Source organism: Cyprinus carpio, chromosome A10 (genome assembly GCF_018340385.1).
Source record: "Cyprinus carpio isolate SPL01 chromosome A10, ASM1834038v1, whole genome shotgun sequence".
In the NCBI taxonomy this organism is placed as follows: Eukaryota; Metazoa; Chordata; class Actinopteri; order Cypriniformes; family Cyprinidae; genus Cyprinus; species Cyprinus carpio.
In genome coordinates, this window is record NC_056581.1 from 9646457 (window position 1) to 9707008 (window position 60552).

The 60552-nt window shown below is 36.1% G+C and overlaps 3 protein-coding genes across 11 annotated transcripts; all 3 read right to left on the reverse strand.

The window, feature by feature from the left end:
* Positions 1 to 221: 221 nt before the first annotated feature.
* LOC109098003 (tripartite motif-containing protein 3-like) lies at positions 222 to 19854 on the reverse strand. 3 transcript variants are annotated; one of them, XM_042765096.1, is made up of 13 exons: positions 19613 to 19854; positions 8867 to 9048; positions 6995 to 7235; positions 6474 to 6625; positions 5585 to 5765; positions 4773 to 5505; positions 4568 to 4672; positions 4230 to 4396; positions 3260 to 3428; positions 2386 to 2445; positions 2047 to 2117; positions 693 to 833; positions 222 to 588 (listed from the first exon to the last, which is right to left on the reverse strand). In XM_042765096.1, exons 2-13 carry the CDS (start codon positions 9010 to 9012, stop codon positions 436 to 438), a joined length of 2319 nt encoding a protein of 772 aa, XP_042621030.1. In that variant the 5' UTR covers positions 9013 to 9048; positions 19613 to 19854; the 3' UTR covers positions 222 to 435. The 3 variants fall into 3 exon arrangements, with proteins under 3 accessions (XP_042621030.1, XP_042621031.1, XP_042621032.1); XM_042765097.1 differs by lacking the exon at positions 19613 to 19854 and adding an exon at positions 12155 to 12314; XM_042765098.1 differs by lacking the exon at positions 2386 to 2445 and having other exon boundaries at positions 19613 to 19853.
* A 4020-nt stretch (positions 19855 to 23874) lies between these two features.
* LOC109097532 (FH2 domain-containing protein 1-like) lies at positions 23875 to 36137 on the reverse strand. Of its 2 annotated transcripts, none has more exons than XM_042765095.1 (13): positions 34918 to 36137; positions 33536 to 34022; positions 32356 to 32417; positions 31683 to 31782; positions 31497 to 31582; positions 31228 to 31328; positions 29230 to 29300; positions 29022 to 29129; positions 28834 to 28904; positions 28644 to 28761; positions 28339 to 28503; positions 24671 to 27376; positions 23875 to 23938 (listed from the first exon to the last, which is right to left on the reverse strand). In XM_042765095.1, exons 1-12 carry the CDS (start codon positions 34935 to 34937, stop codon positions 26165 to 26167), a joined length of 2601 nt encoding a protein of 866 aa, XP_042621029.1. In that variant the 5' UTR covers positions 34938 to 36137; the 3' UTR covers positions 23875 to 23938; positions 24671 to 26164. The 2 variants fall into 2 exon arrangements, with proteins under 2 accessions (XP_042621029.1, XP_042621028.1); XM_042765094.1 differs by having other exon boundaries at positions 24667 to 27376.
* Positions 36138 to 36244: 107 nt separating this feature from the next.
* Positions 36245 to 48216, reverse strand: LOC109098006 (arfaptin-2-like). Of its 6 annotated transcripts, none has more exons than XM_042765100.1 (10): positions 48183 to 48216; positions 45549 to 45659; positions 43811 to 43843; positions 42532 to 42640; positions 41747 to 41809; positions 40429 to 40544; positions 40107 to 40328; positions 39425 to 39582; positions 38745 to 38919; positions 36245 to 38637 (listed from the first exon to the last, which is right to left on the reverse strand). In XM_042765100.1, exons 2-10 carry the CDS (start codon positions 45645 to 45647, stop codon positions 38482 to 38484), a joined length of 1131 nt encoding a protein of 376 aa, XP_042621034.1. In that variant the 5' UTR covers positions 45648 to 45659; positions 48183 to 48216; the 3' UTR covers positions 36245 to 38481. The 6 variants fall into 6 exon arrangements, with proteins under 6 accessions (XP_042621034.1, XP_042621033.1, XP_042621035.1 ...); XM_042765099.1 differs by having other exon boundaries at positions 43787 to 43843; XM_042765101.1 differs by lacking the exon at positions 43811 to 43843.
* Between the last annotated feature and the right edge of the window lie 12336 nt (positions 48217 to 60552).

A 60552-nucleotide genomic window follows, 5' to 3' on the forward strand; every position in this document is an offset into this window, starting at 1 on the left:
ATATGTACACAAACTTGTATATTTACAAATGCAGAATGTAACAATTAAAATACACAACTGTTGCAGTCATGGGAAGCTCAACTACTATGAAACGGGAGAGGATGTTCGGAAATGACTTTTCTGCAAGGGTTTAAGATGGCGATTAACAAAATGTTTCGCTTTATATATATTTTATTTATACACAACTTACATGATTTCTAATAAGAATCTGTGCTTATTGATATGATTTCTGTTATTTACAATCAACATTCCCGGTTAAGTAGAGAAGCAGTTCTTTGTTTTGGAACATAAAAATCAGCAGATTACAGAAAAGTGCATTTTGTTATTCGATTCTTCCTCTGGTTTGGCCGAGGATTTCGCCGATGTGACAATGCAAACTATGATGAACTGAAGTAGTAGGAGAGTTTTTGGCACCTTGTGGCAGTACCTGAGCTGTTACTGCAGGTACCGGTAGACTTTGAAGCAGTGGTTACCAGAATCGGCCACCACAACATGGCCGTCGGAGGTTAAAGCGAGGCCCTGCGGCCCATACAGAGGGTCAGCACTTGTGTTGATGTAGGAGAGGAATGAACCTGAGCTGTCAAACACCTGCGGGAAAAAAATTATTAAAATTTACTTAAAAAGTGCTTCTAAAGTAACTAGTTTCCTGGAGAACTTGTAAAGAGGAAGTGGGTGTTTAGAGGATTCATTACCTGTATTCTGCTGTTGCCCCAGTCTGCTACAATGATGTTGCCGTTAACATCAACAGATACCCCTGTGGGGGCATTAAACTGACCATTTCCCTCTCCATGGGACCCGAATTTAAACAAAAACTCCCCATCTGCACTGTAGACCTGAGGAGAAACAAATTTAAATCGCTCATATTCAATAAAATACAATACGTTCTGTAATTTTTCCGCTCATTAAAAAGTTTTACTGATAAGAAATGAATAATACAATAAAACTATATTTAAAATGATCCAGTCATATAGGTTATCTATATCTATCTATCTATCTATATCTATATATATATATATATATATATATATATATATATATATATATCTATCTATATATATATATATATATATATATATATATATATATATATATATATATATATATATATATATATATATATATATATATTTATCTACTAACATTTCACCCAATATTAAACAAATTAACATAAAAATATTTTGCCTCCATTATTGTATATTTTAAATTTTAACATATGGAATAAATTCATTGCTGACTGCTAAATATTAATTTTTACAAAGACAGTACCTGAAATGTATTGCTTTTCTGTAAGGATGCATCCACACCACTAGGTGTCAGTAAAGTCAAACACAGCTTAAAAGATTACTAAATGCAATTTTCTTAATTAAACTTGGAAAATATATTAATGCCATAGAAATCATTGGAAGAGTGAGGATTGTGAAGTGCTCACCAGTGCTGCATTATTTGATTAAATATATAGTAAAAAATATTAATATTGTGAAATATTATCATCATTTAAAATAACTTTTCTTTTTTAATATACTAAAAAATATAATTATTGTTGTGTGTGGTTGTCAGACCGTTGCTAGAAAGGTGCTCAGGTTTTCTGGGTGGTTGCTAGGGCATTGTTAGGTGGCTGCTTGCTGGTTAGCCCAACTTTAAAGGGATAGTTCACCCAAAAATGAAACTTCTGTCATCGTTTACTTAATCTCACATTGTTCCAAACCTGTGAGTTTCCTATTTCTGTTAAACACAAGAGAAGATATTTTAAAGAATGTTGGTAACCAAACAGATGACAACAGCCATTGACTTCCATAGTCTGGAAAAAATACTATAGAAGTCAATAGTTACCGTCAACTGTTTCTTCAAAATGTCTTCTTTTGTGCTAAACAGAAATAGGAAACTCATACAGGCTTGGAACAACTTGAGAGTGAGTAAATTACAGAATTCTATCCCTTAATCCATATGAAATTTTTCAGATATTGTCCAGTTCCCTTCCTAATAATTTTATGGTCTTTTATTGTCGACCAGGAGACAATTTTTAAGAATAACCTCAACATCACTCACCTTGACAGAGTGGTTATGAAAGTCTGTCACGACAATTTCATTCTTGTTGTTGACAGCAACGAAGTGTGGACCTGCAAGTGAGAAAACAGAAAAATTGGGGAGAAGAGACATTCATACATAATAAAGAGAAAGAAAGTGGAAAGGAGAGTAGGATGATGTGATCAAGATCTCCAAACTGATCAGATTTCGTGATGCTTGACAATCTGATTTCTGGCCAACTTTTGATTAGATACACAGCACAGAATCACAGACTCTTGAATTCAGTTCTAGAATGAAACTTAATTCATTTCAGTAAGATAAATCACCACATTCTGGGATGAGAATTCACTCAATACTTACTGAACCCAGGGCCAGATTTACTAAACTTTTGCTCCAGTGCAAACTTTGCACCACTTTTGTCTAAAAAGGAATGGGAAAAACACAAACAAGGATAAGCGGAGACAAATAAATGACAGGATAGAGGGGATTCACACAAATAAAAAAGTGCGGGAGCTACATTTCAAACATTTCAAGTAGTGTGAGGATGCAAATCAACTTTAAGTGCTGGAACAAACATGGAGCTGACCAGAACAATGGAGATGCACATCCAAACCAGTCCGCATGCATTTTCCTAAGAAGGGTTAGGAAAATGAAATGATACATTTAAATAGTAAAATAAGCAGCAGAAGGGAAAGTGTTTGATGAATTACAAAATGGGACTAATATGTGTGCATATATCAGAATATAGGCTCTTCCATGTATGCATGCATTGGCCTTAATTATTTATCATACAGACAGATAATGCAACTAAAAATATGGCTTTTGCTAAAGTGAAACAAAGGAACAGAACTGACACAAGTTTACATCCTTTCAGACACTGGAACTGAAAGCCTGGGTAAATCTGGCCTTTTCTGTATAAAACACACCAGCCTTTAGTGGTGTTTGTCTTCCCAGAAGGGTTCTCAGTTGTTGCTTTTGTAGCGAAACATCATTTTAACTTGTTTCTTTAAGGTTTGTTGATGCAATGTAACATTTTAGGTCACAAGAAGAGTTTCTAAGCTGGACAAATTAGGTATTAGGAAGAGATGTTAGAAGACAAGCAGTCACACTGTGCACACAACACAGGCCGCTAACAACACTTCTGCAACCCTTCAGTGCTTAGATAGGTTAACCACCACAACCGCATGCCATTGTTCATCTGTTGGCATTGTGTTGCAGTTTCTACACCCCGTACCTGCAAACTGTCTGTCTGAGTTGCCTCTGGCTCCAAACTTGGTTACTAGTTTGCCATTAGATTGAAAGATGAACACACAGCAGGCTTTATTATCCACTGCAATGATATGACCGTTCCTGTCCACAGCCACTCCTTTGGGTCCCATCAGACGGCCTGCGCCAATCTTATTCTGAACGAGGCACAGACAAAAAGAGAGGGAGGACCTTATTAAAGGGCTCTTAAAGATTCTTGATTCTGATTAGTCAATCATGGCACTGAGTAAGAAAATAGCATAATTTTAATATTTACTCAGTTATAATTCATGTCAGTTTGTAAAGATATGTCAATGTTTTTTCTCTTATGTTCACTAAGGCTGCATTTATTTTATCACAAACACAATAAATTACAGTAACTAACAGTAATATTGTGAAATATTATTACAATTTTAAATAACTTTTTTCTTTTTAAAAATATTTTCAAATGTAATTTATTCCTGTGATGGTAAAGCTGAATTTTCTGCAGGCACTACTTCAGTGATCCTTTTGAAATCATTCTAAAATGTAATATGCTTATTAAGTATTCAGCTATTATTAATGGTTCTTATTATTATCAAACAGCTTTTGTTGTTTAATATTTTGTGGAAAACATTTAGTTTGACAAACAAAGTTCAAAAGAACAGCATTTATTATTAACAGAAAACTTTTGTAACAATATAAATAAATATCTGTACTGTCACATCTGATAAGTTTAATCTGTCCTTTGTGAATATAATTATTCATTTAACTAAAAAGAAAGAAAAGAAACTTATTTACCCCAAACTTTTAAATTGTAGATTCCACAAAAATATTTTTGTATTTTTGATCAAATGAATGCAGGCTTGGTGAGCACAAGAGACCTCTTTCACAAACATTAAAAAAATCTTAAATATTCCAAACTTCTGAGTGGTAGTGTAGAGGCATATATAAACTGTAAATTGTGATCTAAAAATTACCTTGAATTTCCCATCAGGGGAGAAGATGCTGATCCATCTGTTATCATAATCAGCTACTATAATATCTCCATTTGTGTCGACTGCCACTCCTGTTGGCCTCTGCAGCTGTCCCGGAGAACGACCCCTGACCCCGAAGCGTGCTTTGAACTGCCCATCATTGGTAAACACTTCAAAAAAACCAATAAATGATCCAATTTTGCACTAAATGCAATGAAAATGTTTCTATATCTCTGTACTGATCCAAAGTGACACATTGGCTAATTACTTCAATATCCATTAAAATGCCTTAGATAAAATGAAACCTTTAATTTTGTATAATATTTCCATGCATTGACTAACTTGTATACACTGGTTGTTGCTGTCTGCTACAATGACCCTCCCATTATTGGAAGCAGAGATGCCCTGTAGATTGGTGAACTCTCCCTTCTCCCGTCCACGAGAGCCTGAGGGGTCAGACAAAAGAAATTCACTGCCATTCAAAATCAAAATTATATTTCACAACAATTCAATGTCAAACTTACTGCATACGCCAGGGTTTCTTACCTACTCTATAAATGAGCTCATCTTCAATGGGGTTTTCCTTCTTTTTGGTAGTGCTGTACATGCTGGAGGGTCTCCGTACGGCTTTCTGTCTGATGTGTCCCCCTGTTCCACTGGGAGATTTTACCCTTCTTTTCACATCATCCGGAGACTGAGGCACGTCCGACGGCTTTATCGCCCGCAGTCTGAACGGGCTGCCCCTCACAGGCTGTCCGTACAGCATCAGAGAGAACGAGTACTCCCCTTCACTCTTAAGTGTGTATCCTACCTCATACGTTCCATTTTTATTGTCTACGACCTCCACCTCTGTCGCCCGCACTCCATCCTGCCCTGTTATCTCCGCTCGGAGGATCGCGTTACCGGTCCGCACAAGCTCGCTGTCCTTATCCTTAGTGGTAACAGTTGCAGTCATGTGCTGACCAACCAGCGCATGTCTGAGCCCTTCTCCTGTGGCCACACTGGTGTGTCCCACAGCACCCGTCGTCAACAGGACACCCAGGTTCTGGATGGAGCGTCGCAGGCCTTCTGTCTCTATCTGGCATTCCAAGTGGGCGTTCTCATGCGGCCGTTCAGGGAAGTCGTGACAGGCGAGGGTGCTCACGCGCTCGCTCATCTGCTTTTGGACCAGCAGGACTTCTGTGGCACTGCCGTGGTTCAGGGCCTGCTCAGTGAAACTGCAGCTGCTCTGGATGTGCTCTTTTCCCTGCAGAAGGGTAGATAGCTGCGCCTGAAGCACCTGCAGAGGACACCGCAGAAAGGAGCATTAGAGAAATAGAAGGAGTACAGCCTGTTTAACCAATCAAGAGATTTCTGACCTTCTGCTTGGTGCTACAAATGTTCTCTAGATCGGTGATGAGTGCAGCTTTGCGTTGGTGCAGTGCCCTCTCAAGCTCCTCAAATGTCACGCTGATCTCATTGATGGCTTCGTTCTTTCTTTCTATCAGCTGCTGAGAGATTTCATTCACCAGCTCAATGGCAGCTGTTAGTTGGGGCAGCCTGACCAAATAAAAAAACAAACAAAATCTCAGGTAGAACAAATTATATAAGCAAAATTATGGAAAAGAGATCAATTATTTGGAACTGCAATATTATGCAAAACGCTGCATAGTCTGCAATAATATTATTATTTCTGTGTATTCACTAATAAAAGGGGACTTAATAATGATCATATATTATATAAATTATGTAAAACTAATAACAATTATATTTTTTGTTCTATATTTAGTCACTAGTAAAAAGAGACTTAATTAATTATTATTATATATTGTTTTATATGAATATTTTTATCATTATAAGTCACTAGTAAAAGTCACATTAGTCACTAGTAAAATGAGACTTAATAATTATTATTTTATATAAATATTTTTGGAATGTATTATGTTATCAATATAATAGTTACACAACAAATACAAACACATTTACAGTATATGTGTGTGTGTAAAACTGTGATATATTCATTATTATTATTATCATTATTATATTAGTACTGTTATTTAATGATACATTTTTAAAATAAAACAATACACAGTTAAATATTACATATATATAAATATATATATATATAATATTTTTATAATATGTATACATATATACATACATATAAAACGATATATGTATGCAATATGTATGTAGTGTGTTGCTATTATTAATAAAGTGATGAACTGTATTTAAAACAGCTGACTGTTATGTATGCAGCACATTTACCTGTTGCGTATAGCATCCAGCTGGTTCTTTAGTGCTGCTTTGTGCTGTTCTAGAACATCCCGCAGTGGAACGGTCACATGCTCCCTGTGTTCCCCCTCCGTGCAGTCCAGGCACATGGCCGTCTCACACGACTCGCAGTAAAACTCCATCACCTGCAGGGGCACCAGTGAGCAACCCATTCATTCAGCATCCTAATGGATTATCAAAGGGCGCTAATGTACGCTAACAGGCCTGAACAGCGTAAACACACATGTATTATGACTTTGAAGACACATAAAAGAAAGAAGCTGGCAGCTTTCAGGTGTGTTTAAGAGGAAAGAGCAAAATCAAGGAGAAAGCCACACAGCAGCGTCTGCCAATGAAAACCTGGCTCAAATGAAGAGAAATCAGGGATGGAAGTAATTTCCCATTCAGACATTTCTACATTTTGGCTGCAACAACTTTTTTTTTTTTTTTTTTGCTTCATGTTCTCACCAAATGCTCCCAAATTTGGTTTCATCATCAGATGGTAAGAGGCTTACCTTGCCCTCGTGATTGGGGCAGGAGAGTGGTTTCCCAGCGGCTGCTGCACTGACAGACTCCAGCACGCTGCAGGCCTCCGGCCGAGAACATTCTGGGTCTCTCTGCAGCACCTCCATGAGGTTTGTGATGAAGAAGTTGTTCTGTAGTGCCGCCACACCTTTCTCGGGCAATATGGAGGTTTGTCTGCACACCGGGCAGGACAGCGTCAAGGACTGGGGAGGAATGTAGTTCTGAAGGCACCTGTGAGGAACACAAAATAAATGTTTTGAAGAATGTTCTCACTGCTATTTTCCTAACAGTAGTAGGGACCAAGTATTGTCAAGCTCAAAAAAGGGCAAATAAGCACCATAAACCATTATAAAAGTAAGTCATATGTCTCATGCGCTATATTTCAAGTCTTCTAAAGTCATACGATAGCTATGTGTGAGGAAACAACTGAAACTTAAGTCACCATTCACAATCATTTTATGGTAAGGAGCAGCTTGAATATTCTGCTATAAATAACTCCTCTTTTGTTCCTCAGAAGAAAGAAAGTCATACAGGTTGTGAAAGATGATGACAGAATTTCCATTTTTGGGTGGAGTATCCCTTTAAGCAGGCATTGGGCAATGTATTATAACGTCAAAAAAAAAAATTACACACTTCATCTTAAAATGTAAAATTACCATTGAAAAACAAATATTAGCAACCGTTAACATACACTAGCTTTCAAAAGTTTGGTGTCAGTAAGATTTAGTTTCTAAATAAATGAATGCCTTTATTCAGCAATGAAGCATTAAATTGATCAAATAGATAAATATTCAAAATAAATAGTTCAAATAAATGCCGTTTGTGAACCTTCTATTCATTAAAGAATCCTGGAAAAATGTATCACGGCTTCCATAAAACATATTAAGAAGCACAACTGCTTTCAACATCGATAATCATAAGAAATGTTTCTTGAGCACCAAATCTGCATATTGGAATGATTTGTAACACTGACTGCTGAAAATTCAGCTTTGCCGTCACAAATAAAATTTTAAAATATATTAAAACAGAAAACGGATTGTAATGTTTAAAAAAATAAAAAATTAGTTTTCACTGTATTTTTGATCAAATAAATCTACGTTCTGGCTGACTTCTTTCAAAAACATTTGAAAATCTTACTGACCTCAAACATTGGAACGGTAGTGTATCTCATATTTCATAAATGATGTACTCCTGTGAGACAGAGTGAGAATGAGAGGGCTAGGAGGGCAAGTGTTGCTGAAATTTCAGTCACAACATGAACAATAACACGCTGCTGACATACAACCCCACAGAAAGCACAAAACACCCAAAGAGACACATAAAGACACAGAGAGTCTCATTGTCACACTGACTGAACACCGTCATCAATGCAGAAGACAATGTTTGTGATAGAGACAGAGCATCTATGCCAAGGAATGTCAGCAGTAAGTACACAAAGTTCATACAGTATGCCATCCTATTAAAAGGCTACCAGCTGATCCATACTTCAATCATTATGCATGTTATTAAAACTGTGACAACTAATTTTAGTATGTTTAGGAACTGCTCATGTTATGCCACAGTGCTCATGTGGGTAATGGAGTTTAAATGTGGCTCACGTTTTTACCAGATCTCCTCGGCATCATTTCCTGTTCTCTCTCTAACATAACTATTATATACTACACCACAAATACTGTATGACAACATCATATTTGTTGAATGAAATCCAATACTTGTTTCTTACTAATCTGGGGTGCTAATAGTTTTGAAAAGGTGAAAAAGGTTATTGCATATTGTCAGCTAAATGAATAAATTAAATGACCGGAATTCTTTTTTCAAGATGAAGGACTGTGCTATCAGTAATTATGGCAACAAACACAGACCTTTCGCAGAAGGTGTGCAGGCAGGGCAGGACTTTGGGGTTGTGGTAGTGGTCCAGACAGATACTACACACCAGGAACTGCTTGTCTATCTGGCGGACCACTGGGCTTGTGCGGCCGGTCTCAAACTTCGCCATGGTGACAGACATCCACAGAGGGGACCGGGGGCCAGGATGCACCTTAACCTGAAATGAAGAAGATGCTATGTTACAGAAAAAGAAAAACTCACAATTTTTTTATCATTCTAACTTTGAAATGATGTAGAGACTCATAGTATGGCATGAAAAGACAACCTCCAATATGAAGAGGAATACAAGAGAGCGAGATGACAGGTGATGCCTGCTGAGCTTCCACCAAACCAGCAACTTTAATAGGAAAATAACTGTTCTTCTGTAGGCCAGAGAACACACTGCATTTCATCAGAGAAGAAGAGCATGGGAAATTGGATTATGGAGTTCTGGAGGCAAATAGATGCTGTCAATTTTCATGCCACTTTTCTAGATGAGACTCAACAACAGCGGGCAGACAGATAAGTACTGATACAAGGACATGAACTACTGCTGTGCTGCGGCCATAACTGGCTCTTGATGATGGTGGTACATGCTGTGCCACTTTTTACTGTAGTTGTTCTCTAAGCAAAGGGATATGAGACAGAGGTACAACTGATATTTCAGGATAAATTCTACTTCAGCATGTTAAAAAGTGTCTAACATCGGGTCATAGAAATAAGACCACCTTTCCAAGGAGTAAAAATAATAAATGAGAAAAATCTAAATTAAACATACCAATGCATAATTCCATTTATTCCATAAGTCTCATTTTGCTGCACATTATATAGTGAATGTAGTGAAATTATTGAACATTTTGTAATAGTATTTTCTGCATTTGGAAGCAAAATCATTATGATCCACTGACACAGCATGTTTCAACATATCTGACACACTTTACCCCCACAGCTACCATTTTTGAACAAATAGTCCAATTAACAATTCATGGGTATTTGAATAAATTACTCAATCAGATAATTCAGTTCGTTCTAGTTCTCAAATCTGATTGTCAAAGTGGTCTTTCAAATCATGAGATATTCTATTATTGGCTCATCTAAAATGATGCACAATTTACTAGATTAAAGGGGTGACACTTTTTACCCCCCTCTCCCTTACAAGTCAGATTCAACAGAAACCTAAAATAAGGGCTTTAATTCAGGACAGTTTCTCTGTCTGATTGGTTTGCAGGCCAGTGTTTTATTATCACTCTTTCAGTCTCTCACTTCTGCTCTCTGGCATGTTTTGACAGCGAGTGTCTTGTGTCTTGTAGTACTCCAGTGCCTCTGGTCCCAGTGCTGCTCTGATAATTCTGCAGGACTGACATGTGCTCTCATGGACGTATGAGTAATGGTAGTGTGAGAGCTTTAAACCTGGCTGATACCAGTTCCCTTTATAATACTCCTCCCCCAAACCCCCCTCACCCTCTCTGATGTGTTGATGAATGCGGGCTATATTTAAATGTATGTCTCAGTGGGGTAGGCTTAATAAGGGGTCATGTCCAGCAGCGGATGCCTGAGATTCTTGTGGCACAACACAGAAAGAGAAGCCAGGTATCTGGGCTGACGGGGACTCAAATGTAGAATAAAAAGCATGTGGTGTAAAGCATATTTATAAATGAGAAACATTTGTAAATAAGTGCAGAACCCTTCCTGCAGTCAATTACATATAACAGTGTCAATAAACAAAGAAATTTAGTTTTACATCTGTGAGTACTTTATCATTATTTTGAATATATTTTTCACTGTAACATTTTTTTTAAATATATCATAAATGTATTAATGATAAATATGATTAAGTTTTTGGGGAGTCACACCACCTGACATTTGACCTGAATTAACATTGTCTATTCATAAAAATGTCATATTATTTGATATTTTAAGAGACTTATTGACACACTGTCATGAGGGTCTGCAAGGGTTCTCTATATGATTGATATCATTTTGCTTAAACCTCATGACTTTGATTTGGCAGACATTTTTACATTATTTAAAATATAAATATTGGCAAACATTGTTAAAATATATATAAGTAATGATCGATTATATATATATATATATATATATATATATATATATATATATATATATATATATATATATATATATATATATATATTTTTTTTTTTTTTTTTTTTTTTTTTTTTTTTTTTCAGTATTTCAGTTCAATTTCAAACTCTGTTTATGGTTTAACAGGTATAACAAGTTTTTAATTGATTAAAAATAATAAGTTAATAATAATAATAGCCAAACTATTAAGGTTTTTATTTTTAAGAATTTAATTTTTTTATAATATAAAGGACAGATGTATCATTCTAACACCTAAAAACCTAACCAAACATGCATGCATTAATACAAATAGACAGATAGACAGATATGAAGAAATAAAAGTGCATTTTAAGTAATTGTTTAAAAACTGAATTTTTATATATATATATATATATATATATATATATATATATATATATATATATATATATATATATATATATATATATATATATATATTTACCAGATATGGGCCAAAAAAATGAATGTTCTGTCATTGACCCAGATGCATGCCAACCAACACACTGTAAGTGACATGATTTGCTCCAAACGCTGAAGGGTGACATAAATTCACCTGTTCCACTAAAACGAGATCTGCAAGACCTTAGGGGTCAGGCCAGCGGTCAGCAACCCTCATAATTGAGAAACCAAACACTGTGGCATTGATGTCATTGTTCAAAAAAAGAAGCCAACAACAATCAGCAATTGTGTCATGCAGCCTCTTACAAAATTATCCCACAATTCACTCCCACTCATCACTGTGTGCATGGCACATGTGTATACACCTTTCAAACTCACTCAACATGCATCTAACTGCTTCTGACATCCATCAAGCTTCCATGGGATGCTGAACTCATGACCTATAGACTTTCTGAACAAAAAATAAATAAATTATGCTTTATCCATGAACAACCTCAAAGCATATATTCTAACTGCTCTCAGACATGAGGGTCTCCTAAAAACCTGGTAAATTCAGACTAGGCAGAGGAGGCATGAACATGATACTAACCAAAGCATGAAATTGTTCCTAAACCTCAGACCAACTCTGACCAGCTTTAGGAAGGAACCGGAGACAGAAACAGAAACATTCTTCTCTTTCACAGCCACAGCTCTTCACTGCTCCAGTGAACAAACAGACGACCGTTCACGTGCAAACACCAAGACTCAAACACACTAGACTAAAGGGGACTCACACTTACACTCAAAAGCAAAGTGAATGGTTCTCAGGCAGCTTCCATTGTTGTTTTCTGAGATTTCAGAAGGGCCTGGTGGCTGAATAGCACAACAGATCCCCTTCCCTCTGTCTTTAGACCCCCTCCCCAGATGAACGCACCGCTCGTTGTCCCCACGCCTAGTGCACTCTCAATGACCGAGCAACAGCTGTGATGTCACAAAGGGGCGGCTGGCTAAAGCCAAACCATGTCTACTAGGCTACGCCATTGGCTGAGACTGAATGCAGAGCCTTTGCTCCTCCCACAAGCTCTGCTGCGATTGGCCGTTCAGTGTTATCTTCCCAAAGGCATGGATTGCCTCAGAGAGTAACAATTCCTACTGACAGATTGGGTGGGTTGGGGAAAGGAGAGGATTTGAGTTGAATGCTAGCTTTTTATTTGCAAGCACTTCAGTGTGTGTGAAAGCTTATGATGAACAAAGTACAATAATGATCATATAAAAAGACTTCCGTTTAGTTTGACAATACTTTGAGTTATAGTGCACCACAAAAAAAGTGTTCAGTTCACAGTGCACCTGCTTTTAAAGGAAAATGCTTCTAGGTGGATAAAGTTGCTTCTACCTTCCAAAATGCACTTTTAAGTGATTTAATGTGAATCATTTTGAGTCACAAAAAGTGTAGGATGTGTCATTTCTGCAAGATTATTTATGTTCCCTTTATTGTTCAACTATTCTGACATGACAAAATCATCAAAATGAATGCTAATCTTGGTTTAGCTCCGGACACTGTCCTGCTTTTGCTTGCTTGTGAACTGACTGACATAAAAGTCTTAAAACAATCGCCCGGTATGATGGTTATATAAGAGATGATGTCATTACATCTTGGTGGAGTGACTCCAGATTGCAGGATTATGGATTTCAATACCTCTGATTCATGAGAAATAAAATAATAATAAAAAATAATAAAAATCAATAATAATCCAATATATTAAAATATATATATATATATATATATATATATATATATATATATATATATATATATATATATTAAAAAACATTAAAATTTACTTATACACAATATTTTTTTATTTTTTTTATATAAAGGGCTAATGCTTCTATCTAATACATACACTTTGCATATTTATGAATGTAATTATTTATTTGTTTGAAAATAGATTTAAAAATACTTTCTGAGTGAATGACATTTTTAATCCATCAGCAGAGCAGTTTGAGATTAAATGGAAAACATCAACAGTCATTAATCTGAAGGGATTGAATGTCTGATTTCTCCCACGATGGCTGGTTTTCAGATAACACCCACACCTCTGACTGACACCACTGCTCCAAACTTGCACCAACACAGCAGGCACAAGTGAAGCTGGACTTTTTAATCATGGAATGTTTTTGTATATGGGAGAATACATGCTGTAACTTGTGTGCAAGGGAAATTAAAGACTGAGAAACCTGTGTGTATATTTATGATCTTTGTGGCAGAGTAGCTTTGTGGTTGATGATCTGGGCTGACATGATAAATATTGCTTGCTCACTCCCATGTAGAGGCACCCAGAACTTACTGGCCCTAAAAAAAAAAGGTGTGGGGGTGGGGTTGTTCAACCAGATCATGGGGGTAGCCAATTGAAATCTTAAATGCATATTCACTGCAATTCCCTGACATACTAAGCAGGCTAAACTGGCTGAGGCTTACACAAACAGCAAGAAACGGTGGGATAGCACTGTGGGAAACTCTACAGCAAACCAGGATTAGTTCCATTCTGCAATGCCAGTTATTCCAGTTAAATTCCACCGAATTCAGTCATTCCAGTTAACTGGAGAGATTAATTTCCAAACTTCCTTATATCAGCTGTGCAATAAGCAAACATATGGAGCGCTCCCAGACAGCACAAACAGTGAAGCGTAATTAAAGTTTTCTGATGATTGCATTAATTAATCTTTACATAAAGTGCAATAAGATGCCATGTCTAGTCCACTCGGCTCAGATGGAGCCCTCAGGCACCGTCCTCTTGTCCAGTTATGTAATATATATATATGTCACTGCAATTGCAGAGAGGGAGAGGTAATCGAGCCGCAGGAAACATGACTCAACAGAATGCTGTCAGGATACCGCAGGGCACAGGAGAAAGAGAGGGATTCAACAGAGAGAGAAAGATCTTGCTCTACCTACGTCACAGTCTTGTAGTGGTCATTACACAGACTTGGGAGTTTAGTTCTCCACTGTTTTAATTTTTACATTCATAAGCTAGTGTCACCCTAGATTAATTTCTTGGTTACTCTTTTATAGCTCTTTTCATATACACCTAGTATGGCTTGAGGGCGAGTAAATCATGGGGTAATTGTCATTTTTGGGTGAACTATCCCTTTAACTGGACCTCATCCTGCCAGTAGACCATGAATAGCTCATTTGCATGTCCTAATCATTTCTTACTATCTTTCTCTCTCACTCTATGTACTGTGGGAATATTTCTGGATGGAATGCATGGATAGCTGGGTACATGAGATGGGTCAGAAATAATCTGATCCTTCAAATAACTAATGTTTATTTGTGTTTGTGTGTGTGTGTGTGTATGTGTGTGTGTGTGTGTGTGTGTGTGCGTGTGTGCATTTTCAGAGGAGATGCTTAAGAACACTTAATGCCTTAAGCATATAAACAATACCAACAAACAGGTCAAAGACTTATCCATTTAATAAAGCACTTGCCATATGTAAAATGGAGAGTTTTAATGAAGCTAATGCACATGTGCTTTTCGCAGATGGGTGTGAGTCACCCTGCGGATCAGCCTCTGGTGCTTCAGTGGAAAAACTCACTTATACAGTATGTTTATCAGTTTAGGAGTAGAAATTATGCAGAAGTGTCCTCATTCTGTGGTTCAGGACTGAACAAGTGTTTTCTGAATAGTGAGTAGAGGACCAGACCCCTGAGAGTTCAGAGACTGCGGTTCTGGAGGGCTCTGATGCATCCATCAAAAAAATAAAAAAGAATAATAAAAGCAGAGCAAACATGGATTAATAAAACAATGCCAAGGGCATTACAAGATACATCGATTAATATGCTGCATAATGCAAACATTACATTTTTGGGGGGGGATTTAAAGTGTGTAATCTTTATTTTGTTAAATATTTTCTGCTTTTGCAGTTTAATGTGCAGACACAGCTTTAAGTTAGCCAATTAGAGTCTGGTTGTGGTGCTTTCAAAAAGCCTGGTACATTAATTTCTGGCTCAACCAATGGCATGAGTTTGGGGCGGGACTTTTTCAAATCTTTATTTTTGCAATTCCATTTGACGTCACAGGTGGTGTAGAAATGACATATGATAAAACAGAAATAACGACAGATCTTTTCTTCTGTATTGTGACTTACATCCAAGAAAAAAAAAACATTATCGAAACTAAGACTAGATGATTGGAGAAGTATGGAATATCAAAGAGGAGGCTGTCAATTGCATGATCACAAGATCGAGCTATGATGTTTTGATTAAAAATGTCTAAAGCTTGAAAAATAAAACATACATGAATGAATCATTCTTAATACAATTTTGTTAGAAAACAAAATGTAACTTTTAAAATAACATTCATGTTCTTTTGTATGATTCATTAGTTTGTTATTCCAAAGAAAAAAATGCCTTTTAGTCTTTCGTCCAAATCAAAATTCATTGAAATGAGTTTCTATTCCAGTGACATCATGTAGGCAGTAGTCTATTTTAATATATTAACCAAAAGCTGTTCAGAGAATATTATTACAAAACTCTCATTCAGGTCTGGCTTCATTTTTGCAGCAGTGCAAATCCAATCCAACCAATTCTCAATGGGTAGGTGCTGCACTTTTTTTCCTATTGAATAACAATTTAAGTTGGAAATACATCACATTATGCAAGTAAAATCTGTTACGAATGTGGTTTTATGTTGAAAGCTGGGAATCAGCATGTTTATGAAACATTATTAAAGTTAAGTATGGCCAATTGATTTGATTTGATTTGATTTAGTATGCCTTTAGCTCAAACTGTAGAGCATGGCATTACCAATGCCAAAGTTCAACTCCCAGGGAATGCATGAACTAATGAAATATTTACTTTAAATGCTTAAAGGCATAAGCCAAATGCATAATGTAGTGAATTAGCAAAGGAGTTGTGCTACCAAACTGTACTCAACAGGAACATTAAATTCAATCATTTATTCAGCATAGCTCACCATCAGTATATTCATGCTGTGTGTGGCAGCATTTTTTCAAGCTCTCCTGACCCTTCATCAATTCCTCCTTCCCCCACTTCTCTCTCGCTCCCTCTCTCTCAGAAACACCTTCATAATGAAGGGACAATAGTCAATAGTATCTGTAATCAAGCCAAGAAGGACTAATTCTCCCTAAGACCCCTTACACTGACAGAAATAACACAACACACTGATCTCTTGGGAATAATTCAGATTCAAAATAAACCCCAACAAGCCTGCGGAGAAGTAAGCTGACTTGAGAATGCTTTAAAATGATTGTTTGTGCACGTTGTCATGCTCATTTTATCACATTACAGCACTCCTGATCACATCAAACACACACATGCATAATGCAAACACATCCATGCATTGCTCAAGTGGAATTTGGGACTCTCTTTTCTCATGCTGCTTCACATGAACACTGGCATTCACAGTCAGCTGTCTTCAGAAGGAAGACTCCTTTAGGTTTTCTTAAAATCAGTTCTTCTCTTCTCAGTTATATCTGTCAGTGAGTTCAACATGTTAAAAGGTCCTGCACTGTAAGCTACTGTATAAAAATGGTTTCATTTTACTTACAAATTTAAGTACATTTCCTTAACTATGCTGGCAAACTGACACTTTTGCAAGAGATATTCAAATCAAAACTAACAGAAATCCACTTGTTCTTCACGTCACACATCCTTCCATCTTAAACAAGTTCAGATATTGATCTCTTTTGTCCCTGTCAAGCAAACTACTATAATAGTGCTATACAAGTCAGTGTGATCATGTAGGCATAATGTCATTTATATTTCATTTTCATGCTTGAATTTTCTATAAATATTAATTAACACTCAAGATTAAAAGAGGAAAAAAAATCTAAAGCCATCTGCCAAAGAAAGCTAAAATAGTATCTACCACCATTAACTAAGACTGATTATGTCAATAGACTTCAGGAAGCACAATTGTTTCCCTTTTGAGTGAGAACAAAGACAGTGTACATATTTTAGGTACATGCAAACACAAGAATCAGTAAAGGCTTTTAAATAGAAACTGGTTAGTGTTTGTATTATGATTATGAATGTCACATCAAACTAGCTCTGCATTTAAGTGCGTTTATGAACTAGAATGCCTGCTTGGGTCTCTGTAAACCAGGTTGAATGAGCTTAACTGGTTCTTTTGAACATAATAATGACGTCACAAACATATCACACCCAGCAGACGAAACACACATCCCAAGTGAACTGCTCTCTCCTGTTCACATGCACAAACAAAAACACGTAAGAATACCCTGAAGGGGAGGTTAAGTAGAGTAATGGTCACTCAGGCAGCTAGCTATCACAGTATGTCACTGGCAAGGCATTTAATGTGATCCTACAAAGGGAAAGAGCATAAGAACACACAGAGATGCATGAACAATGGCCATGGATAGCAATTCACGTCACTACACTAAAGCAGAGACATCTGTCAGTTGGACTGCCCTTCCATCGTAATCTCCAACCAAAGGACGTCAAACACCATTTGTGAGCATGACAATCTCTGTTTGACCTCTCAGTACCAATCAAGGGAAGTTTTACAGTCAAACCTGGTGTAAAATCATTCTGAAAAAGCATTTTATTTGGTTCTATCACAAAAAAAAAAAGTAGTTCTACTGGATTTGTATGGATTCAAACTGATGATTGTGTAAAATAAATAAATAAAAGACAAAATTTATAAGCCATTTTTTACTTTTACCTCTAAAGGAAACTTTGAATGCACTCTAGTCTTATTTATTTTTCTCAGGAGCCATTACGTCAATGCCAGCTGTAAGTGTTTCTTCTTTGTACAAGAAGAGTTCTTCTTTGTAACTTCTCTCTTTAACACAAATGTACACATAATGGCTTGTAATCGCCATTCATTTGTTCATGTGCTTACAGATTTTATTGGACCACGGAGTTGATAGTACAGAGAGTGTTAGCACATATGGATAATCTTATTTCTCTAAAAGTACATCAACAGCTGGATCAGAAAGTACAGAAATTACTCCAATAGTGAACTGTGAATCTTAATGTCTGTGAAATCGTTAAGCAAAAATGTGTCATATATTGAATGTTTAAATAAAAAATAGCCTGTGTGAAAGCAAAATCATCGATGGGATCTTTATACATCAGTTATTCATATTTTTTTAAAGCTAAAATAAAGTAAAATATGACTATATTATGACAAATATTTATTTAAAACAAACATTAATTGAAATAACTTACTCTAAACAAAAATAATCAATGTTGCTTTGGCAATGAACTGAAATTAAGCTGAAGTACTGAATTTACTAAAATTAAAAAAAAAAAAAAAACTAAATTAAAGCTAAAAAAATAAAAACTTCTAAAAATGCCAAGAAGAATATTACAAAATTACAAGAATTAAGCTACTATTAAGCTACTATTAAGCTACTAAATGAAAACTAAAAATTCAAAAAGCTAATTTAAATACATCCTATAAATTTATTAACTTCTACAAAACAATATTATAATGAGAGTCTGTCATGCCGTGACTGTGCTGTTATGTTGTCATTATTACAGCATTTATGGCTGCCTGCTTGGATGATTACAATAACTGTAACTGTAACATCATGTCACTATAATAGGATGCAGCATTTAAGTCAGTAAATGGTGAAAAACAAAATTATTTTATTCCAGAATACTGTACATCAGATGATCAGTTGCTGGATCATTAAGATGTATCACACATCTTTAGTCTACAGACAGTTCCTATCATTGCTAAGAGACAGGATACCGCTGTGACACCAAACACATCATGATTTGAATCATGAATTCAATATGAAGCCATCCATTTAAAATCTAAATGTTTTCCCCTGTGTGACTCGGATCAATGCAAAGTACAGGTTGCAAAGCACACCAATTACACTTCACAGGTGACAGCTAACATACTTGTGCTTACACACACACTCACCTCATATCTATACATTTCTCAGCACACAAGCACTGTTGTTTTACATAAGCACTGAAATCCAGGCGGGTGTTTGTTGATCATGTCCGTTCACTCGTATGTGTGTCTGTGCATGCGTGTGTTAAAGAGATGCCCAGCTGACTGAAAGGGAGAGGCCAGACACTGCAGTGAATTATTCATCACAGACAGTCCTTCTCAAAGCTACATGAATGACAGTGTGATTAAACCCACAATGGTATACAAGATGGATGGAGAGGTGAACGAAGAGAATGAAAGCCATGATGACATGAAGGAGAAAGAATGAGGGATAAAAGGGGAGCTCCCCGATGCTGTACTCACGTGAGTTCTTGCAGCTGACAGAAATAGAGGGATGAAAAAGGAAAAAGAAAGATACGGACAGGTCTCAGCGGAGCATCCAAGCACAGACCCGTCCAGCCTTACAGCCCCTCATCCCAAAGAAGAAGATACAGCGAGATTAAAGGAAAAAATCCAGAAAGCAGGAAAGACAAGCAGACAGGAGAGAAGCAGCAGCAGGGCGTGAGCAAGCGAGGGTGTGTAATGTGTGTGTGAGAGAAGGAAGAGAGACTATGATGAGGAAGGAAGGGAAGGGTAGATAGTGGAAGGGTATTGGCCGAAGGTAAGGGAGGTGGGGTTGTGCTAAGCCAATGCTCTGAGTGAAGGTGCAAGGCAACAGAAAAATGGCAGAGAGAGAACACATCCTTTAGATACAGAGGATTCTCTCTTGCTCTGTCTTTAAGTGTTGCCACAGTACCAAATACACTGCAAAAACAAAACAACAACAACAACAAAAATATTATTTTTGTCTTGTAAATATCTAAACATTTGATCTGACACATTCTAAAAAAAAAAACCACACCCAGTTTTTATGATTACATTTCAGATGGAAATAGAAGTCTAATACAGTGGGTTTTAATAAGCAGATTTGGTGCTAAACAAACATTTGTTATTATTAACAGTTGTGCTGATTAATATTTTTTTGTGGAAACCATGATATTTAGGAATTTGGGATGAATAGAAAGGTTAAAAGAACAACATTTATTTAGAATAGAAATTGTTTGTAACATTAAAAAGTCTTCACTTTCACTTTTGATCAATTGAATGAATCCCTGTTGAATAAAAGTATTAAGCATTTCTTTAAAAAAAAAACTTCAAATGCTTTTAGCGTAACACATTCAAAATTGTATGTAACTTATGTATGTCATTTATGAAGTATTATATTTATGCATAAAAACTTCTAAACAGGCAATAAAAATAAAATAAATCTAATTAAATTATCTTAAAAACTGGAAAACAAAACAAATATGCTAAATACTGATTAACAAAACTTTTTGCAGTGAACAGCAGAACATACACATAGAAAAAAACACACACACACACACACGAATAGATGTCACATGTTTGTGTTCTCAAAGAGAAAGTCCTCAAGAGTTTAAATCTGAGAGGCAAAAAAGAAAACCAATGACTCTCCTGAGTGATGAAATTGCATGATGGCATTTTTTTATTATTATAATTATTTATTTTTTGCAGGCACATGGACATTCCAAGCTTTTTTGCTCGGTTTCCTAGTACACTGTAAGGGGGAGGGTTTGTTTGTATTCACAATCAGGGAAATTAAGGGGAAAAGAAGAGGTAGCAGGAAACAACATGATAGGAGAAAAATCAAGAGGACAAGATAATGACTGAGTAACTGCATGAGAGCTAATGAAGATTAATGACTACAGAGGCAAAGAGAGAGAGAGAGACTGGCTACCACTGTAGATATTCACTACACAGGACATATAATAAGACCTAACAGAGCAGAATGAAAAAATAAAAAACGTGCTGAAATTTCAGCTTGGGCAACATGAGTCATTTAAGTCACATCAGTCTTCCAAGACAAGCTAAAAATATCCTTTATGTCAACCCAAAGAGAAAAACACATGGTGACATCTTAGGACTACCAAGTCAACCCTTTAAACTAGGACATCCCCCAACATCTAGTGACAAATTGAATTCAATTCATCATTAAGACCAAACTAAGGGTTTGAATAGGCGGAGCAAACTGCTTGGGGCGTGGCTTAATTTGATAAAACCAACAACTGCATCCATGCTAAAGGGGGTGGGCCAGGCCTGATCTCATTCCTTGATTTGATTGCATGAGAGAGCGATGTTACCATGGAGACTGCATCCAGTGCAGCAGAACCCAGATGGCAGGCTGCCTTGTTCCCCCTCCTCCTCCTCATCCCTCTCTTTCTCTCTCTCTTTACTCGGCAGTCAGGAGTAGATACATACTGGAAGAGTACAGCCCTGCAGGAACCATATTGTAAATTGCATGTGACTGCAACACAAAGCCAGCACTCAGCACTGTGTGAGAGTGTGCATTTGTGCTCTATAAGTGGTATGAAGACAGACCTCTTCTTCAGGAAGCCTGAGGCTGTTGATGCCATCACATGTGATGCTGCCAATCTTATTTTTATGAACAAATTTTATTTTCACCATATCTCAATTGATATATTGTGTTTGATAGCATTCTGTGGTGGAAATGACATTGCAAATATATTTATTTATTTTCACACATTATATTTCTTAATGTCATGTAACCAAGTATACTAACTTTCCAAGAAACTTTGTTATTGGAAATTGTTGGTGGAAATGACAGCAATTTGCATTAGAATTAAAAATAATATTTTTAAAACTAAAAAAAAAATAAAAGTGTTCATGAATATTTTAATCATTGATTTTCAGTTTAAGATTGTGGTTAAGATTAAAATTAGGTGCAGTAGGTAAAAGAAAATCTATAAATAAATATAATTTGAAAGTAGAATACTGTAAATAAATGATGAAGACATATTAAAATGTTTTCAAGTTTTATTACAGAAAAAAAAGTTGAAATCAAGCCCTGAGACATAAAAGTGCCCATACTTAAAGAAACACCCATTCATGTGAAAAACAAATATTTATATATTTACTGTATAATATTTGTGCACCACAAACATATTCTAAAACCTTTTCCTTTCCTTTTTCTCATTAAGCATCTAGAATAGTGGTTCTTAACAAGTGGACAGGGGCCCCATTAGTGGTCCTCGGCAAAACTCCAGGGGGCCCCAAAAAGCCTTAAAATAATTTACATTTAGTTATATTTACATAATCCTCATTAAAATGCTAATATAAGATACTAAAAATAAACATGTACAATATTAAACTGACTATTCTTATTTCAAAAGAAGTACCAGAGGTACATATCAGCTTAGATATGAGGGCCTTCAAATACTGTCCTGGACAAAGGGGGGCCTTTGGAGTAAAAAAGTTTAATAACCAATGATGTAAAGCTTAGATAACAAACCGCTTACATGTCTGATGTCTGTGATACGCATCAGCATTTATCAGGGTCTTTTATTATATCCAGTATCCTCATACAGTATATGCAAACAGGGAATACCATTGTTTAATTACTTAATAACTGCCTGGTATGAATGAATTTTAATATTCACTTAACTCCCAGTTGCCACTGTCTGCACTCATGAGTGCATTGTACTGAGAATTAACCACAGGGATTAAAAACCATTTTAAAGCTCAGTTCTTAATCAGCTATGGTACAAAGTTCACCTGCAACAGTCCTGAGACACGTTATTTTCTCAGCCACATGTGAAGGTAGAGTATAAAACTGGTATGTTAATTCTGTTTCTGTGGAGGAAATTTTATTACTGTCTGAAATCTTATTATTATTTGCTTTGTTTCTTTTCCTCTACTCTAGAAAGCTTCATCAATATGCTTAAGATTTTGATAAGCTGAGAGATAAAAGGAAAGATAACAGAAAGTATATTTAATGTGTGTGTGTGTAAGACAAGTGTGAGATGAGAAATGCTATTTTATTCTTAGGTTCTAAGAAAATAATTTGCATTAAATATTTAGAAATGCATCTAGGGGAAATAGTTGGACATCTTAAATGGACACATATCTTAAGTGGGCATTATGACTGGATGAGATAGAAGCATCCTGATTTGATGAACGTATAAATGTTGAGTCATGGTTTTCCTCTTTGTCACACTCTAAGACTGTTGACCTTTCTTGCAAGAAATAAATATTCAAAAGACTTTCTACCTCTTGCCTTATTGAAATAGAAAATTGCCGCAACAGCTTCTCAATATCTCTTTCAAATCCTACACCCATTCATTGTGATGCTTAAGGTTGAATGATATTGAAAGTAAGTCATTTGGTCACCTTTGTTAGCACGTCTTTAGTGTTAGTGTTTTTAACTGTGTTGGAGGTCAAATACAGGTAATATCCAGCTTTACACATGACTCATGTAATAATCGGTAAATGACTTCACAGGGTTACATCCTTTTTCACATGTTTCTGGCAAACATGGACCCGGAAATGACACTGTGAATGCTCAGCATTATCCCCCTATCAGCTGCAACATTACTCAGCTTCCTCCCATGCATGCATAGGACCATGGATTCGTGCTGAGCCACAAACAGAAGTCTTTTTGAGCAAAGCAAATTGTGATCATCACAATTACAGATTTTAATACTAAAATGCAACATTTTATCCACTAGAGGATTCCCAACGCAAACCATCATAATGGAGTTAACCAACTCACCACAACATTTTGCTGCTTTCAGTGTTCAGGCAGAATTAGAGTGAGGCATCATTCCAACTGATCTATAAAGGACAAAACATAATGTAATTTAATAAATCACTCTTAATACAGGACATGACAATAAACTAGGCTTTGAAAATGAGTGGTTTACTAGCGGTTCCACGAGTATAAAAAAGCGAAATATTGAACTTTTTGTTATTTAATCTATGTTAGATAACAAAGTTCTCAAGAAAAAAAGAGAAAAAAAAGTTTCCATGGCTATAGTTTTGTTACGCAGTCAAAACTTACTAAAATAGCGACATCTCCTGGTCACTTTTGATACCACAAATAACAACTTGGTGTGGGAAAAGCCCAACTGAGCCCACTAAGAAAACATTTCATTACGAATGTAAACAGAAATGTACTATTTAATTGTTTAACAACCCAGTGGCAATCCTTGTATAACTCGCTCCACTGCTTTTCTTGCTTACTACGAATGAGACATTATGCCATGTCAATATGAGTTTATATTCCGTCACAATATCAATATATTAAAGCTATTTTAAATATATTATAATAATTTGAAATAAGCACACACACTGTTGGCTGGTCCTAACAACGGAGATTCGTGTTTTACGATACGATAGGGACGTTACCTGACTAATAAACTTAAATATTGTTGAGTAAAATCTTAATTTGCTAATAATCTTATATATTGCATAATCATTTTAAATAAAGTAGTCGTGCAAGATGCAAACTTTTCTCTCCGTTTCTAATATTAAATTAAAGAACTGTCAAATAAATAGTGTACTTACTTACTACAGGTTTGTAGTGTTCAAGCTGCAGATGTGAGTTTTGTCAGAGTTTTGAGTCCCCAACAAAGTGATCCTGTCCTCCTTTCCTTCTCTAAAGCTCGGGTTTCCTCCTATTTTTCTTCTTCTTCTTCTGTCCTCTCTCTCTTTCTCTCTCTCTCGCACAGACATACACGGACACCAATCTTGCCTTTTCCACATACAACATGCTTTACTTTGTGACAAAATCTGATTGCGTAGAAAATCATCCTATTATTTACTAGTGGTCTTAATGTAGGATACACTAACAGAATAAACGAAATTTTTATATTTAATATAATATTTACTGTACTTGTGGAAATAAGATCTTAAACAGTCTAAAAATATATGCTACAACAACAGAACTTGGAAAATGTTCTAGTTTCAGGAACAAGATCATTGTGAGAGCGCTGAGGACTGGATGAAAGAAGAGTCTGTGCTCTGCAGTTTTTTCCAGGGGGTATTATTTCACTGAGACACCAGCCAAGTGAGATCATGTACTGTAAACATACACCATCACCAAGACAACATGGCTTATTTCAACTTTTTCCATCTTGATGAAGAGCAGACAGAGAGAGAGAATGTGTTAAGTTCAGACTGCAGCAGAATAATTGCAGAAAGGAAACAGATACATGAAAAAAAAGGACTACATGACTGATTAGTGACATCAACATGGCAGCCATACACGGACCCTCATGCTACAGTGGAAACTCCTTGTTGCTTTCTGTCATTTCTTACTGAATAGTTGTAGTCCAGATAGTTCTTGTCTTAATTTCGAACAGTATATATATGGTTTCAGCATTTAAAACCATTACAAACCTCCATCTGTGAAAAGTTTTGCTTGAAATGAGCATTTGTACTACATTTCTTTAACACAGTGGTTCTCAACCTTTTTGATTTAAGCTTCTCTATTGACCAGCACGATATTCAAAAAATATTTCTGCTAATATTTAAGATAAGGCTGCTAGTTTACAATTATAATTGTATTATTTATAAAAGAACCAAAATTAATTTTGTGATTCCAATTAATTATTCAGTTTGATTCAGTTTTTTTTTTTTTTAAACTGCTGCTTTAATAAGCACTCCCATGTTGCAAAACACCTCACCATTGTCTCAAGAACACTACAATGTATTAAATGTGGCTTCAGTGTCCAATTTTTCTGGGGCTGTTGTATATGTAAACACATTAAAAAAAGAAACGCATAACAAATGGTTCAAAAGGTGGGGTCCACACTTTATTACATAAAACTGAGATAGACCTTAAAGGACAAAGAACAACAATAAAAAATTTCCGTCCCTGAAATTCAATGTTGTGAACCAATACAAGCATCTTGTTATTAATAACTGAACTAAAAACTAATAAAATATTAAAATGCCAGCATCAGCATGCACCACCGTAGATTTGCATAAGCACACAAAAGACATCAAGAGTGTTGTAAGACAAGTTCCCATTTGTTTACATTCATCGTATCCTTTATGTCAAAGTAAAATCCTTGAAGAACATTCCATGCCATCTGAACCAACAGTTCCTGCCCTGTTTCTTTCCCCAAAGCGTCTAAAGAAAGATACAAGTCCTGAGGTTTCCGGTCTCTTATCTGGAGGAAGCTCCTGTCCAGTGCGTCTCTGAAAGATCTGTCCCAGTTTGAAGTTAGGAGCCAAGTCTTTTTCGTCACTAAGTGATGCAGACCTCATAAATGTCCCCTGTGCTGGAATTCGCTTTGAGGGACAGTCTGGTAATGAGGATGAAGTCCCCACACCTGCATTATGGGAGAATGAGGGTTTGTCACATACAGGAGTGTCAGGTAACGCCCAAACCCCATCATCAAGGATGTCCACCCTGGAGAAGGAGTAGGAGTGTCTGTGGTGCAGTGTGTCACAGGGAGAGATACGAGGGCTGAGGACGGTCCACAGTGAGCCTAGACCTCCCAGTCCATTCTGCAAGGCCAGATCTACCTCTTTTATATCCCTCTTTAGAGGAGTGGAGGTGCACATGCCATGGCCTCGGGAACGATCAGGTGTAGCTGTTCCATTCAGACCACCAATGCAATCCTGAAAACAGTAGATCTTGCCAGAGAGCTCGGGCATTTTGTCTGCTTCTTCTATTTTCTCATTGTCCTCCTCCTCTCTTGCTTCTCCTTTATCCATGTCTCCAATCACCTCAACTTCTTTATTCACCCCTCCATCTTCAAACTCTTGTTTAGTTGAGGTGTTGCTACACCCACCTTCTTTGAGGTCGTCGCTTTTAGGAATCAGTTCAACATCAATGCATTGTGCTCTTTTTGATGCAGCACGTACCCACTGAATGTCATTAACGGTTCTGGGTGGAACCTCATCCTTCGGGTAGGTGTTCTCTGGTTCTTCAAACTTTGAGATCTTTTCCTCCAACTTTGAGAATTTTTCCTTCTTGGTTTCCACAGGGCTGTCCAGATCCCCCCTGCCCTCACGCTCCTCAACCTGAGGGCGGATGTTCTTGATGGGGCTGTCCGTGACAGGTGTGAGCCCACCAGGCCTCCTGCGAGAAGGACGTTGGCGGAGAAAGCTGGTCAGGACAGATTCCAGAGCAGAGACTTCATCGGTCACATCCCGACTGGTGCATGTGGCAGTGGATCGGTGTTTGGCCATTCTGGTCAGCATTTCTCTTTCTCTCTGCTGTCGCTTGCGAGTCTCGGCTGCCTCACGCTCACGGTTTTCCTGTAGGACATAATAGTGGGTGTTTCTTTAACTTTTGCACAGATGGGCGACAGACTTGCTTTCAGGGACTCATTCCAATTCTTTTTGTCAAATGTCTGTAAAAATGTCAGTTCATGTTGCAGTTGCTGAATCTTGATACAAATATTTACAAGTTGAAAGTGAAAGTCGTGACATTTGTCAAGTATGGTAACCCATACTCGAAATTGGTGCTCTGCATTTAACCCATCCAAGTGCACACACACAGCAGTGAGAAATGTACACACCATGAACACACAGCCAGAGCAGTGGGCAGCTATATATCCAGTGCCCGGGGAGCAACTGGGGGTTCAGTGCCTTGCTCAAGGGCACTTCAGCCATGGATATTGAGGGTGGAAGAGAGCGCTGTTCATTCACTCCCTCCCACCTACAACTCCTGCCAGCACCGAGACTCAAACCTGCGACCTTCTGGTTACAAGTCCAAATCTCTAACCATTAGGCCACAGCTGCCCCAATACAAGTTACACATGTATTTAAATGTATTCTTGTCTTCAGTTGTTCTCCAAGGCTTTGCCCGCAAATGTACTTTGCATATAACAACCTTGATGTTGATTACAAAAAAAGATAAATAAAATTGTGATGTCACTTCCATCACAATTGAACCTTTTTGTCCTGTCATGTTTCAAAAAAAGTTTGTTGATACACCTTTTTACCAATAAGTCAACCATGTCAGAGAAAAGCATGACTGAGATGAAATGCAACATTACATGTGAATAAAACCATGAAAGAAATCAAGGTAAATGTGTGGTGAAATTGATTTCAATTCATCCTAGGCTAACAAATCCTATCTAAATTTTCATATCTAAAACCAAAATACATTTGGTAAGAAATAAGAAACAGAAAATTGATGCAAGTATTTGAACTGTAACACTATAACTGCTCATAAAGTTTCCTGCATTTTTCATTTATAAGACATTAAATTTTACCTGTGTAGCTCTCTCAAACCTCTCACAAAAGGAATGAAAGATAGAGCAACACTCCTCTAGCTTGAATGTGGCTGGGTCTTCACAGAAGTACTCTGCCACAGAAGTACTGATGCTGTCCAGTTCCTGAAGGGAGGCCTCCACATCTGCAACCCTAATGTCTGCCATCTGTACAGGAGCAGACATATATTACTCCCAGAATACTGGTAATCCAAGATATTTTGTCAAACCAGCCACCTGACAATACACTGGATTTTCAATGCATTTTCCTGCAAGTTGCATAAAAAAAAAAAAAGAATTCTTCTTACATGAAGAAATGCTTCCATCTGATGTAGTAAATCAGGCTGTTTACTGGCTTCCATCTTCGCTTCCCTAATTTTCTCCAACTCCTTTTGAAAGTCCATCTCCACCTCCTGCTTTTGGATCCTATTTCAGATCAAGTAGAATTTTACTCCTAAATGCATTACCTAAACATTACAAAACCTGTATTATATCTACCTTGCAGCAATCCCAATGTGTTGAAGCTGTTCTGTGAAACGCAGCAAAGCTTCATCAATTTGTTGGGCTTGCTATAATAAACAGAAAATAATAAATACACAGTCACAGTGTCAAAAAATTATAGTAATATATTCATGAATTAACATGTAATAATAAAAACTCCTGAAAAGAGTGATCACTTTATCTACCATGGACACATAGTGCATAAGGTTCATGCCAGGTTTATTTGCTTTAGTGTCCACCAGTTTGAGCAATGATGTCATCCTAAAGCCAATAGCACTACCTGCATAGCCACCCTGAACAAGATACAGCCAGAGTCATTTATCTGTTCCAGCTCTAGTTTACATGTTAGAATAGTGTATTGATAACAAACAAAACAGACCGTGTGACACTCACAGCATTCATGTAGTTACCAGCCTTCAGCACCAGTCTGATGATTGAATGTAGGTCATCGCATGCCAGCAACTCTGGTAGGTAGAGAAAAGTTTGGGGCCAGTAAGATTTAAAAATAAACACAAACAATAATCTATAAAGCCAATACATACATACATACATACATACATACACACACACACACATACACACTACCGTTCAAAAGTTTGAGATCAGAACGATTTTAAATTTTTTAAAGGAGTTTCTTAGCTCATCAAGGCTGCATATATTTGATCAAAAATACAGGGAAAAAAATTAGATTGTGAAATATTATTATGATTTAAAAAAAAAAATAATAATATACATTAAAATCAAATTTATTCCTGTGACGCAAAGCTCAATTTTTAGCATCATTACTCCAGTCTTCAGTGTCACATGATCCTTCAGAAATCATACCGATTTATTATCAGTGCTGGAAACTGGTGTGCTGCTAAATATATATATATACCGTTCAAAAGTTTGGGGTCAGTAAATTTTTATTCTTTTTTTGTTTGAAAGAAATTAAAACTTTAATTTAGCAAAGAGGTGTTAAATTGATAAGTAGTGATAGCAAAGATTTATATTGTTAGAAAAGATTTATATTTTGAATAAATGCTGTTCTATTATACTTTTTATTCTTCAAGCAAAGATTTATATTGTTAATAAAGATTTATATTTTGAATAAATGCTGTTCTTTTTTACTTTTTATACATCAAGCAAGGATTTATATTGTTATTAAAGATTTATATTTTGAATAAATGCTGTTCTTTTTTACTTTTTGTTCATCAAAGAATCATGAAAAAAAGTATTGCTGTTTCCAAAAAAAAATATTTGGCTTTTGCCAAAATTAATAATTTTAATAATAAATCAGCATATTAGAATGATTTCTTAAGGATCATGTGACACTTTATACTGGAATAATGGCTGATGGAAATTCAGCTTTGCATCACAGAAATAAAGTATATTTAAATGATATTAAAATACAAAGCATTATTTTATATTCTAATAACATTTTGCAAGATTACTGTTTTTTTCTGTATTTTTGATATAATAATAGTAGCCTTGATGAGCATAAGAAACTCCTTTAAATAAAAGATCAAAAAACATTCTGATCCCAAACTTTTGAATGGTAGTGTGTGTGCTTGTGTGTATATATATGTGTGTGTATATATTTACTTATTTTTAGTGGAAGGACAGCATTTAATGAACTTGCTTCAAAAAAGTAAAATTTCTATACATACATTTTTGGTTTAAATATTTTTTATTGTGTGGTAACCGTTTTATAAAAACAATAAGGTACCCAAGGCCGCAACGTGCCTAACAGCACCCTTCAGCCATGATTTATTCACGATCCAGCCTCTCGTACCTTATTGCTTACATTTATAAAGTTATACAGTATCAAACTTATTAACTGTGGAGGAAATTTTATTTTCTATTCATATTATTAGTAGTTTTATTTGCTTTACTAAGGAGTGTTCTTTCTTTACTGAATGTCTAATAAATGTGCTTAAGTTTGTCATGAGATTAGATGAGACAACAGGAAATCTAAGTGTAAGACCAGTGTGAGACAAGAAAAGGTTATGTTAGCCTTTAGATGTCCTTGCTTCTTTGAAATGCATTTGGAGGACATAGTTAGGCACCTTAAATGGACATGTATGTTCATTATGCATTGTGATTTGATGAAATCAAAGCATCTGCATTTGATGAAGGTATAAATGTTGAGTTGGGGTGTTGCCTCTTTGTCACACTCTGCAGCTAGTATGTATGACTGTTGACCTACATTTTCTTGCAAGAAAATAAATCTTCAAAAGACTTTTGTCACATACCTTTATTGAAATGGAAAATTGCCACAGCATTAACTAATATATATATATATATATATATATATATATATATATATATATATATATATATATATATATATAGTTAATAAGTTTGAAAGTCTGTACTGTGTAACGTCCTATACTAAAAGAAGAAAAGTACCATTAGCAGCAGTTGTCATGACAGCAATGGAGTGTTTGATATCCTCAATAAAGGGAAAAAACTCCTCTCTGAGGAGCAGGCTCTTTATCCTCACTTTATACCTGTAAACAAATAAAAGTCACAGAATTTGAAGCTGCTTTTTAGCCAAATCCCATTTCAATCAGCTGTTTAACACATTTGAACATGGGAAAATTCTGTGGAGCACATTTATACAAAACAGCACAGAAACTGGCCCTTCAAACACTTTAAACCATGACAAGAAAACACACCCTGGCACTTGAACTAGCATCACCATGAAACGGTCAGCCTCGTTTAGCGTAGATAGATCTCCATTGAATGACATCAGCTTCTTTGCCTGAAACATGTAGATACAAGGAGAGCATTAAAAACAGAGCTGATCACGTCACTGATCAGTAGCACAGCACAATGGGGTCATACAGAGAAAACCAGTTCACCTCCATGTCATCGGGCAACAGCTTGCTGAGCTCTCTCAATTTCCTGGAAGCAAAGCACAGATTACCATGCCTGACAGTCTCCACAATATCCTTTGGTGGCCTGCAAAGTGCATCAAACACAGATGAGAGAGATGAGATGTTTTTAAATGGCCTACTTGAGAGTTACTTTGTGTGCTCTCTGCAGCTTGTCACACATATTACTTATAATGGAATTTTATCTACATGCTTTCATTTCATTTTCTACTGGAAATTACAACCTCAAGGACTGAGAGAATTAAACAACTTAATGGTTTTAAATAAAGCACTGCACAAAAACAGGAAATCATGGCTTACTAATATATATATATATATATACATATATATATATATATATATATATATATATATATATATATATATATATATATATATATATATATACTTGTCTAGCATAATATATATACATAGATAGATAGATAGATAGATAGATAGATAGATTTATATATGAAAGTGCAGAATGAGAAGACAGACGCAAATGCTCTAGGAACTCAAAGATTCATTGCCTTGCTATTTGAGGCAATCATAGAACAAGCATAGGATCCACTCAAAAAAACAAAAACAAAACAACAAGATTTATAAAATTAGGAATTTTATGAAACCAGTCACTTATTTAATTTTATACTGTGTACATTACCTTTTAAATTGTTTAAGCAAAATCCCAATATTCAAGCTTTTCTTGGAGTTGAGTATTGAGACCTAAAAAGACATATACATATAGTGTCAGTTACTCATAAACTGGGAAAGTTTCCTGAAAATATCATGTATTATATATTCAGTAATAGCAAATAAAAACAAAATCTAGAAAGCATGAAGATAAGCACATCATTCACTGTATAAGAGAAGATGGAAGTAGAATTAAAAATACATGTGCCTACATGGTTATGAATAGTTCAACATTTCTGAGCTCAACTTCAAACAGTACATGTTCCTTAAATCGATAACAATAACAATAGTGACAATACCAGCACATAAATAATCTGGCAACACTTAGGTTTGTGAAATAACAGTAAAATATAAAAGATCTTACTGAAATTGAATTTTGCAGAGAGCACTGGTAAATATTGATGATCATTGACAGTGAGACAGAAAATTAAATTAAAATGATTTAAATATGACATTTACTTGTAGAAAAATCCAGATATTTTTCCTTTTAATGTTTGGAGTTCTAAAGAACATTATGCTGCACATCTAAAATAATCACAGTAATTCTGAAAAAATATTTAATGTGTTTAAATCCATTTTAAGGGAAAATGTGAGTGTGTTCATTAATGTTTAATACCTGGGATTTCCCCACGTAATATAAATGTCTTAATTGAAGACATTTGAAGTATATCATTTAATACTTCAAGGTAAGATTTTTTACTTTATTTGTTTTTATTAAAAAGCAATTAAAATTGCCTTTGGGACACGAGGGTCAAACAAAAAGGAAAACAAAATGAGCAAAGCTAGAGATCTTTCAAGACTTAAGTTGTACTTCCACCTCAATGTGTCTCAGAAGAGAGTATGTCCAATACTAAAGCTTTATCAGAGCATCGGTACTGGAGTCACCTCTCCAGATTATTAGCCTGAATGTTTAAAAAGTGAGATAAACAAATAAGTAATAGATTGGGTTGATAGACAACTGTTTAATTCACCCACTGTCCTGCACTTTGAATCTTGATTCACAAGAGATGACATCTGAGCTGCCTTTCAATCCTGCAGTACTGTCTCAAGTAAAGGGCCTCATTGGAAAGTACAGCTGTAGGTACACTGTACATGACTCTCAGCTTTACAGCAAAGTTCAGCTTGAATCAGTTTTAAGCAGCACCACTTACATTCTTGGATTCTGTAGTGATTTGTGAAAGGCCCCACACACTTTTTTTGACCGTCCCACCCTTACGGACCAAACTGTGATGTTCGTTGTGGCTGAAAAGCTCCTCCATTCGCTTAGTGTCCAGCTCAAAGTTCTCGCGGTAGCGTTGGGCTGTCCACACATTGCGCTTGCCCAACACGCTGTGCCTGGGGATCGCTTCCCAGTTGAAGTTGCGCATTTTGGAGCGTCGCTGGACAGTCCAGGTGAAGGGGTCCCTCATTGATGAAGGAAGTGGGGGTGGTAGTGGTAGTGGAGGTGGCAGAGGGGGAGGAGGTGGTGGAGGGTCCATGGGAGGGGGCTGTGCAATATGTATCAGGGGTGAGGTCTCATTTTGAAAGCACCTAGAGCGGTCAGGACGAAAAGGTGGTAGAGGTGCTGTGGTTAAAACTGGAGCTCCATCCATTGAAGGACACGGAGGGGACAAATCTGGAGGGATCTGATAAATAGATCTGAAAAATATACATACACAAAATTTTAAAATACAAAACAATGAGAGGCAAATGATGTGTTATACAGACCCAGAATTCTTACACAAACAAGAATATTTAAATGAACGTTGCACTTCTAGGCATCCAAGATTTGTACCATCACTAACATTCATTAAGTGTTATGGATTACTGTTGGATACAACCAAATGTCGAGAATTGAAAAAAAAGCCAACATATGAATTTCCAATGATAACACTTACACTGGAAGAGCAGGTTGCATATTTAAAAAAGATAGCTGTGTGAGCAAACCACACCACACAGGCAGTTAAACAAACAATTTAATTAAGATTATCAAGAATACAGGCAACTTTGCATATCACACGTACTTTGGTCTCTCTACTTTTGAATGCTGCTTAATTTATTTCAACATTTAAAGTTATGCTTTTGACTTGGCTATCATTATGTATTGTTTACAAATTTGGTCATTCTGTTAATTTATGTATAAATACTAATGTCATTAATATAAACATTAATATAATTACTCTTTTATATATGAAATTATTAATTACATTATTATTTTGCATAAAGTTACACTACGAAATGACTTAGTACATTACTGCTTTACTTACAGCAATCCCACATGTAAGTTATGTTTACAAAAGAGGCCGAGCAAACAAATACAAACGAATTGAATACATTATTCGAGTACTGGCTTTTTAAACAAAATAGGTAACTACGAAATTGTCCAAAATTATTGTGAAAATATATTGACAAGGCAGTTATCAAACTTTGAAATGTGCAACTCTCAAATAAAGGAATAATTAAAAGCCAGTCAAACATCACTGATTATCGGAAAACCATTAGAAAATTAAAAGTGACAGAAAATTAATTTATTTCTGAATGTAACGTTACGTACCTGTAAGTAAATAATATCATGTGCTGATGAACGCTTGATCAGCTGACGTCCATTGCTGGAGAATCCGCACGTCAAACACCATCAACTTTTAGCACGAGCACTTTAATGGATGAGAGTGGCCACACCCCCTCATGCGCGCTCCGGAGCCGCGTCCTCCATCACCTGAGCTATTTAGAATACATCTTATTCTTCATAAAGAACATTCTACATTATTAAAGTAATTAAACTACTGGGCTACACACACTGGGTCATTACGTTAAATTATTTTTAGTAAAACGGCACGCCGCTGGGTTAAAACAGGTCACGCGACTACAGTTTGAATTGCAACGGTCGTAACCCAGACAGCAACAGTTTTGGCCAAAATCGGGCCCACATCTGGAAATGCATGCGGGCCAGATGTGGGCTGATCGACACTGCTTGCTGTCTGGGAACTTACAGAAGCCGCAGCTTAATACTGCCAGTCAAAGGTAAGTCATGTCTTTTTGCAGTGTATAAAACAGCATGTATCTTTAAAAAATTAGTTATATTGCCCTCTATCGGCTTGTAAAAGATACAAACAGGTGTATATACAAAGTCCGAATTTGTTATTTAAATCCAGTCAAATTCTACAGGTGTCTGTATAACCATTGGGCCTAACTGTTATATAGTCTGCGAGAAAGTTCTTCCTGCTCAGAAACCAGTAACCTGTAGTACCATATTCAACATTCCCCTCTAGTGGTCAGCATTAATTCTGCATGGCCTGACTTCCTCAGTTCCTCTGTTGGAAGTATTTGTTCAATTTAAAAGACAAGCAGAATCAAGCAAAACAGCATATCAGGTAAGTACAAATGACTCAAAGACCATTTTTGCAAACTTTTCAAATTTTATCTGGTGGGTTCTAGTACGTTTGTTGGTCAATGTTTGGTCAAAGCCAGGAGCAAAGTGTAACATCATGGGTTTCCAGTTTCAAAGTCTGTCTTATCTTTACATATATACAATCATTTATACACTACAATACCACAGAGCAGCCTAAAATATTGATTGTACATAAATATGTTAATGATTATAACCCTTTCATTCTGCTATGCTCTAGGCCTACTAATGGAGCAAGCATTTCAATGCCAAACATTTCTGTTGACAGAAGTCAAAATAATAATAGCAAGAAGAAGAATCCCAGAACAACAACAAAAAAACTTAATGGTTGCATTTGGTATAAAAGAAAAAGAAACCTACTGTGCCAAAAAAAAAAAAACAAAAAAATATATATATATATATATATATATAAACATTCTGACAAATGTGCCAGGACATAAAAAACAAAATACTTATATATATATATATATATATATTTTATTTATTTATTTTTTTTTAAAAAAAGAAAAGCAAAGAAAACAGACATTGTACGGTCTTCATTAGTTGACATTCAATCTAAATTTCAAGCATCCTTTGACGTTCACAAGAACCCTTTCTGTTTTGTTTTTTCTAGAAACGTTTTCCTGCAGTAGTACCCATGTAGTGTTTTACTGATACATTGAAAAGGACTGAATCACAATGCATGGAAATGTACAACTAATGTCATCAGACCTGCCATGCAGAAACACACAAGGGACAGTCAATATAGGCATACATGAAAATACACTTTCTAGAAACATCTTCAGTATTGCTTCATCTCAAGCTTAGAAAGATTTAGTGCAATGTTCAAAAGTATTGAACATTAGATCATAGTCGTTATTTCAATCTTACATAATGAAATAAAAATAAAGGTAACACTTTACAATAAGGTGCATTTGTTACCATGTAGTTTATGAATTAACTAACATGAACAAACAATATACTTACTACACGATTTATAAATCCTTGTTAATGTAATGTTACTTGTAATTTGTTAATGTTATCTCATTAACCTCATTGTAAAGTGTTACCAAAATAAACTACACTGACAAACCATAATCTGACAGTCTGCATTTTAACCCCATTATCACTGTATCAGATGTGTTAAGAGCAAAAGCAACATTTTTCAGTGTGTTTTGAACTCACTGGAGGAAGAAAAAAGGGAGGGGGGGGGGACGTACTAATTTATTAAAAAAAATTATGTAGATATTATGACCATTATGTAGATATTTTCGGTGGAAAATTATGTAGTGAAAACGCAGTAAAACTCATCTGATTATACAATCTCCTCACAAATAAAAAATAAATACAAAAAATATTTTGAAATGTTTATATTTTTAAATTGTTATAACAAAATCTGTAAGATTTTGTACTATATTTTAATACATTAGCACAGAAAGAAAAAAAAAGTTACTGTGATATTAATATAAATCTTTCATTGGGGGGAAAATTGCTTTGTTTTTTTTTTACCAAGGCAGATAAAGTAATTAAACACAGGGTGCATCAGAACCAATTGCAATTTGAATGCACCATGGAAGAATATTAGGGCTTTGCTTACATTAACAGAAGTCAGTACATAAATATTAGTGCAATTTTTGGTAGATAAAGAGGCAGATAATGGTGGGCCTCAATAACTGCCCTGTTTAAAACAATCAAATACTCATACATACACTTCCTTGATTAACTTATGATTATTAACTTAAAAATGAGCATCATAAACCAATAAACATTCTGCAGCATTATGCATTGGTACATAATACTACAAACTAAAACTGTCAAAATAAAATAAACTGGAGAAAAGAAAAAAAAAAATCATGCTTCATAAATTCAAAGCCGTAAAGAAACTTATTTTTAGATTCATCTTGCCAGGCTTTGTTAAACGTGCAGGAAACTATGCACCCACATCTGATGAAATTAAGTCCATAACATATTTCAGTATTATTAATTTGAGATTAAATAACTTAAAATGAGTACCTCATTTTAAGATATTAAATGTAATATTTCATGAATTCAAAGTATTTTAAAGAGAGACAACTGGACGAGGATTGACTAAACCGTACTCTCAAGGCCTAGTTAACATACATACGTACAACCATATTCAATACCAATATCAGATAAAACTATATCTGGATTTTATCAAAATAAAATGACTTTTTGTTAGAACCACCGACAGTGAACACTGAAAGCTCTGTGATAGGAATAATCTAGACCCCGCATTAGCTACAAGACCAAATCTACAATACAGAAAAAAGATAGTAGTAGCAAAATAAAACGCTTTTCACAGAAAAACAAAAGGAAAATTTCCTCAAGATGTGGTCACTCACAGAGAGAGAGAGAGAGAGAACGTGCGAGTAAGACTGAGAATAATCTGGAAAAAACAGCTGTTCTGACTGAAATATCAGAAGGATTTTATAGGGATGAAGCTTAAACTGACATTTGATTTGAACCTTTGGGACCAGTTATATACTATATGTGACTATTCAGACACTTGAAAACAGTCTCAGAGCAAGAACAGGATGAGGAGGAGGAAAAGAAGAATCAAGGAAGAGAAATATAGAGAGAGTTAGTGTGAAGGAGGCTTTGTTGTAGCCCCTGTCTCTGCTAGCATCTCAGAACGCTGGTCTCTTGTGGTCCTAACTGTGTTGCTCTGTGTGGCTAAAGACATAACAGGACACCGGGGATAAACGGGCACTTTCACTGTTCCTCCAGCCAAGAAGGTTTGTCAGCCCCTGGTGGTTTGAGTTTAATGTTGAACTCCTTGAGGGTCTGTTCCAGCTGTTGCTGGTTTCCAGCAAAGTAGGCAGAGATAGCATTATGGAACAGCAGAAGTTGCTTGTGCATCACTTTGACCTGTGAGAGAGAGACACAAACCATGTCAGATGACAAGATATAAACAATAAATTGATTAAGGGCTACTTGAGTGACTTAAAGAGGAAGTTATGCGGGTGGTCGGGCACCTTGTTTTCTTCCAGGAACTTGAGCTTGATGGTGACATCACTGCGGAGACGTTCATATTTTTCCTTGTGGATCTGGTACTGCTGCTGAGCAGCCTCGATACGAGCCATAGTAACAGCGTCCCGCGGGCCCATGTTCAACTCCTCCAGATCTGCCCTGTGTGCATCGAACTCTAGCCTATAGGAGATCAGAGAAACACCATAAATACACCACATAAAATGTATTTTATACAATGCGATGCTCAAAGTTGAAAGTTATTTATGATGAAATCTGACATTAAAGGTAGCTAGTATTACATCAGATAAAAGCATAAAGCATCAAAAGTTTCTCAGAGATCTCAGAATGTACCACACAAAATAAATAACTGTGACAGAGGATATGCTACTCCTTTTTCTCTTTTCAATCAAAAGACCAGCCAGTGTCAAAGCCTGTTGGTGCCTCACTCAGAGTTCATTCAATACTATCTTGTCTGCACATGCAGGATTATTTGATACGAACCAAGACAACTGTAACGTATAATGACAATTCTCAAACATACCATAGAATCACAGGCTAATTAACCTAAAACACAATTGAATTTCCATTTAAATTTTATATTGCAGAGAAGTGGAACACCTCAAGCACCTTGGAAAAATACAACAACAAAAACAAATGAAGGCTACAGAGCTGGAGTAGCCTTTACCTGGCATTCTCATACATCTTGATAGTCATCAATGTGTCTTCCATTGTTTTGTTCACCAGCGTGTTGATGCTGGACACAAAGTAGTTGATGGCACCGAGCAGAGTCTCTCCATTCTTGCACAACAACTTCTGTGTTTCAGCATTGTATCCGAACTCATCCTGCGCATAAACAATACCACAAATCTAAACTTTTAAATTGAAAAAAAAAGTTGAAATCAATTAAAATATAAATATTAGATGAAAAAAAATTCAAATGAGAACTATTGCCTTGGCAGTACTTAAATTATTAAAAATAAAATAAATTTCAACAGAAAAATAAAATATAAAAATTAATATGAAAACTGAAAATATAAAAATAAAAACCAGTTCAAAATATTACGAAATACTATAACAGATAACACTCAGCTCTACCTCTTAACAATCAGCTTTCATGTTTAAGTAGTTTTAGACAATCCGTCCAGCAATGTTAGAGACATTCTTGACTGAAGTGGTGTATAAATAGAAAAACACAAATGCTAAAGTAAACCCTAAAACAGTTATGGCCTTTTAGTGTTTACTGTAAACACTGACAGTTTGAACTATGAAATAAAATACATGTGTATGTTTACGGTAGTCCAATAATTAACTAATGCATGGCAGTCACAACAAATGTCATAAATTTTAAGATGGCCATGCTGCCTCACCCGAAGTTCTGGAGACTTCAGACTGAGGTCAGCAAAAGTGTCTCCAAGGGCATGCTGCGTCTGCACCATGCTGTAAAAGTGGTTGGTTAGCGCTCGCGCTAAACGCAGCACATTCTCGTACTTCCGTTTGGTTTCCCGCAGAACCTCAATCTGAGCCTCCAGCTCCAAATCCACAGTACGTGAGCCACGGCCAAACCTCTCAGAGATCATCTGTTTGGTGCACTAAGGGAGAGACGGATAACAAATACAAATGGCTTCAAAATAAAAGCGGTTAACAACACATGACATCTAATTAGAAAACACAAACAGTTAATTGACAAACCTTGTATGTGTTCAGGCCCCATTTCTTCATGATGTCAAACTTCTCCACAGCAATGCCTCTTGTGGCCTCTTCTGCTGTCATGGAGGAATTGCTACTGGCGTGATGCATGTTGGACCCTGATACACACAAAATGCTTAGATTAAGTTTTGAATTACATATACACTCTACAACTGTCTGTACTTCAACATTATTTACACATCATTTGTTGATATTGTTCGTATAATTGCATGATAGCTCTGAAGGTGTATCAGCTATATGTAAAACAGATGAGATGAGAGTGAATAAATGAAAGTGTGTTACTGAGTAGGGGGAATGTGTTGCCAAAGAGCCCTTAAATGATCTGACGCTCTTTGGAATAGCTGGGATACAGGGGATGTCTTCTGATTGGCGGGCTATTCGGCAGGCAGCAATCTGGCTTGGGGCAATGTTAACACCCCTAGACTTCATTCGCAGGTCTGGAGGGGGTCGTGGCCAGGGTAAACATAGGATGTTGGGGGTATATGATGGGGAACAGGAAGTAGGTGGTGGATATATAAGAAGTTTTAAAATTATTTAGGCAATTGGGGAAATTATTTTTACAATGGAATGGGTTGTACATATGTGTGAAGTGTATGGAAGTGTGTAATGCCAGTGCGTATGTGTGTTAATGTGAAGGAAGAGCAAGAGGACAGAGGGAGGGGAAAGGGGAAAAAAGGGAAGGTGAGAGAGAAGGTGATAATGTAATGAGATGAAATGAAAACAGGAAAGCACACAACTGATATTTTGTTAAATCTGCTGCCTCATGACAAAAGATGGAGACAATTTACAGTTCACTTAACATCACACACAACTGTTATTTTAAACCCCAGTATGTCTGATAATTCTACAAGTATTCATTTACAAAGAAAAAGACTGTGACTAGAAGTAACTTGTCTGAAAAAATAAAAGGATTTACCAAACATATTTTACACCCAGCCATTCTGCAGCAGATTTTTCTAAATATTTTCTCTGCAAACAAAGTCAGCAGGATTAAAGCCAGATTAAAATTTCAAACTGATTTCTGAAGCAAAATGACAAAAGGTTTCCCATTACTAAATTCCTGCTAGTGAAAAAAAGCAACCTTAACCCTGCAAGAAAGAAGAGAAAGAGAACTGTAGCCCAGTCCAGTCTGATAAGAGAGAAAATAAAAGCCAAGCAATTAAATTTGTTCCTGTAGTACTGCATCCCATACCCTGGGAAAAGACAAAAACAGTTTTGAAAAGGACTATAATTCAAGGCACCATGGAAAGGTGGAAAACCAGAAAGAAGAGAGATGGGTTACGAATGAGGCATGAATGACCTTGCCCTTCATTTGGAATGTGTCTGTTGCCCAAAAAGTCAATGTTAAGACGGATCGCAGGGCCTGAGAAACGGTAAAAGAGACAGAAAGTCCTCACTGAATCAGAAGTGAATAAATGTAAGGGCCCAGGATGGTCACCTTAAAATCACATATCCCGTCCAGACAAAAAGTTGTTTTGTTAGCCACATAGAACTTAAAATAAAACCAAAAGCAGTTAGTTTTGGCTGGGTTACTTTGCATAAGCCTCATTTTTCATTGCAGAGGAAATTTATTAAAATAAACAAACAAACAAAAAACAAACAAAGCTGAAACTCATTTGTCTTTTCAGATCTGTGGCCTTTTCACTCCGGTTAATATCAAACTTTAAAGCCATTAAGCATGACTCACAGAATACCTATACAAATAATGACCAATGACGCCGGAGGCCCTAGATCTCATTTGGATTGCACCATAGGAAAGAAATGAGTGGGAAAACCCATAGTGAAAATTATGCAAAACATACTGTACAATTTTTTTGGCATCTCCAAAACAAAAATAAAAGTATGTATGCATTTGCTTTAGAAAGACAAAGGTCAAAGTCATACCAAACATGGTAAATATCACTAATAACTAAACAACTTTAGACTGGGGTCAAGTGAATCTAAAACTAGATTAATTATACACAGATTTCTCTGCCCAGTTGATTTAATAATTTAAAAAAGATGTAGTTTTGCACATTGCAGTAGCACTTGGGGTTTAGATGAACACATGAAGAATAATGAGAAGTTATTCTCTGTGAGTTATACCTTTGATGGAGCTTGTTGGAATGATGCCTTCTGTTGTACCTCCATAACCACCTGATACGATGCTGGTCTCATTTAGGTTGGGCCCAGACACCATGACCTGCTGTAAGTCCTACAGAAATGCAAAAACAAGAGAGGAAGAGATCTTAAGAATGTAATATTATAACCTAGGCATTATTTTTCATGAAATGAGCCAATTCTTTAAATTCTACAAACATAAATACTGGCGAAAGTCATAAAATGTTAGAAAGAACATTTCAGGGTTAGAATCACACAAGACCCAGAATTATGAATCATGTGTCTATGAATTACGTACAAAAATTCATATTTTATTTCCTGTGAAAACAAACCCTCTGAAAAATCCATGTTTTCTTGATGTAGTAAAAGAATTTGACACAAAGAAACAGTCTGTTACCTGAAACAAGTGACTATAAAACTCTCAACAACCCACACTAGTGTATTACATGTCATCGCACAAATAAACAACACTGCTGATAAAACAGGGGTCTTCTTCAGACGTCTGCAAATCTGCAACGGTGTGATCAACTTTCTTTTTTTTTTAAGATTAAAAAAAAAATAAAATACAATGGATGTGTTAAATACAATATTAAGTCAGCTTTGACTAAAGTTAAATAAGAAAGATTAGTTGAATGCATCATTATACATTCAAATGTGGCAGGAAGTCAAATTAGAAAGTAATGTACAAGTATATGACTACATCTATCAATAATGATTATTTAAATGGCTTTCCAAAGCAATCATCATAATCCCTGACCTTTGATGTAAAAAAAAAAAAAAAAATTCTGATTCAGTGATAGTGATTATATTACTAGAGTACTATTTTAGGCTCATAGGATACATATTCTGCTGTACAGTAAGTTCTGTACTGTATGCAATACCCCCTTTAGATAACAAAACAGAATTATTATAAAGGTTAATACATATTTCTTTTTATTAGATACTTAGAGTTAATAGATACTAAAAGGTCAATAGCCACTGGTTAATACTACAGAGGGACAAAACAGGATGTTTTTCAAAACAAACACTCTGTATAATTAGGATTTGTATCTGACCTCAAAAACTGATTAACAGGGAGTCACAAAAGCCAAAAAATAATGAGTGTGATTTGAAAAACATCCTGTCCATTGTGACCAGGTTATGGGGAGAACTAAAATCATTATCTGTGGGAAGACATACACGTGCAGGCATACAGTACACACACACACACTCTGCCACCCTTCCCAGTGTTCCTCCTCACCCTGAGGCCTGCGGGACTCCCTACCTTCTCTCTTAAGCTCCACTGAATCTTTGCAGCCTGCACAGACATCAGGGAAGAACATGACAACAAAAAGACAAAAACAAAGATAAACAAACGAAAATGAAGCACAATGTAAAACAAAATCAGACTTGAAAACAGTGATGATGAAGTAAACTATCAAACACAATGGAATCCATATTTTAGGGCCGATCAGCACCTGTTAATACAATAAAGACAAGCTTCCAGGCTTGACATTAAAAAACAAAAAAATGCATAGAGTTACACTATTCTGTATAATTTCAGCCCTAATTAAGCAATGAATAATCCCTGTTTATTAATAATATGAGTCATAATTTGGGTTGCTAACATATCCCTGATCCCTGTCATCAGAGGACAAAGGTATAATAAAATAAAAATAAAAAACTGATGCCACTCTTTCTCTGTCTTGGTAAAGAAAGACGAACATTTAGAGCAAAATGATAATTGATTAATAAATAATTTATGTATTATTTATGCATTTAATCTGCTCCATAAATAATTCCAGATACCTTATCCAAATTGTTTAAATGTGTAAAATCCACATTAGCTTGTTTTTTATTAACTGGTCAAAATTTACAGCAGGGCATGCAAATTCGCACACAGGCTGAATCTAAATGTAACACTGTAAATTCACCTGACAATAGGTGGCGCTGATGGAACAGCAGAATTAGAGCATCCGTGGACAAAGCATTGCCATAAAACACTTCTTTTATTAGGTATTACATGGAGTGAAATACCATCAAATCTTTTCTGAAGACTGTCAGAACCTTCAGAGGTACATTCATATAATTAATTCATTCACATATTCATTTGTATAATTCCCTTAGCACTCTTTTAAAACATCCCAGCTTCCCGCCATGTTTTCACACAAATAAAAATTACTCTGCATGCTGGGCACACATGAGACTGTTAGTTAAAACTTTGCTTTTATGCTAGACAGTATTTTTTTATCCTGATTGGTTCAAATCGCGGTAATGGAATGATGATAATTAAAATACAAAATACTAACCATAGGGAATTTTTATCATGATTTATCGTCAAATCGGTAATCGTTTCATCCCTAGATAAGCCACAGTTATCCTAGGAAGGGCTTTTTAAATTGGACATAACATGATGTTAGGGGGGAATTTTTTTTTTAAAACAAATTAAAACAAAGAACATCTACGTCCTTATAGGAATGATTCAACGTCCTAGCAAATATCTCGCTGCTTGTCTGTTTGCCTAACATGTCTTCTCCCGGATCCAGTGCCACGGTTTAGTCTTACAGAGGTGTGTCTTGAGACAACATTACCACTTTACCTTTTCTTTACAATGGATTAAACAACAGGGAGATTTGAACACTTTGTGCTTGGCTGAATTAGCCTTCAACTTCTTAAAAGGCAAAGACAAGCAAGACACACACTAGACTTACACTTAAGTATCGCCACAAGCCATTTTTATGAAATGAATGCATATTACTGTTACTTATTAACATGCATGACAACCTTTTTTGTAATGATTTAAAGTCTTCAAGAAAAAGCTGAACAATTATAAACTGCAATGTTTGCAGTTATATTTTAAACTCTGTAAAAACCTAACTCTAGGTATGAAAACCACACCACCGCCATCCACATTTTGATGCTTTGACACTCCATTGATTGGATACGGCTTCAGCTTTCCAAACAAACTCAACCAATAGGGTGAACTCAGGTAAACTGCACCTGAATCACCATATATCGCTCACCTGCTCCAGACTGTCATCTTCTGCCAGATTCCTAGAGTCCCCATTACTGCTAATAGGAATCTCCATAGTGGCTGCTTTACTCATCATACTGTCCGCCATACTGGAGTGTTACTGAAAGAGAGAGTGCAATAAGGAAAAAGAAAATAAAATAAAACAGAGCACTTCAATACATTACAAAAGGTTGTTTGTGACAGTTCAGAATAATATATTCATAAAAGCACTGCTGATAGTTAACAATGTAGACCAGACCTCTCTTCAGACAACAAACGTTATGTATTTTTACAGACTCACAAAGTCAAAGTGAATGGTAACCAAGGCCTGCTGCCATTCTACCTAACACATCCTTTTGCGGAAAACATGATGGTGAATAAATGATAAAAATGTATATTTTAGGAAAAATATCCATTTAATTGTAAAATCTACAAGACCTTCTATACTACACATACATTTGCCGGAAGCTGTAGATGAAAAAGAGTTTACTCAGGAATGTTCTTTTCAAACGCACTTATCAGATCATCTGACAGAGCCCAACCCAGTCGTTACCACAAAGGAACTGCCATGGAGTTTAAGGAGTAGATCTTTCACTTCAAACTAATTAACTTAGTTCAAACCCCCTGCAAGTTTCTAGATATTCTCATCGATATTTGCTTTGGTTACTCCTTCAAAGAACAATGCCAAACCTGCAGAAGGGGCTTCACCACGATGAGTGAGCAACTTCTCAAGCAGGCTTTCATTATTGTTTCTCATAAAGCTCAGCCTCTTCAATGGGCAGAGGAAAATATAGGAGCTATGTAACAATCATGTGACTCATGCAAGTTTGTCTAAGCTTCAGCCTTAGACAGGAGCTCAGGGAGGGAGGCTCGGTGCTCAGAAGGCTGATCTGAGCGGAGGCATCATAGTCTGCCTTCAAAGAAGAGCCATTTAATTCTTCTGGGTGCTAGAGCATGACATCTGGGCAGGATAAAAGCTAATGGTACAGGTCTTAAATATAAACCACAGGAATGGAAAACTGGCATTAATAAATTTGCACTCAGAGAGCAGTGGTGATGGCGGTGAGCAAGTGCTCCTTTACTATAATGATGGAATGGAGGGGATAGATAGTCACAGGATGTGGGATGATGTGACCTTACTGAAGGCATTAAAATAAGCACCATTTACTTAGCAGAACCAAACTTCATGGATCAAAGTATACAGTGAGGATGGCACTCAACATCCACTGTAGAAATGCTGTTATTCAGAAGGACATCTGGGATCAATGTGGATGACATTTCAGCAACCTGTTATCATATACAGTACAGTATGCAAACCCTCCAGTATAGCTCATTTGATGGAAACTACAAAATCATTACATAGATAGGATTGTAATTTTACAGCCATGTTAATACAACAACATGCATGAATGCTTTTTCCCCTGTGATTTTCCATTGGATTTGTGGAGGCAGCATGCCATCTAACCAAGGCTGCATCTATGACAACCACCACAGTGAAAGGAACATGACTCGAGCTAGCTGGCCGAGGTGATGTTCCCTCATTAAGCATCTTCCTAAAATTAAGTCTCAAGAGAAACCGGAATGGTAACAAGAGGCTGTTTATAACAAAACAACACATATTCTTTGTGTTGACAAGTGATGAGGATTTTGATTTATCCCAGTGATTCGAATATTTTGAATCTGTTCACTAAAAAGGATTTGTTCAGATACCAGTCAATAGGTGGCTACAATAGTGTTATGAGCGAGTCATTAAATAATTCACTCAACCGAATTGTCTGCAAACACCAAGTGGACCAAAGGATAAGAATTGTTTTATTAAAATGTTCATGCTTACAAACCTGCTAAAAGAGCATCACATAGATTTTCTCACAAAGCAATTGTATCTCTATTTAGTCAACTGTTGGCGATTACTTTTATCACTAATGCTTTTTATTGTTGTTGTTGGAAAACAACATTAGTCAAGACAGCGACTCCTTCAGTGAAGAATTCGTTCAAAAAGTCCAAACCTGTGAAAAATCCAGCACTCGAATGTTATTGGCTCGTACTCAGTTTTGAAAATATAAATGCAGTTATGAGCTCAAAGAAAAATTTGTTTCTACATTTAGGTGAACGAAAACGTTCACGTAAGAAGTCTAAACTCGTGGTGAACATATGGATGATATGCGTGGTGTCTAAACCCTGTGGAGCAACTACCTGAGAGAAAGAACAGGTGGGACAGGTGAACGGAGACTATTTTCATGCCATTTTACCAACAAATTCATTTTAAGCATGATATTTCTACTTTTATTTAAATGTAATTATATCTTAAAGATAAACGTTTATTAGCTACATATACCTTATGGCTCGTCATTTTATTTCCCATAACACATAATTGTTAGAATGTGTCAGGCTGACTAAAGCATCAGTCCAAGTGACCGTGCATGTCGCCCAAGAGAATTAAAAAAAAAAAACGTTTTCGTGAAAAAAAAAAAAAAAACGTTTTCGTGCATCAAAAAAAACACAAAACACCTGATCAGCAAGATCGCTAGCTAATGCCACATATTAATTTTTGTCTTCATATACACTACATGAACGATAATTCAACATCTGTTTAGTGTAATAAGGACTACATAAATAAAATTCAAGACATAAATGGTTATCTTACCTGTGTATTTCCTATTCTAGGATTAGCTATTCGTAACCAGACCTCTATAAGCATGCATTCATGGGGGCTGAATTTATGTTAATGCATAAGCAGACGGCTTTTCGCATGTGCAGCGGATTCCACTATGTCCGGCGGCTTGTTTGTATTGTTGGGCGAATCAGCCTCCAGTAGCCCGAAATGCTTTGCGGATCTGACGACAGGCGACGACCTTCCTTTAGTCGACGTGGAACTGAAACCATAAACACGCAGCTAGCGCGAGGAAGAAGCCATGATGAGAAGGGAAGAGAGGAGACGATGCACCTGTCCCAGCAGAAGGCTATTATATGCTAAAAACAACAGCAGCAGCAAAAAACAAAAACAAAAAAAAAAAAAAAAAAAAATATATATATATATATATATATATATATATATATATATATATATATATATATATACATATATATATACAAATAAACAAAAAAAACATATTTAGAGACTAATAACCTACAAAAACAACACATTTATTCAGACTGTCTTGATGTGTTAAATAAATTATTTACTTAAAATTTTGTTTTATTTTAATAAAAAAAAAAAAAAAACAGCTACAGTAAACAAAACCACAAAAATAACACAAGAAAGCCACTACATCCAGCAACTGTCCAGTTGATCAGAGGGTGGCAGTATAAGGCAGGGCAATAAGAGTACAAGTGCATTTCAGTGCTACACCGAGTGACAAGTTAAAATATGTGTAAAAATGTAGGACTAACTTAAATTGGCAAACACATATTGAAAGTAAAATGGTCTAAAGGAAACTATAAGTAAAAGTATGATTTTTGCCTTTACTAGCATGGCATTTACTAGCATGGCATATAATGACATTTTCTATCATTACTCACTCTTAGGTTGTTTCAAACCTGTATACGTTTCTTTCTTCTGCTGAGAACAAAAGAAAATATTTTGAAGAATGTTGGTAACCAAACAGTTGATGGTAGCCATTGACTTCTAAAGTGGATACAAATACTATGTAAGTCAAAGGCTACCCGTTACCAACATTCTTGTGTTCAACAGAAGAAAGAAGCTCATATACTGTAGGTTTGGAACCAGTGGAGAGTGGGTAAATTATGACAGAATTTCCCTTTAAATACAAATTCCCAAAAAAAAAAAAATCATTTTGAGAAAAAAAAAAAAAATCTTTCAATGACTTCTGACTCATTTCTTCTGATGACTTGTAGCACAAAGAATGAAGAAAACACAAGTCAGTGAAATTAGAATTAAAATAATTTTTTTTTTTTTTTTTTTTTTTTTTTTTTGCAGTAGTAGACAAAAACAACATGACCCATTTCATGTTTATATCACTAACAGACCACAAGAAAGTGCTTTGTCCAAAAGCAATGTTATTCAGACTTTAATTTAGGCCTACTGGCATTTTTTAAAGTACAGTCATCATCACAGTTTATAAAGTTTGCAAAATGTGTTCTATCAGATGAGAATCTGTTTGGTAATTCTGCTCAAATCATGAACATAATGGATACTGAAAAAAATGTTGTTTTCAGACTGAATCAGTATAATGATTTTCACAGTTGCTGAAGTTGAGATTTTAAGATTTGCTGACTCGATTTGCTAAGATTTGCTTGTTATCTTGCCAAAATTTCAATATACATTTCAATATTCATTTTCTGCATTTTCTGCTTTGACACAATATGTTATGGAGAAAATAAAAGTGAACTGAATATCAAAGAGGTTTAGATTTATTTTTCTTAAATAGAAAATACACATAAAATTCCCAAAATATTTTTACTAGTGAAATATTATAGGACTATTATTTTATTTGTGTGGCTCTCAAAAAATCTATTAGAATTCATATGTATTTAAACAGTGTGGTTAATGATATTATTTGAACATTTATGCAAAAATATTCCAAAAACACTAAGACCTTTTCATTTAAAAAAAAATAAACATTGTCCCACTCCTTCTATTATTCATTTCACTCAGCAGCTATACACACTCACTCTCAAACTCTTTCTCACAGCTTCTCACTCAGAGTGCCCTGAGAACGTCTGTAAAAAAGGCCAGAGACCAGATTTTGTGTCCAAACCTCAGGTTAACAGCATTGTGGTGGATCCTGGTGTTCAGTATCTAAAAGGGATTTTTTGCTTATTATTGCAATATGCAATTGTTGGCCATCTCAACCATATGTAAATATAATATATTTTTGTAAAGCAGCTACCTTAAGTTGGCAGGTGAAGACTGTTATAGGACAACCTGTCATTCTTTAGAGGTGTTCCAGAAGTTCCCCCTGCTGCCAAAGTTTTTACCGTTTTTTTTTTTTTTTTTTCTTTTGGTTTTTATATCACGATCTGTAATGTGGAGCTTGCATGTATCACTTTTTGTTTAGCAACCGATTTGCACATACAGTGATGTTGAAAATATTCCCCACACACTACCCACAGTCATTACACACATAACACAAGCCCCACAAGGAAAGTATTTCAAACCAGACTCTCTCTCTCTCTCTCTCTCTCTCTCTCTCTCTCTCTCTCTCTCTCTCTCTCTCTCTCTCTCTCTCTCTCTCTCTCTATATATATATATATATATATATTTACATATACAAAATATTATTTGGTAACCTGAACTTCCCAAACACAATGACGTGATGCTCTTTTTTCTGGATCTTTTAATTTATTAAAAATCATAAAAATGCAATTCATATAGACAAAGACTTCAACATGTTTTCAACTTCTGAATTAAAATTAATTTTCTTTTTTTAAAGTAAGAAATCAATACGTGTTTTCAAATATATACCTTTTTAGTATTTTGAATATCCTTATTTGTCACTGACTCATACATGAACCACTTGGTGGTGCTGTAACCTACACAGATCATTCTGAGTGATTGCATGAGAATGTATGGTTTGAAAGTTGTGAGAAAGAAAACTAGCCACCACCTCTCTGTAACCTCGTTTACCTTAAATGGCTGCATTCATCTTGAAATGTGTGACATGTTTGTGAGTTTGACGTTTGGTAGTTTACAATCGGATGCACATCATAACAGCTGCCACACATCGACACACGTCAGCAAAGCATGATTTGTACTTCTCATGCTGCCAAATTCTTCATGTCCCTCATCAAAAAAAAAACATCTCTAATAAGGTCTCTAATGAGATCCTGATCGAGCCATTGCTGTTGAGCCACATAGAGCTGTTCACCCTTTGGCTCTGAATACAGTCTGGTTTTCACTAACTCTCTCATTAGTGAACAAACAGTTGTAAGTAAGTCATGGAGGAGATCCTGGTTCTAATTCTGGGTTTTATTGTCTTGTACAAGGTGGACAGCATACATGCCAGTATGAAAAGATATTGCTGATTAAATTTGACCAACGTTTAAGCCAAGCATTTTTTTTTTAAAGTTTGTGTATCTAAAATAATTCATGTGATTGTTTTTTGGTGTATAAATAGCTTTTCATTTGTACATGTGATTGTAAAGTACTATTATAACAAGCACAAAGCTTTTATCAGATTGACACAGGCACTGCATTTTATCTAAAGCAACTTACAGTGCAATGAAGATATATATGTTCATGGGAATTTAACCCATGACCTTGACGTTGCTATCGCCATGTGTTACCAGCTGAACTACTGCAATAAGAAGACACAGCACACCTTGTGTATGTACTTGATCTCCCCTCAGTGTGGTTCTTGTTACTTGGGCCCAGACCAAAGCACAGATGACTGATTCCTGGATGCGAGTGCTACAGCAGCCCGTGGGATCAGTTGTGGAATGTTGCCACCACTTGTGAAGGATCCAGAGTCATGTTTATGAGATTAAGTATCAAACTGCACTCCCGGCTCAACGGATGACCCCAACATACCACCACAATATCTTTCATGAGGAACTAGATGCCATTTAGAAAGGTTGTGTGTGAATGAACGTGTGTTCATATGTGTGTATTTATTTGCACAAAGATGCACAACTAGAAGCAGCTGCTGGAGCCCCTTGCTTTCGGCCCACTGCTCTTGCCCCAAATCACCCTCCAGAGAGCACAGAGACATGGCACATCAGAGGCTGCTGACTGATCCAAGCCAGCTCCCATGAGACAAACAGCACCAGTTTGTCTTCGTATGTCAGAGCTGGTTGTTGTTGAAACTCCTCTGGCCCAAGTTAAATCAAAAAGATCTGGACAAAATATGCTAAAAAAAACAATTAAACTAAAGAAAACATATAAAATAATATCAATTATTAAAAAAAACTTAAAAAAATATAAACTGCAGCTAATATTTAAAATATTTTCAATTATGAAATAAAAAAAAAATATAAAGATGTTGAAGTACTAAAAATACTAAAACTAAAACTGGACTAAAAAAAATAAAGCTAAACAGTTCTTTTTAATAGGAAAGAAAGAACTATAAATATCTAAACAGATTTATTTATTTTTTTAATAGGAAAGAAAGAACTATAAATATTCAAAGCATATATCAAAATTACTTAAAATGAAAACTGAAAATATAGAAATAAAAGCTAATTCAAAACATTAATAAATACTACACTAGTAAATAAATAATACTAAAACAACAGCTTCCTGTGTTTGAATTTGACTGTGTATTAATAGTGATGATTTTTCAGTGAACCTTTCTGCAAGTTCCATTGTTATTCAAGAATGAAACACAAGTCTCATTACACTAATTAATAGAAAAACATAACCTTTGTTGTTCCAACACACTGATTGTTTGTTTCTCAGAGATGCACAATAGTCACTTTGGCTTAGTTTAATTACTTTTGCTTAATTTTCATTGCTGGAACAAATACAGACTGTCAAGGGTGGCTTGAGAATTTTTCACTTTCACACTTTGAACAGTGCATGGTTGCCTGCTACTGCCAAAAGGCCACTAATACACTGCCAAGGCATTTAAACCACAAAGTTAAACGAGTAACAGGGTTGTTGTATTTTAGAAGCACTGAACTCTTGCTGCTTTGCAAACATCATGGGTTTAAAGTCTCTATGTGGGTTTGCCCTGCACAGTTTGGAGTTTCTCTCTGTGAGCATAGCAGAAGAGTGTATTTATGCATCTGTGTTTGTGGGAGATTGCTCTGTGACAAAGTGTTCACACGCAACTCAACAGCCAGCTGCAGAAATTCTGCTTGCTTTCTCCACAGAGCTGTTTCTGACCAAGGAATTGAAATGTTCTCAATAAATCACCTTTAACCATATCCATGGACCAAAGTCCAGTCCCAAAAGGACTTAATTTATCTATCATTTATCATTGGAGATCTGTAATTCATTTGCTTCAACACACACTAAATTAACAAAGAATTCACTTGAGGTGTTATTTGATTATTCTGTTATACTGATTATACTTTGATTAAGTGTGCGAGAGAGGAAGAAAAATCAGATTTACAGCTGTGAATACAGGTGTGTCCTGTGAGATACATCAATAAATTGTTTCAAATGAAAAGGAAGAGTGAAAGCAAGATTGGTATGTTTATGTCTTTTGTCAAGTCAAGTCAAGTCAAGTCTGCTTTATTGTCAATTCTTCCACATGTACAGTACATACATACAGAGAATCGAAATTGCGTTACTCTCAGACCCCCGGTGCATACAGATAACACGAACAGTAGAGCCTAAAAATCTAGATCAAATATAAAATATAAGATAAAACTATACAATAAGGGAATGTAAAAAAGACATAATAGAAAAAAAATAAAATAAAAATAAGGTTAAATAAAAGCAGCGCAAGGCACATGGCAGATAGAGTGCAAACCAGTGAACAAACAGTGCAGATAAAAATATTTTTAGTGCATAAAAAAAATAGCTTATTCAGTCTGATTAAAAGTGGATATCAGGATATCTTTTGACACCAATTTACTATTTTACATTCAATCAAAATAGACCTGTAACCAAACTGGGAGTCAAATCTGTGTACTGATGGCAGCGTTCCACTAATCGATTCAAAACAAAAGAGTCTGATGCACAAATAAAGGCAACTTGTCCACCTAAGTGTTTTTTTCCTGAGGCAAGCGTATATTTTCAATGGGAGCGCTGTGTTTTTTAAAACAACAGGAGCATGACAAGGCACTGAGCATTTTTTTTTTGTTGTTGTTGTTTTTTTCTAATCGTTGCACGCGTTGCATTTTTTTCTCTGTCACGAGAGTTGAAGAATGTTCAACTTTGGGTAAAATGCAGCGCTCAGCACCGTCCCTTTTAGTCAGCCATCCAGTCACAACCGCCACATCTTCCTTGTACAGCAGCAACAGACGACAACAAGAAGCACAACATCAGAACAAATCATTTAAAACAAGGGCCAGAGCAAGTACTTTATACTGTGTCAACATTTTTATATTCATATATAAACTTTCTACAAAATAAGATACTAGTTACACTTTCGCAGATATTCCGTTTCATAGCAGTCAAAATGTCTCAACTAAAAAAAAAAAAAAACCCCGCTGTGCCTCAGAGTCAGAAGCACTCTTGAGCACTCACAGCTAGGCAGTTTCAGCTGCCTAAAAACGCTTTGGTGGACACAAAGTGTGATGTATCCACTTGTCCTCTTTCTAAGCCCGGGATCCCCAATTGAGGAATCCCGAGCTCGGAAAGAGGGTGAGTAGATAAATCACCCCAGAGCCTGAGCCCTGCGAAGAGTCTGACCAGGTGCGTGAGCTGGCAACACCGTGGATTACTGAGGGAGTACTTCTGGAGATCGAGGGCTGGGAGGAATGGCCCGCCTGCAGCCCCACTGTTGTTGATTAGATGTTTATAGCCTCTGGCACATATTTAGAAGAACTTAAGGACATATTTGAGGAGAATATAAAATACTTTATTCCCAGTTGTAGTGTCAATTGACCTCGGGCCTTCCAGTCACCATCTCTGCCTAGGCGCGAGGATCCCCTGTCTCCGCCTCCAGTCTTCGAGTCCCGGACTCCACCTCAGCCCTCTGACCCATCGGCCACCGCCTTGGTTCCTTGCTCCCTCCTCTTCACTGTGGACTGGAGTTGAGGGAAGGAGGAGCCATGTTGGAAATTTAGCAGACAACACCCTGGGGACAACCGATGGCTCCGCCTTGGTCAGTCGTAGTCCTGCCTCCGCCACAGGATTCCACTCCTCCGGCTTTGCCTCATCCCTCCATCCCTCCACCTCAATCACATAAACCATCAGCTCTGCCTTGGTCCTCAGGACCTACGGTGTCAGCCTAGGCTTGTTTGAGATGCATCAGTGCTGCGATGTCCGATCGGTGTATGACATCAAAGTACCGCGAGAGCAATTCAAAAGCATAGAGTCGTTTGTTCTCCACTCACTCTTGCAGTACTTAGTTTGATGTCATACGCCAGTGGGTCTACACAGTGCTGATGCATCTCAAACAAGCCTCCTGGCTCTCCATCTGCTCAGCTTCACCTGGGTCTCCACCTCCAGTTGCTCTGTCTCCATCGGTTGTTCCCAGGGTGTTGCCTACTAAGTTTCCATCATGGCTCCTCCCTCCGCCCTGGGGCCTTGTCCTGGTTGGTCTCTGGACCAACATCTGTGTCCTCCTACTCCTGGCTCCTCACTGGCTCCTCCCACCATTCACTGGATAGAGTTTGTCCATCTTTACTTGTGTAAGGTTGTTAAAAGTGGCTGTTTCCTGCGTTTATGTAGTATTCCTCAAGTTTCTATAGTACTATTACGTGACAACAGTTCTTAAAAGAACCGTTTTTTCCATAGTTTGAATAACATTTTAATAATCTGAAGAACCTTTTTTTTTACTATAAAGCATTTTTTGCACAATAGAAAGTATACATAGACTGAAAGGATCTTCAAGAAAGCAGATGCAAATAAAGAACCTTTGTTCCTAAGAGTTTAAGTGATGTCACTTCTGCTGTATTTACCAAAATCTTGCTCTCTCTTGTCAGAATTTGTCACGATGACTCTTTTCAGTTCATTCTTGGTGAATTTATAGCATGCTAGATGAGCATGATTCCATCATTTTATTTCATTTCAAATGAATTTATGCAATTAATCAAGTATAAACAGCTCATGTTCAGGCCTGTAGCCATAATAATCTAGATTTGAGTGTTTGTGTACTAATATTTAAAATCTGCTTAAACTGATCATTTCAAAACTAAAAGGCACATTCTTCTTGTGATGTTGTTTACACCGTAGCATTGTCTCCAGCATGGCTCCATGTAAACAGTGTGTATCTGCCATGGTCACCTCCTGGGGTTCAGTCCTGTAATGCGCAGAGAGAAAGATGGATGGTCTTCCTCAACAAAGTCATTAAGAGTGTGAGCAAACATTCCCATAGCCACTCTTAAAATGACAAACCTCTCTTTCTAAATAAAGTGAGTAGTCAGAAGAAAACAAATAACTTTTATTTGAACATTCCTCTCCAGTGTCATCTGATCTGGAACTGCTTTCTGAAAGATGTACTGATAAATAAATGCAAATGGTGACCTTTGACCCGTGAGGGGGTCCTATAGGTACTGGGGACCTCAGTGGTTTGGGATTTAAAGGGAGGCACAGCTTGAGGTCAGTTTCTTATAATGTATGCACACCTGTAAGTGAGTAACAGCTCGTTTCTTTGATTATTTGCACCAAAAGCTATTCAGCTAAACACAGAGTATATAAATCATCTAGATTTAGCCTACACTTCTCTTACATATAGTCCCCATCGCCTAAACCCCCCTGCACTTGCTTTATGGACAATGACAAAAAGAGCAGGTCTGGTGAAACCAGGCACTAAGTTTAGCTTTATAGGCCACAAGTTTGTAGAGAGATAATTTATAATAGGCCTTCTTTTTTTTTTTTTTTTTTTTTAGGACTTTAGAATGCTTCTAAACATACTTGCATCCTCAGACATGTTCACCCAGTCTAATGTCATTATTTAAATATTCCTCATTAAATAAACACTGAGAATACAATTTTTGATCTACAGCACCAATAACTAGAAACTGTGGTTTGACATTGAAAGCCAGCTGGTCCGTAAATGTGTATTTTTTACTAATTTATTTGTAATTTCTTATCAGACTAACATAATTTTTTTTTGAACGAGCACAATATATATATATATATATATATATATATATACATATTCAGCATTATAAGAAATGTGAATCTACATAAGTATATAGAAATACATTATGTAGACATGTTAGAATCTACATAAACACATGGTACTAGTCCAACTTGCTGATGAGATGCCAAAAAATATAAAAATTAAATATTTGAGTCTCTACACACACGTCGAGCACATGTAGAAATAGCTCTAATGTGCGAGCTGTGACCAATCCCAAACAATAAACCACCAGAACGTTCAGGTTTCATAAACCGTCAAGAGAAAGTCTCTCATTTCGCAGCACTCCACATGAGGAATCCATCCTGACAAAACCCAGCTCAGCTCAGATCTTGAGCGAATGTGTCAGCAAAGCTATAATCACAATGGTGATGCCCTTATAAGGGTACTGAGTGTGTTTGGTTGATGCTTGTCTTCCAGACCCTGCATCCATGTTCTTATTGCATTCCATCACTTTCTCTCCTCTCCTGCCAGCTAATAATACCTCCTCAAAGATGGGATATACACAGAGGAAAGATTGGGAGAAACAGACTACCGAGTATCACAGTCAGTATTGTTTCTTTTCTTCCGTCCATCTCTGACAATAAATAGACTCAAAAAGTTTTAATGTCTTTTTTGATTTGGGTCTGTACTAGAGCAATACCACATATACGTGTCAATAAATAGTTTTGAAAAAGTATTATTTATTGCATGCATTTATACAACCAACTACACTACTCAAACAATAAAACAGCTAATATTTTAAAAATGTGCTCACATAATCATCCCTTAATTTTTATGTTTTGCCTCAATGTTTCCAGTGCTCTTCTGAATTTATTTTCCACTGTTTTTATTCATCTGGAGCTCAAAATGATGATTTTACTGTAACAGATCACAGAAGTTCTCGGCCAGAAGTCTTTTACCATTACAATGATTGAGGGCATCACTCTACTCTCTACTTTATTTTAAACAAAAGTAATTGTTGTGCTATTTTTCGCTGTATACTGTACTCTGCCAGACTAGAATCACATCACTTTTGGGAAGTCAGTAACCCTTTCCTGCGTGTCAGCTGAAAAACAAGGGGCTGTTTGGCACGAAGTGGCATGAGAAAATGAAATCAAAGCATGCAACATGTCAGTGATTCACACTACATCTCTGATGTCTTGTGACCAAACAGATGGACTTTATTTCCCTGGAGCTGAATCATGCTTTTTGTGTTGATGACTATTAGCAGGTAAAACTGCCAAGGTGCGTGACTTGTACTTGGATAAAATTACACAGTTCTTAATAATCTAGGTGAAGTCTTTTATCTCAGATTGCGTGGCTTTAAAAGTCAGCACCCGTTTTTGTCTTTACCTTTCCCAGCAACCTTTTTATTTTAACTTTTACATCCAGATTTTTTTTTTTTTCTGAGTATGATCCAGTACAGCTCAGTACTAAACCCAATCACCCCAAGATGAATGAATGGATTTAGGCTATGTGTTGAACTCCCTATTCATCCCGAAACGGAGTCATTTCTGCCTCCTGTCAAGGTTCACCATACTTGCGGGCTGATCTAGTTGGCAGGGCTCTGGATTAAAATCTCTTGTGACTTCCCGAGTATAATGCCTGGTCTGATCTCTCCAGCAACCTGATCTGTGATAGTCTGGAGGAGGTTCGTCTGGAACCACTGGACAGGTCAAATCCAGCACTCTTCTGGGGGAAATCATTTTCTCAAAAGGTCCAAACAGACAAATAAATATGTTGTTGATTTAATAAATCACCCACTTCTAAAGAGAAGAGCCACTGGTGCCATGAGGAGGTAAAGCATCACCCTGGAAAAAATGAGAGGTTTTCAGCTCACCCTTTATTCATGTTCAGGCCACTTCATCTCTCAACGTCATGTCCCTGGAATGCCATAAATAGGGCTGCTTTGGGAGGCAGAAGTGGACCAGGGCAAAGGCTCTTGTGGTACAATACAATGCTGCCTTGCATGCAATTCAAAAATCTGTGATCTAAAGTAACATGTATTTTGTGTCAACTGTATTATTTAATTTCATTTGATTTTATGCACCTACAATGACTGAAACTGAAAATACAATCATCTACTACAGCTATCCTAAATTATCTCAATTACAGATGGAAAACAAGATAACAATTAGGTTTGTTTAGTAATGTATTTTAACCATATATTACACACACTCCCCCCACCCCCACCCCCTTCTGTGGATCTTGGGCCAAGAAAGGCAAATACAGTCAAATCAGGACATCTTATGATAATAGAAATAGAGCACTGGAAACAAGTAAGAACATACGGGAGCACTAGATGCCAAAGCATAGGCCAACAGCTTAGACAGAGCACATAGCCTCTAGAAATGACAAGACGACATCATGTGAATTCATTTCTTTACATCCCTTACCAAAAAGTAAAGTTCAAGTATATTTTTAAGTATACTTTATGTAGCAAGTATACAAATATCAGTGTTCTAGTAGTATACAGTACTTGTAAGTGAAGTGTTTCAATACTCCTTGGGACCAAATTGGCCCATTTTCTAGTATATAAAAGTATACTTTTAAGTATACTTTAAGTATAACAGTAGCAAACTTTGAGTACACAACTAGTTTACCTCTATGTTTGTAGTTTGTACTGCAATTATACTAAAAGTGAACTTATAGGTACTGTATACTGATAGTTCACTAATTAAATACTTTGTTCACTTTGAAGTATAGTCTCAGTAATCTACTAGTTTAGTAGTTTTATACTGCAAGTATACTCATAAGTTTTCTTTAAGTGAACTTTACATCATACTTTAAGTATACTACTATGTCCCTATTTAGGTTTTAATTTGTATATATTTTGTTACATGAATATCTGAACATACAAAACATCTAAAGAAAGAACAGGGTATCTGCTTGTAAACAAAAACATTTTATTCTAGCTTCATGCATTCTTTAAAAAAAAAAAAAAAAAAAAACTTTAATGTGGGTAAGTAAAAAAAAAAAATTAAAAGAAATAACATTGAACAAAAAGCTGAAAAAAGACTATGAATTGGATTCAGAATGATAATCAAAACATAGATGGAGTCGATCAACACCCCAAAGCTTGACTGTAATTATTATCTCTTCATCAGTCAACAATTTATTCCATAACATTACAGTTTTGATGCTGTTTCATGTCAGATGATCATGTTTGATTACATGAGGTAATATATGTTGTTTCTTTTTTTTCCTCACTTGTGTTTTTTTTGAAATTCTGTGCAGAAGATGTGTACTAGCGCCCTCTACCGTATAACAATGAAAACACAGATTCTAGGAGCACAAGTATAGCTCAAATATATTTAGACTTTTTGTAAGTATAAGTCAAGTATACTTAAATGTCATTTTAAGTATATTTCT

Excerpts from the sequence above, each read along its gene's own strand:
- LOC109098003 (XM_042765096.1), bottom strand. The coding sequence starts at position 9,012 with ATGTCTGTCACCATGGCGAAGTTTGAGACCGGCCGCACAAGCCCAGTG. Across the intron at positions 5,766-6,473 it reads CTGGATGCTATACGCAACAG|GCTGCCCCAACTAACAGCTG; the intron begins GTAAATGTGCTG and ends TTATTTGGTCAG. Across the intron at positions 4,397-4,567 it reads CAACAACCAGTGTATACAAG|TGTTTACCAATGATGGGCAG; the intron begins TTAGTCAATGCA and ends GTTTTTTTGAAG.
- LOC109097532 (XM_042765095.1), bottom strand. The coding sequence starts at position 34,937 with ATGATATTATTTACTTACAG. Across the intron at positions 31,329-31,496 it reads ATGCTAGTTCAAGTGCCAGG|GTATAAAGTGAGGATAAAGA; the intron begins GTGTGTTTTCTT and ends ATTTGTTTACAG. Across the intron at positions 28,762-28,833 it reads CACATTGGGATTGCTGCAAG|GATCCAAAAGCAGGAGGTGG; the intron begins GTAGATATAATA and ends GATCTGAAATAG.
- LOC109098006 (XM_042765099.1), bottom strand. The coding sequence starts at position 45,647 with ATGGCGGACAGTATGATGAGTAAAGCAGCCACTATGGAGATTCCTATT. Across the intron at positions 42,641-43,786 it reads GGAGTCCCGCAGGCCTCAGG|GACTTACAGCAGGTCATGGT; the intron begins GTGAGGAGGAAC and ends GCATTTCTGTAG. Across the intron at positions 39,583-40,106 it reads TGAAGTCTCCAGAACTTCGG|GATGAGTTCGGATACAATGC; the intron begins GTGAGGCAGCAT and ends GTTTATGCGCAG.